Source organism: Zea mays, chromosome 1, assembly GCF_902167145.1.
Source record: "Zea mays cultivar B73 chromosome 1, Zm-B73-REFERENCE-NAM-5.0, whole genome shotgun sequence".
NCBI lineage: Eukaryota > Viridiplantae > Streptophyta > Magnoliopsida > Poales > Poaceae > Zea > Zea mays.
This window is the reverse complement of record NC_050096.1, coordinates 254,412,608-254,483,708: the sequence shown is the minus strand read 5'-3', so window position 1 is coordinate 254,483,708 and position 71,101 is coordinate 254,412,608. Positions and strand designations below refer to the sequence as shown.

Here is a 71,101-nt window from a genome sequence, read left to right as displayed (position 1 = left end):
ATGATACAAAAAGGCATGGTTCTTTTTAGCACTAGTTGCCATAGGGGCCTTCCCTTTCTCCTTAGCGGGAATGGGAGCCTTATGGCTTGTTAAGTTCTTGGCTTCCCTCTTGAAGCCAAGTCCATCCTTAATTGAGGGGTGTCTACCGATCGTGTAGGCATCCCTTGCAAATTTTAGTTTATCAAATTCATTCTTGCTAGTCTTAAGTTGGGCATTAAGACTAGCCAATTCCTCAGTTAATTTAGAAATTGAAACTAAATGATCACTACAAGCATCAACATCGAAATCTTTACACCTAGTGCAGATCTCAACATGTTCTACACAAGAATTAGATTTACCAGCTACTTCTAGTTTAGCATTTAAGTCATCATTAACACTCTTTAAAGTAGCAATGGTTTCATGACAAGAAGATAGTTCACTAGAAAGCACTTCATTTCTTTTAACTTCTAAAGCATAAGACTTTTGTGCCTCTACAAATTTGTCATGCTCTTCATACAAAAGGTCCTCTTGTTTTTCTAAGAGTCTATCTTTTTCATTCAAGGCATCAATCAATTCATTAATTTTATCTACTTTAGTTCTATCCAATCCCTTGAACAAACTAGAGTAATCTATTTCATCATCACTAGACTCATCATCACTGGAAGAATCATAAGTGACATTGTTTTGATTACATACCTTCTTCTCCCTTGCCATAAGGCATGTGTGACGCTCGTTGGGGAAGAGGGATGACTTGTTGAAGGCAGTGGCGGCGAGTCCTTCATTGTCAGAATCGGAGGAGGAGCAATCCGAATCCCACTCCTTTCCGATATGTGCCTCGCCCTTGGCCTTCTTGTAATGCTTCTTCTTTTCCCTCTTGCTCCCGTGTTCCTGGTCACTATCATTGTCGGGACAGTTAGCAATAAAATGACCAAGCTTACCGCATTTGAAGCATGATCGCTTTCCCTTGGTCTTAGTCTTGCTTGGCTGTCCCTTGCGACCCTTTAGTGCCGTCTTGAATCTTTTGATGATGAGGGCCATCTCTTCATCATTAAGACCGGCCGCCTCAATTTGTGCCACCTTGCTGGGTAGCGCCTCCTTTCTCCTTGTTGCCTTGAGAGCAATGGGTTGAGGCTCATGGATTGGGCCATTCAACGCGTCGTCCACGTACCTTGCCTCCTTGATCATCATTCGCCCGCTTACAAATTTTCCAAGAATTTCTTCGGGCGACATCTTGATGTACCTAGGATTTTCACGAATATTGTTCACCAGGTGAGGATCAAGAATGGTAAATGACCTTAACATTAGGCGGACGACGTCGTGATCCGTCCATCGCGTGCTTCCGTAGCTCCTTATTTTGTTGATAAGGATCTTGAGCCGGTTGTATGTTTGTGTCGGCTCCTCGCCCCTTATCATCGCGAATCGTCCGAGCTCGCCCTCCACCAACTCCATCTTGGTGAGTAAGGTGACATCATTCCCCTCATGAGAGATCTTGAGGGTGTCCCAAATCTGCTTGGCATTGTCCAAGCCGCTCACCTTGTGATACTCATCCCTGCACAAAGAGGCTAGCAACACAGTAGTAGCTTGTGCATTTTTATGGATCTGTTCATTAATAAACGAAGGGCTATCCGAGCAATCAAATTTCATTCCACTTTCCACAATCTCCCAAATGCTTGGATGGAGAGAAAATAGGTGAGTACGCTTTTTGTGACTCCAAAATCCGTAGTCCTCTCCATCAAAGTGAGGAGGCTTGCCAAGTGGAATGGGGAGCAAATGAGCATTTGAGCTATGCGGAATGCGCGAATAATCAAAAGAAAAGTTTGAGTTGATCGTCTTCCTGTAGTCGTTGTCGTCGTCCTTTTGGGAGGAGGAAGATTCGTCGCTGTCGTAGTAGACAATTTCCTTGATGCGCCTCGTCTTCTTCTTCCTCCCGTCTTTTCTTTTGTGGCCCGAGCCTGAGTCAGTGGGCTTGTCATTATTGAGCTCGTTGATGAAGGTCTCCTTCTCCTTGTCGTTGATCACCATCCCCTTGCCCTTAGGATCCATCTCTTCGGGCGGTTAGTCCCTTTCTTGAAGAGAACGGCTCCGATACCAATTGAGAGCACCTAGAGGGGGGGTGAATAGGTGATCCTGTGAAACTTAAACTTATAGCCACAAAAACTTGTTAAGTGTTAGCACAACAATTGCCAAGTGGCTAGAGAGGAGTCTCAACAAAACACAATACCACAAGAGATCAAACACAGAGATGACACAGTGGTTTATCCCGTGGTTCGGCCAAGACCAACGCTTGCCTACTCCACGTTGTGGCGTCCCAACGGACGAGGGTTGCAATCAACCCCTCTCAAGCGGTCCAAAGACCAACTTGAATACCACGGTGTTTTGCTTTGCCTTTCAATATCCCGTTTGCGAGGAATCTCCACAACTTGGAGTCTCTCGCCCTTACACTTGAGATTCACAAAGAAATACGGAGTAAGGGGGGAAATGAGCAACGCACACAAGACTTCAAAAGATCAGAGCAACAACACGCACACAAGTTGCAACAAGAGCTCGCAACACAACTCAATGAGTTCACAACTCAACAAGAGCTCTAGATGCTATCACAATGAACCAAATGCGCGGAATCGATGTCTTGGTGCTTAGGAATGTTGTAGGAATGCTTGGTGTACTCCTCCATGCGCCTAGGGGTCCCTTTTATAGCCCCAAGGCAGCTAGGAGCCGTTGAGAACAATTCTGGAAGGCCATCCTTGCCTTCTGTCGTCGGGCGCACCGGACAGTCCGGTGCACACTGGACACTGTCCGGTGCCCGATTTCCTTCCTTAAACAGCGCAGCCGACCGTTGCAGATGCGGGAGCCGTTGGCGCACCGGACATGTCCGGTGCACACTGGACAGTCCGGTGCCCCTTCTAGCCGTTGGCTTGGCCACGTGTCCCGCGCAGATCGCGCGGCCGACCGTTGGCCCGGCCGACCGTTGGCTCACCGGACAATCCGGTGCACACCGGACAGTCCGGTGAATTTTAGCCGTACGTCGTCGGCGAATTTCCGAGAGCGACCACTTCGCTCGAGCCAGCCTGGCGCACCGGACACTGTCCGGTGCACCACCGGACAGTCCGGTGCCCCAGACCGAAACAGCCTTTTGGCTGTACACAGCCAACTCTTCTCTTTTCTTCTTCATTCTGTTTCTGATACTTAGACAAGTATATTAGTACACAAAATCAATGTACTAAGACTTAGAAACATACCTTTGCTCTTGATTTGCACTTTGTTCATCCATGGGCATAGATTCACATTTAAGCACTTGTGTTGGCACTCAATCACCAAAATACTTAGAAATGGCCTAAGGGCACATTTCCCTTTCACTCCCTCCGATGGGATTCCGTTACAAGATCATTCCCGCTGGTCTCGGAAATGTCCTAGGGTACCTCGGGAGCGCAGCCCGAGCCTCGGTTATGTATCGAACGTACCCCTGGTCATCCCTCGCTCGGTGTCTGAGGCGACTGTGAACCCTTCGGGGGCCAGCCTTCGAACCCCTGATCAGTAATGGGCGCGGAGCCCGAGTAGCCTGAGGCGGCCATGGAGCCCTTCGGGGGGCTGGCCTTCGAACCCCTGACCAGTAGTGGGTGTCGGGCCCACGCGATCTGAGGCGACTGTTGAACCCTTCGGAGGGCCAGCCTTCGAACCTCTGATCAGTAGGGGGGGCTCGGAGCCCGGTTCCTTCACAGAGAAGGATCCTTTTCGGGGTATCCCCCTTTCCCGGTCCCTGTTGCAAGAGATAGAGAAAGAGGAAAAAAGGAAAAGGATACGAAATCGAACGACGTGGCATACCTTTTTTGGCGCGGTTATTACGGTGAAGGCGAAGCGTCGCCCGCTTCTCCTGCCAGAGGCGCCGCCTGTCCCGCCGCGGAGTTAATGCGACGGGGCGAGTGGTTGGCGGGGCGGCCGTTGCGCGTGCGCGAGCCGATTGAGGAACGGCTGTTTCGCTTCACGTTTTTTGAATCCCGCGTCCGGTCCGAGCGGAGCGCTGGAAACGGTTCCGCCCTGGCCTTTATATCCTCGAGAGGGGGTCCGGTGACGGTTCTTCGCTCTGCTCCCCACTTCTTCCTTTAGGTCTTCGCAACCTAAGGAACTTTAGTCGGAGAAGAGAAAAATCACCCTTCCTGCCCTTTGCGCCGCCATCCCTTCCATCTTGGTGATGGCTGATCGGGTGACCATAATCCCCCCACGCGATCCGTGGCCCTTTTCCACGGTGACGGCGAGCGACCTGGAGGAGCTGGTCGGCGAGGGTTTGCTTCGCCCCCTCACCGATAAGCAGCGACCAGAATGGATTCCTCCCGTGGGCGGAGCCGCTCCGTCCCCACCGCCGGGGTACGTCGTGAGCTTCGTCTCCTTCCACAAGCGGGGATTCGGTGTGCCGACGGGCCGCTTTATGCGGGCAGTCCTGTTCCACTATGGGGTGGAGTTGCATAACCTCACCCCCAACTCCATCTCGCAGGCCGCTATCTTCGTAGCGGTGTGCGAAGGGTACTTGGGGATCGCTCCCCATTGGGATTTGTGGACTCATCTCTTCCTCGCCGAGCCTTTCGCCTTGTCGACGGGGGAGAGGAGGATCCGTGCAGCGGTGTGGGCCGGAGGCTGCACTCTTTTGCTGAGGCAGTCGCGGGCGTCGCAGTACATTCCTGCCATCCTCGCGTCCTCGAACAAGGGGTGGCAGCGCCGGTGGTTCTACCTCCGGAATGACGGTGAGTTGCTCCCACCATTCTCCCAGCGGGTAGTCACCGCCGCCACCGACGCCTGGCGCCATGGGACCCCGCACGAGAGACAGAAGAATCTCGAACCCCTTCTCCAGGCCCTGAAGGAGTTGCGGGAGGGGGGACTCACCGCTGCGGGAGTGGTCGCCGCCATCCACCGTCGGAGGGTGCTTCCTTTGGCGGAGCGGCGGCTGCCGCTCTGGGAGATGACTCCGGAGGCTGACTGGGAGGGCTCGCGAATGTCCCCTGATCCTATTCCCTTCGACGCCCTCCAATGGCGAGTGTCGGCTGCGATGGGGAAGCCGGACCCTCATGCCTACTCCTAGCTTCGGATGCGCCCCGACCAGGGGTGCGTAACTCTGGTGAGTATTCACTCCCTCCTTCTTCATACATCGGGTTGCTCCGGGCTCTTATGATTGGGTTTCTTTTTCCCCTTCTTTTAGGAGGTGGGATGGCACAAGCCCTCCCCGACACGGGTCCCAGAGGAGAAAAAGAAGAAGAAGGACGCGGAGAAGGCCCGGGCCCGCGAGCGGAGGCGGGCTCGGGACGCCTTGGAGAAGCGCCGCCGCCAGCAGGAGAGGGAAGGGCTCCCGAGGGAGCCATCGCTAGAGACGCCCGACGACGACGATGACGACGATGATGAAGAGGAGGATGACATGGCCGCCCGTCTCGGCCTCAGCCTCGGCTTGGGGTGTGGCCAGGAGCCGTCGAGCCAGCCCCCGAGCGGGCCGACGCCGTCAGCCCCCGGAGTTGGGGTGTCGGGGTCCCGGCCCGAGGCGCGGGGGCGATCCGAGAGGTCACCTGACCCCTCAGCCGGAGGAGCTGAGGTGGCTCCGGAGGGCCAGGTCAGGGCGTCTGCTCCCCAAGGGCCGCCGCTCGTGCCGGTGGCGCATGGGGGTGACCCTCAAGTCATCGCGGCCGTGCCCGGGCAATCTGCTCCCCGGGCGTCCAAAACGAGGGTGGCGCCGAAGGTGCCGGCGAAGCGGACCTCGGCGGCTGTTTCGGGAGCCGGGACCCAAGAAGGCTCTCCCCAGGCGCGGTGGATCGTGGCCCGAAGTGGGTGAGTATCTCGGAATGTCTTCGTCTTGGCTTCCCATTCGTATGTCTCGGCTGTGATTTTCCCTTTCTCCTTTTTTTTATCCAGCAAGCGAAGCCATGGCCAGACCGACCTGGCGCCCCGGAAGGCCCTTAAGACGGCACCGGACTGCGCGGCCAGCGCCGCCTCGGGTCTTGTCGTTCAGCCGACCCTTTCGCAGGGTGTTCCACCGCAGGGGGCTCGGGTGTCGCCCGTCTCTGGGGAGCGGGCTCCCAAGGCTGGCTCTTCTGCCGAGGCGGCCATCGTGATAGGGGAGGCGGCCGGCGCCGACGTGGCCCCGAGCCCGCCTGTCGTGTCGGCCACGCCGGCGCCCGTCGCTACCGAAGTCGCCGCCGTCCCAGTCGGAGAGCGACCGGTTGCTGCCAGCGTCAGGATGGCCGACGCGTCGGCGCCCAGTGCCTCGGAAGAGGTGGGTGTGGGCACGCGATCCGTCTAGCCGGGCGGCGGCCTCGTCGCCGTGCGGCGGAGCCCCGAGGCCCGGCGTCAGCTGCTCCGATTCCGGACCCGCGAGGCCTCGGACCCTGTCTTCGTCCTCGACGATGAACAGGAGGACCAGTCCTGGGATGAGCTCCGTGAGCGCGCTGAAGCAACGGTGGGGTCGCTCCGGTCGTCGTTGGAGGTTCTCTGCAGGGATGTCCCCAAAATCCTCCAGGTAACGGTTTCAGGCATACCTTTTCCTTTCTGCGAGCGAGGCGTTCGTCGTGACGCCCTGTCTCCTTCCTCCAGGACCTGACGGATCGGAGCGCCGCCAAGTCGTCATTCATCCGCCGCGAGGCCGATGTCTGGGGCTCGCTGCGATCCCTGAGGACCTCGCTTGCCGGGGCTACTGCGCGCCTTTCTCAGCAGGATGCCAAGGTAGCGGACCTCCAGTTGCTTTGCGCTGACCTGAGGGCCGAGGCGGCAGCAGCGCGCACGGAGGCGCAACGGCAGCGGTCGGAGTTCGCCCAAGTCGTCGAGGAGCGGGACCAATCTCGGGGCCGAGCTGCCGAGGCCGAAGGCCGGGCCGAGACCCTCGCGGCCGACCTAGCCGCAGCCCAGGTCGCGGCCTCGGAACAGCGTGCCCGAGCCGAAGGTACGCCATGGTCGTCCCTGATTCTTGTTCTTGTCGGTTTCCTCTGCTTGTGCTTGAGGTCTTTCTTCTGGTTGTTCGCAGAGCTCGAGTCCGCCCTTGACGAGTCCGCCAAGGCGCTCGCCGAGGCGCTTGCCGGAGCTGCCGAGTAGAGGGAGGCTGACCTCGCGGCCATGTCCGAGGCCGTCTCGGATGCTTATCGGATCCTCGGCTCCGGCGACGTCCCTTCAGGAAGCTCCCCCCAAAGCCGCCTTCAAGCCTTGGGTGATCACGCGCGCGGCAGAGTCCGCGAGGCGCTGCACCACGGCGTCAGGCGGGCCTTCACTGTGCTCGCTTCCCACTACGTTGTGGACCTGGAGCGGGTTAGTGAGGGGTATTGTCTTCCTGATGAGGACGAAGCTGCCCTGGCGGAAGTTCAGCGGCTCGACGCGATCGCCGCGGGTCCGAGCGCGGCGTTGGCGACCACCTTCGAGGCGGAGATCCTTCCCCCTGCGCCGTCGCCGGAAGCCGAGATGGACCTTACCGACGGCGGGGACGGAACTGAGGGCGCGGCTCCTTCCCAAAGCTGTGCCTAACTCTTGTTGGAACGGCTTCTGTTGAATGGGTGCCTTGCCGCGGCCGCTGAGGCCTGAACACTTTGTTTTTCTTGCATGAAGTCGCACTCTTCTTTCTTTCAGCCTGCGTGTCTGGCCCAGCTTGTCGATAATGGGGTGGCTTCCCAAGTTGGGTCATTTTTTTTCGTGGCAGGTGATGAGTGAGGCGTCCCTAGCCCGGAGGCGTAGGAGTTCCTCGGCTCAGTCGGCCTTGCCACTTACATGTACCCACGTTCGCTCCTCGGGACTCTGCTTCCGACATAGCCGGGAGAACGCAAACGCCCCTTTTTGATTGAAAATTTTTGATGCGGAGAAGTACACCCGATCTTCGACGCAGAGGGGTTCTGATAGTCGCCTAGAGGGGGGGTGAATAGGGCGAAACTGAAATTTACAAAAATAATCACAACTACAAGCCGGGTTAGCGTTAGAAATATCAACGAGTCCGCGAGAGAGGGCGCAAAACAAATCGCAAGCAAATAAGGAGAGTGACACGCGGATTTGTTTTACCGAGGTTCGGTTCTCGCAAACCTACTCCCCGTTGAGGAGGCCACAAAGGCCGGGTCTCTTTCAACCCTTCCCTCTCTCAAACGGTCCCTCGGACCGAGTGAGCTTTCCTTCTTCTCAATCAACCGGGAACAAAACTTCCCCGCAAGGGCCACCACACAATCGGTGCCTCTTGCCTCGGTTACAATTGAGTGTTGATCACAAGAGCAAAAGAGAAAGAAAGAATGCGATCCAAGCGCAAGAGCTCAAAAGAACACGGCAAATCTCTCTCGCTAGTCACTAAAGGCTTGAGAGGAATTGGAGAGGATTTGATCTCTTTGTATGTGTCTAGAATTGAGTGCCTAGCTCTTGTAAGTGGTTAGAAGTTGGAAAACTTGGATGGCTATGAATGTGGGGTGGTTGGGGTATTTATAGCCCCAACCACCAAAAGTGACCGTTGGCTGGAGGTGTCTGCTCGATGGCGCACCGGACAGTCCGGTGCACACCGGACAGTCCGGTGCCCCTGCCACGTCATCACTGCCGTTGGATTCTAGCCGTTGGAGCTTCTGACTTGTGGGCCCGCCTGGGTGTCCGGTGCACACCGGACATGTACTGTTTGATGTCCGGTGCACCGGCATGGGCGATTCTGACTTCTGCGCGCGCTGCGCGCGCATTTAATGCACCGCAGGGAGCCGTTGGCGCCGCAGGGAGCCGTTGCTCCGCTGGCACACCGGACAGTCCGGTGTACACCGGACAGTCCGGTGAATTATAGCGGAGCGGCTGCCGCGCGAACCCGAGGCTGGCGAGATCAGGAGACCGAGCTTCTTTGGAGCACCGGACATGTCCGGTGCACACCGGACAGTCCGGTGAATTATAGCGCGCCGGCTCCGAGAATTCCCGAGGGTGAAGAGTTTGAGTCTGAGTCCCCTGGTGCACCGGACAGGTACTGTTCACTGTCCGGTGGCACACCGGACAGTCCGGTGCGCCAGACCAGGGGTGCCCTCGGTTGCCCCTTTGCTCCTTTATTGAATCCAACACTTGATCTTTTTATTGGCTAGATGTGAACCTTTTGCACCTGTATAACTTATACACTAGAGCAAACTAGTCAGTCCAATATTTGTGTTGGGCAATTCAACCATCAAAATTATTTAGGAACTAGGTGTAAGCCTAATTCCCTTTCAATCTCCCCCTTTTTGGTGATTGATGCCAACACAAACCAAAGCAAATGTAGAAGTGCATAATTGAACTAGTTTGCATAATGTAAGTGAAAAGGTTACTTGGAATTGAGCCAATATAACTTCTTACAAGATATGCAAGGAATGTTTCTTTCTTATATAACATTTTGGACCACGTTTGCACCACATGTTTTGTTTTTGCAAATTCTTTTTGTAAATCCATTTCAAAGATCTTTTGCAAATAGTCAAAGGTACATGAATAAGAGTTTGCAAAGCATTTTCAAGATTTGAAATTGTCTCCCCCTATTTCAAATGCTTTTCCTTTGACTAAACAAAACTCCCCCTAAAAGAGATCCACCTCTTAGTGTTCAAGAGGGTTTTGATATACCATTTTTGAAATACTACTTTCTCCCCCTTTTGAACACAATAGGATACCAAATGATAAAGACTTTTGGAAAGCACTAAGTTTTTGAATTTGGTGGTGGTGGTGCGGTCCTTTGCTTTGGGCTCATTTCTCCCCCTTTTTGGCATGAATCGCCAAAAAACGGAATCATTAGAGCCCTCGGTGTGCAATCTTCCCCTTTGGTCATAAATAAGTGAGTTAAGATTATACCAAAGACGAAGTCCTTTTGCGTTTGAGCTTTTACTCTCTCCCCCAAGGATGAAGTCCTTTTCCTTGATGCTCATTTCTCCCCCGAAGAAGAGAGAGTTGCTCGGAGTGGTGGCGAAGTATGAGTTACGGAGTGGAAGCCTTTGTCTTCGCCGAAGACTCCAATTCCCTTTCAATATACCTATGACTTGGTTTGAAATAAACTTGAAAACACATTAGTCATAGCATATAAAAGAGATATGATCAAAGGTATTCAAAAGAGCTATGTGTGCAAGCTTAGCAAAAGAAATTTCTAGAATCAAGAATATTGAGCTCATGCCTAAGTCTGGTAAAAGATTGTTCATCAAGTGGCTTGGTAAAGATATCGGCTAATTGATCTTTAGTATTAATGTAAGAAATCTCGATATCCCCCTTTTGTTGGTGATCCCTAAGAAAATGATACCGAATGGCTATGTGCTTAGTGCGGCTATGCTCGACGGGATTGTCGGCCATTTTGATTGCACTCTCATTATCACATAGCAAAGGGACTTTGGTTAATTTGTAACCGTAGTCCCGCAGGGTTTGCCTCATCCAAAGCAATTGCGCGCAACAATGTCCTGCGGCAATGTACTCGGCTTCGGCGGTGGAAAGAGCGACCGAATTTTGCTTCTTTGAAGCCCAAGACACCAAGGATCTTCCCAAGAACTGGCAAGTCCCCGATGTGCTCTTCCTATTGATTTTGCACCCCGCCCAATCGGCATCCGAATAACCAATTAAATCAAATGTGGATCCCCTAGGGTACCAAAGCCCAAACTTAGGAGTATAAGCCAAATATCTCAAGATTCGTTTTACGGCCGTAAGGTGTGATTCCTTAGGGTCGGATTGGAATCTTGCACACATGCAAACGGAAAGCATAATGTCCGGTCGAGATGCACATAAATAAAGCAATGAACCAATCATTGACCGGTATACCTTTTGATCCACGGACTTACCTCCCGTGTCGAGGTCGAGATGCCCATTAGTTCCCATGGGTGTCTTGATGGGTTTGGCATCCTTCATCCCAAACTTAGCAAGAATGTCTTGAGTGTACTTCGTTTGGCTAATGAAGGTGCCCTCTCGGAGTTGCTTGACTTGGAATCCTAGAAAATACTTCAACTCCCCCATCATCGACATCTCGAATTTCTGTGTCATGATCCTACTAAACTCTTCACATGTAGACTCGTTAGTAGACCCAAATATAATATCATCAACATAAATTTGGCATACAAACAAGTCATTTTCAAGAGTTTTAGTAAAGAGTGTAGGATCGGCCTTGCCAACTTTGAAGCCATTAGCAATAAGGAAATCTCTTAGGCATTCATACCATGCTCTTGGGGCTTGCTTGAGCCCATAAAGCGCCTTAGAGAGCCTATAGACATGGTTAGGGTACTCACTGTCTTCAAAGCCGGGAGGTTGCTCAACATAGACCTCTTCCTTGATTGGTCCGTTGAGGAAGGCACTTTTCACGTCCATTTGATAGAGCTTAAAGCCATGGTAAGTAGCATAGGCCAATAATATGCGAATTGACTCAAGCCTAGCTACGGGTGCATAGGTTTCACCAAAATCCAAACCTTCGACTTGTGAATACCCTTTGGCCACGAGTCGAGCTTTGTTCCTTGTCACCACACCATGCTCATCTTGCTTGTTGCGGAAGACCCATTTGGTTCCTACAACATTTTGGTTAGGACGTGGAACTAAATGCCATACCTCGTTCCTCGTGAAATTGTTGAGCTCCTCTTGCATCGCCACCACCCAATCCGAATCTTGGAGAGCTTCCTCTACCCTGTGTGGCTCAATGGAGGAAACAAAAGAGTAATGTTCACAAAAATGAGCAACCCGAGATCGAGTAGTTACCCCCTTATGAATGTCGCCGAGGATGGTGTCGACGGGGTGATCTCGTTGGATTGCTTGGTGGACTCTTGGGTGTGGCGGTCTTGGTTCTTCCTCATCCTCCTTTTCTTGATCATTTGTATCTCCCCCTTGATCATTGCTATCATCTTGAGGTGGCCCGTCTTCTTGATTTTGCTCTTCATCATTTTGAGCCTCATCCTCATTTTGAGTTGGTGGAGATGCTTGCATGGAGGAGGATGGTTGATCTTGTGTACTTGGAGGCTCTTCGGATTCCTTAGGACACACATCCCCGATGGACATGTTCCTTAGCGCGATACATGGAGCCTGTTCTTCACCTATCTCATCAAGATCAACTTGCTCCACTTGAGAGCCGTTAGTTTCATCAAACACAACGTCACAGGAGACTTCAACTAGTCCAGTGGACTTGTTAAAGACCCTATATGCCCTTGTGTTTGAGTCATAACCAAGTAAAAAGCCTTCTACAGTTTTAGGAGCAAATTTTGATTTTCTACCTCTTTTAATAAGAATGAAGCATTTGCTACCAAAAACTCTAAAATATGAAATATTGGGCTTTTTACCGGTTAGGAGTTCATATGATGTCTTCTTGAGGATTCGATGAAGATATAACCGGTTGATGGCGTAGCAGGCGGTGTTGACCGCTTCGGCCCAAAACCGGTCCGGTGTCTTGTACTCATCAAGCATGGTTCTTGCCATGTCCAATAGAGTTCGATTCTTCCTCTCCACTACACCATTTTGTTGTGGCGTGTAGGGAGAAGAGAACTCATGCTTGATGCCCTCCTCCTCAAGGAAGCTTTCAATTTGAGAGTTCTTGAACTCCGTCCCATTGTCGCTTCTTATTTTCTTGATCCTTAAGCCGAACTCATTTTGAGCCCGTCTCAAGAATCCTTTTAAAGTCTCTTGGGTTTGAGATTTTTCCTGTAAAAAGAATACCCAAGTGAAGCGAGAATAATCATCCACAATAACTAGACAGTACTTACTCCCGCCGATGCTTATGTAAGCGATCGGGCCGAATAGATCCATGTGTAGGAGCTCCAGTGGCCTGTCAGTCGTCATTATGTTCTTGTGTGGATGATGAGTGCCAACTTGCTTCCCTGCTTGGCATGCGCTACAAATCCTGTCTTTCTCAAAATGAACATTGGTTAGTCCTAAAATGTGCTCTCCCTTTAGAAGCTTATGAAGATTCTTCATCCCAACATGGGCTAGTCGGCGGTGCCAGAGCCAACCCATGTTAGTCTTAGCAATTAAACATGTGTCGAGCTCAGCTCTATCAAAATCTACTAAGTATAGCTGACCCTCTAACACACCCTTAAATGCTATTGAATCATCACTTCTTCTAAAGACAGTGACACCTATATCAGTAAAAAGACAGTTGTAGCCCATTTGACATAATTGGGAAACAGAAAGCAAGTTGTAATCTAATGAATCAACAAGAAAAACATTGGAAATGGAATGGTCAGGTGAAATAGCAATTTTACCAAGACCTTTGACCAAACCTTGATTTCCATCCCCGAATGTGATAGCTCGTTGGGGATCTTGGTTTTTCTCATATGAGGAGAACATTCTTTTCTCCCCGGTCATGTGGTTTGTGCACCCGCTGTCGAGTATCCAACTTGAGCCCCCGGATGCATAAACCTACAAAACAAATTTAGTTCTTGACTTTAGGTACCCAAACTGTTTTGGGTCCTTTGGCATTAGAAACAAGAACTTTGGGTACCCAAACACAAGTCTTGGAACCCTTGTGTTTGCCCCCAACAAATTTGGCAACTACCTTGCCGGATTTGCTAGTAAGCACATAAGATGCATCAAAAGTTTTAAATGAAATGGCATGATCATTTGATGCATCAGGAGTTTTCTTTCTAGGCAACTTGGCACGGGTTGGTTGCCTAGAGCTAGATGTCTCACCCTTATACATAAAAGCATGGTTAGGGCTAGAGTGAGACTTCCTAGAGTGAATTCTCCTAATTTTGCTCTCGGGATAACCGGCAGGGTACAAAATGTAACCTTCGTTATCCTGAGGCATGGGAGCCTTGCCCTTAACAAAGTTAGATAAGTTCTTTGGAGGGGCATTAAGTTTGACATTGTCTCCCCTTTGGAAGCCAATGCCATCCTTGATGCCAGGGCGTCTCCCATTATAGAGCATGCTTCTAGCCAATTTAAATTTTTCATTTTCTAAGTCATGCTCTCTAATCTTAGCATTTAGTTGAGCTATGTGATCATTTTGTTTTTTAATTAAGGCTAGGTGATCATGGATAGCATCAACATTAATATCTCTACATCTAGTACAAATGGAAATATGCTCAACATTAGATGTAGGGGGTTTGCAAGATTTTAGTTCAACAACCTTAGCATGCAACATATCATTTTTAGTTCTAAGGTCGGAAATAGTAGCATTGCAAACATCAAAATCCTTAGCCTTAGCAATTAGTTTCTCATTCTCATTTCTAAGGCTAGTAATGGAAACATTTAACTCATCAATCCTAGCAAGCAAATCAACATTATCATTTCTAGGATCAATGCAAACATGAGAATCTACCTTAGTAATTAATTTAGCATTTTCATTTCTAAGGTTGGCAATAGTGTCATGGCACATGCTTAGCTCACTAGATAATTTGTTACATTTTTCTACTTCTAGAGCATAAGCATTTTTAACCTTAACATGTTTCTTATTCTCCTTGATTAGGAAGTCCTCTTGGGAGTCCAAGAGATCATCCTTTTCATGGATGGCACTAATTAGTTCATTTAATTTTTCCTTTTGTTCCATGTTAAGGTTAGCAAAAAGAATGCGCAAGTTATCCTCCTCATTTTTATCATCATCCTCATCACTAGATGTTTCATATTTGGTGGAAGACCTTGATTTTACCTTCTTTTTGCCGTCCTTGGCCATGAGACACTTGTGGCCGACGTTGGGGAAGAGAAGGCCCTTGGTGACGGCGATGTTGGCGGCGTCCTCGTCGTCGGAGGAGTCGCTTGAGCTTTCGTCGGAGTCCCACTCCCGACAAACATGGGCATCGCCGCCCTTCTTCTTGTAGTATTTCTTCTTCTCCTTTCTTCTTCCCTTCTTGTCGTCGCCCCTGTCACTGTCACTAGACATAGGACATTTTGCAATGAAGTGACCGGGCTTACCACACTTGTAGCAAACCTTCTTGGAACGGGGTTTGTAGTCCTTCCCCTTCCGTTGCTTGAGAATTTGCCGAAAGCTTTTGATGATTAGGGCCATCTCCTCGTTGTCGAGCTTGGAGGCGTCAATTGGTTGTCTACTTGGTGTAGACTCCTCCTTCTTCTCCTCCGTTGCCTTGAAGGCCACCGGTTGCGCCTCGGAGGTGGAAGGCTCGTCAAGCTCGTTGATCTTCTTGGAGCCCTTAATCATGCATTCAAAACTCACAAAATTCCCGATAACTTCCTCGGGGGTCATTAGTGGATATCTAGGATTCCCACGAATTAATTGTACTTGAGTGGGGTTAAGGAAAATAAGAGCTCTTAGAATAACCTTAACCACTTCGTGGTCATCCCATTTTGTGCTCCCGAGGTTGCGCACTTGGTTCACCAAGGTCTTGAGCCGGTTGTACATGTCTTGTGGCTCCTCCCCTTGGCGAAGACGGAAGCGACCGAGCTCCCCCTCGATCGTTTCCCGTTTGGTGATCTTGGTGAGTTCATCACCCTCGTGCGCCGTCTTGAGTAGGTCCCAAATCTCCTTGGCGTTCTTCAATCCTTGTACTTTGTTGTATTCCTCCTTGCTTAGGGAGGCAAGGAGGATGGTTGCGGCTTGGGAGTTGAAGTGCTCGATTTGGGCCACTTCGTCCGTGTCATAGTCCTCATCCCCTATTGATGGTACCTGTACACCATACTCAACAACATCCCATATTCTTTTGTGGAGAGAGGTTAGATGAAATCGCATCAAATTACTCCACATAGCATAATCTTCACCATTAAAAGTTGGTGGTTTGCCTAATGGGACGGAAAGTAAAGGTGTATGTTTAGGAATGCGAGGGTAGCGTAGGGGGATCTTACTATACTTCTTGCGCTCTTGGCGCTTAGAAGTGACGGAGGGCGCATCGGAGTCGGAGGTAGAAGTTGATGAAGTGTCGGTCTCGTAGTAGACCACCTTCCTCATCCTCTTGTGCTTATCGCCTTTCCGATGCGGCTTGTGGGAAGAAGATTTTTCCTTCTTCTCTTTGTGGTGAGAAGAAGATTTCTTCTCCTTCCCTTTGTTGGAGGAGCTCTTCTTCTTCTCCCTCCTTTTGGTGCGGGACTCTTCCGATGAAGTGCTCCCGTAGCTTGTAGTGGGCTTTTCGCCGGTCTCCATCTCCTTCTTGGCGTGATCTCCCGACATCACTTCGAGCGGTTAGGCTCTAATGAAGCACCGGGCTTTGATACCAATTGATAGTCGCCTAGAGGGGGGGTGAATAGGGCGAAACTGAAATTTACAAAAATAATCACAACTACAAGCCGGGTTAGCGTTAGAAATATCAACGAGTCCGCGAGAGAGGGCGCAAAACAAATCGCAAGCAAATAAGGAGAGTGACACGCGGATTTGTTTTACCGAGGTTCGGTTCTCGCAAACCTACTCCCCGTTGAGGAGGCCACAAAGGCCGGGTCTCTTTCAACCCTTCCCTCTCTCAAACGGTCCCTCGGACCGAGTGAGCTTTCCTTCTTCTCAATCAACCGGGAACAAAACTTCCCCGCAAGGGCCACCACACAATCGGTGCCTCTTGCCTCGGTTACAATTGAGTGTTGATCACAAGAGCAAAAGAGAAAGAAAGAATGCGATCCAAGCGCAAGAGCTCAAAAGAACACGACAAATCTCTCTCGCTAGTCACTAAAGGCTTGAGAGGAATTGGAGAGGATTTGATCTCTTTGTATGTGTCTAGAATTGAGTGCCTAGCTCTTGTAAGTGGTTAGAAGTTGGAAAACTTGGATGGCTATGAATGTGGGGTGGTTGGGGTATTTATAGCCCCAACCACCAAAAGTGACCGTTGGCTGGAGGCGTCTGCTCGATGGCGCACCGGACAGTCCGGTGCCCCTGCCACGTCATCACTGCCGTTGGATTCTAGCCGTTGGAGCTTCTGACTTGTGGGCCCGCCTGGGTGTCCGGTGCACACCGGACATGTACTGTTTGATGTCCGGTGCACCGGCATGGGCGATTCTGACTTCTGCGCGCGCTGCGCGCGCATTTAATGCACCGCAGGGAGCCGTTGGCGCCGCAGGGAGCTGTTGCTCCGCTGGCACACCGGACAGTCCGGTGTACACCGGACAGTCCGGTGAATTATAGCGGAGCGGCTGCCGCGCGAACCCGAGGCTGGCGAGATCAGGAGACCGAGCTTCTTTGGAGCACCGGACATGTCCGGTGCACACCGGACAGTCCGGTGAATTATAGCGCGCCGGCTCCGAGAATTCCCGAGGGTGAAGAGTTTGAGTCTGAGTCCCCTGGTGCACCGGACAGGTACTGTTCACTGTCCGGTGGCACACCGGACAGTCCGGTGCGCCAGACCAGGGGTGCCCTCGGTTGCCCCTTTGCTCCTTTATTGAATCCAACACTTGATCTTTTTATTGGCTAGATGTGAACCTTTTGCACCTGTATAACTTATACACTAGAGCAAACTAGTCAGTCCAATATTTGTGTTGGGCAATTCAACCATCAAAATTATTTAGGAACTAGGTGTAAGCCTAATTCCCTTTCAGGTTCCCCCTTTCTAGCCCCCGAGGGAGGGTCGGGCTCCGCCGAGGCGAGGCCGACCCTACCTTGACGGCCGAGGCGCAGAGGCTGCCTAACGGGTCGGACTCAGGCCCGAATATCCAGCGGGTGCTCGGCGACGTCCCTCGGTATGTCAGGCATGTCCGAGGGACTCCACGCAAAGATGTCGGCGCTTGCGTGGAGAAAGTCGACGAGCACTGCTTCCTTATTTGGGGTCGAGCCCGGAACCGATCTGGATCTGCCTGGAGGTGTCGCCACTGGGGTCGAGTGGGACGGCCTTAACCGTCTCCGCTGGCTCGAAATTGTCGGCATGACGCTTCACATCTGGCACCTCTTTGGAGAGGTTCTCCAGGTCGGCGATGAGGGCCTCGGACTCGGCGAGGGCCTCGGCGTACTCCACGCACTCCACGTCGCATTCGAACGCGTGTTTGTACGTGGGGCCGACGGTGATGACCCCGTTGGGGCCCGGCATCTTGAGCTTCAGGTAGGTGTAGTTGGGGACGGCCATGAACTTCGCGTAGCATGGCCTTCCCAATACCGCGTGGTAGGTTCCTCGGAACCCGACCACCTCGAACATCAAGGTCTCCCTTCGGAAGTTGGAGGGCGTTCCGAAGCAGACGGGGAGGTCGAGTCGTCCGAGGGGCTGGACGCGCTTCCCAGGGATGATCCCGTGGAAGGGCGCAGCGCCTGCTCGGACGGAGGACAGATCGACGCGCAGGAGCTTAAGGGTTTCGGCGTAGATGATGTTGAGGCAGCTGCCCCCATCCATCAAGACCTTGGTGAGCCTGACGTTGCCGACGATGGGGTCGACGACGAGCGGGTATTTCCCCAGGCTCGGCACATGGTTAGGGTGGTCAGCCTGGTCGAAGGTGATGGGCTTGTCGGACCAGTCTAGGTAGACTGGCGCCGCCACCTTCACCGAGCAGACCTCCCGGCGCTCTTGCTTGCGATGCCGAGCCGAGGTATTCGCCGCATGCCCACCGTAGATCATGAAGCAGTCGCGGACCTCGGGGAACTCTCCTGCTTGGTGATCTTCTTTCTTGTCGTCGTTCGTGGGCCCTGCCACCCTCCGCGGGTGGCCCGGCCCTGTGGAAGTGGCGCCGAAGCATGATGCACTCCTCGAGAGTGTGCTTAACGGGCCCCTGATGGTAGGGGCACGGCTCCTTGAGCATCTTGTCGAAGAGGTTAGCACCTCCGGGGGGCTTCCGAGGGTTCTTGTACTCGGCAGCGGCGACAAGGTCCGCGTCAGCGGCGTCGCGTTTCGATTGCGACTTCTTCTTGCCCTTCTTCTTGGCGCCGCGCGGAGTAGACGCCTCGGGAGCCTCTTCCGATGGGCGGCCCTGGGGCTGCTTGTCCTTTCGGAAGATAGCCTCAACCGCCTCCTGGCCAGAGGCGAACTTGGTGGCGATGTCCATCAGCTCGCTCGCCCTGGTGGGGGTCTTGCGACCCAACTTACTCACCAGGTCGCGGCAGGTGGTGCCGGCAAGGAACGCGTCGATGACATCCGAGTCGGTGATGTTGGGCAGCTCGGTGCGCTGCTTCGAGAATCGCCGGATGTAGTCCCGGAGCGACTCTCCCGGCTGTTGCCGGCAGCTCCGAAGGTCCCAGGAATTTCCGGGGCGCACGTACGTGCCCTGGAAATTGCCGGCGAAGGCTTGGACCAAGTCGTCCCAGTTGGAGATCTGCCCCGGAGGCAGGTGCTCCAACCAGGCGCGAGCAGTGTCGGAGAGGAACAGGGGAAGGTTGCGGATGATGAGGTTGTCGTCGTCCGCTCCACCCAGTTGGCAGGCCAGGCGGTAGTCCGCGAGCCACAGTTCCGGCCTCGTTTCCCCCGAGTACTTTGTGATAGTAGTCGAGGGTTGGAACCGGGTCGGGAACGGCGCCCGTCGGATGGCCCGACTGAAGGCCTGCGGACCGGGTGGTTCGGGCGAGGGACTCCGATCCTCCCCGCTGTCGTAGCGCCCCCCACGCCTGGGGTGGTAGCCTCGGCGCACCCTTTCGTCGAGGTGGGACCGACGGTCGCGTCGATGGTGCTCGTTGCCGAGGTGGCCCGGGGCCGCAGGCGCGGTGTTGCGCGTGCGCCCGGTGTAGACCGAGGCTTCCCACATAAATCGGGAAGTCGCGGCGTGAGGCTCCGAGGGGTATCCCTGCCTTCGGGAGGCAGTGCTCTCGGCTCGTCGGGCCGCGGCGCCTTCCAGGAGATTCTTGAGCTCTCCCTGGATTCGCCGACCCTCGGTGGTTGATGGCTCCGGCATCGTGCGGAGGAGCATCGCTGCGGCTGCCAGGTTCTGACCAACCCCGCTGGATGCGGGCGGCGGCCTGAGCCTGACATCGTTGGCGACGCGGTGCTGGAGACCTTGGGGCAGGTGACGTATTTCTCCGGCCGGGGGTTGGCCCGCCCATACCTGCCCGACGTCCCGGCGGATCGTCTCAAGCGCCCCTGTTCCCTCGTCGAGCCTGGCCTGCGCCCCGCGGACTTGCTCGAGCTGTGGGTCGTGACCCCCCGCCGGAACGGGGACCATAGCTAGCTCCCGCGGGATGTCGGCGCGAGGCACCGGCCTAGGAAAATCACCGTCCTCCGGCATGCCAAGATGGTTGCCTTCAGAGGGATCCCCTAGCTCGTCGTGGAAACATTCGCGGCTTGGGCCGCAGTCCTCGTCGTCAAGGCTGCGGCTTCCGTCGGAACAGTCGGAGAGGCAGTAGTCACATGCGGTCATGAAGTCCCGCATGGCACTGGGGTTGCCAAATCCAGAGAAATCCCAACAGATACTGGGATCGTCATCTTCCTCGGACCCAGAGGGCCCGTAGGTCGAGACGTCCGTCAATCGGTCCCAAGGCGACCGCATACGGAACCCCAGTGGGGTTGCACTCGCCTCAATGAGAGCGCCCGCCAAAGCGAGGTCGCTTGGCGGGTTGAGGCCGAGTCGAAATGACGTAAGATGGGAGTTAGTCAGTACCTTTTGGTCGACGAGGAGCGACGTAGTCACATCGGGGACTGGTTGCACCGTCGTCTCAGGTACGAGGGCGACGTCCTGCAAGCTCTCCGCGAGTGCGCCGGCGTCGTCTTCTTGCTCGGGATCAGCATGTCGCGGGGGGACGGCGCCTGCCTTCGTCTCGAACGCGAGGTCGACGCCCGGCGTGCCCTCCGTTGGGGCGCTGGGAACGTCGATTCGCTCGACGGCCGACGAAGCGCGGCCTCCCGCTTGGCCTTGGTTGCCCCGCCTTCTCCTCCGTTGGCGGGGGAGAGGACGGGGCGAGCTCGAACGTTGTTCTTCCACCACGCGGGGAAGATGTCGTCGGTTCCGCCGCCGGTGGGCGGGTTGTCGGCCGCCATTGTCGTTGTCGCGCGGCGGTGGAAGGAGTATCATGTCGTAGCCGCCGTCGAACGACATGAACTCGAGACTCCCGAAACGGAGCACCGTCCCGGGCCGGAGAGGTTGCTGGAGACTGCCCATCTGGAGCTTGACGGGAAGCTGTTCGTCAGCACGCAGCAGGCCCCTACCTGGCGCGCCAACTGTCGGCGTTTCGAGACCGGGGGGTCCCTGAGCCGACGAGTGAGTGTGCCGCGTGCCCCAGCCCAGATGGGTCGAGCGCGTGGGCGAGCGCGAAGGGGGGAGAAGCGAGGTGGCCCGAGACGGGCGTGAGAGAGGTGGAGATCCTGCGGCCTTCGTGTTCGTCCCGCGCCCAGGTCGGGTGCGCTTGCAGTAGGGGGGTTACAAGCGTCCACGCGGGTGAGGGAAGCGAGCGGCCCTAAGAGAGCGCCTGTCCCGTCCTCGTCCCGCGCGGCCAACCTCCTCTAAGAAGGCCCTGGTCCTTCCTTTTATAGGCGTAAGGAGAGGATCCAGGTGTACAATGGGGGTGTAGCAAAGTGCTACGTGTCTAGCGGAGGAAGAGCTAGCGCCCTAAGTACATGCCAATGTGGCAGCCAGAGAGATCTTGGCACCCTGCTGGCGTGATGTCGTGGTTGTCGGAGGAGCAACGGAGCCTGGCGGAGGGACAGCTGTCGGAGCGGTCGAGTCCTTGCTGACGTCCACCTGCTTCCGTAAGAGAGCTGAGAGTCGTCGTCGCCATAGAGCTTGTGGGGCGCCATCATTGCCCATCTGGCGGAGCTAGCCAGATGGGACACCGGTCTTGTTCTCCATGACCCGAGTCGGCTCGGGGTAGGATGATGATGGCGCTTCCTGTTGACGTGGCGGGCCTGTGCCCTAGGTTGGGCGACGTGGGGGCTCCTCTGAAGCCGAGGTCGAGTCTGTCTTCCGTGACCGAGGCCGAGCCCGAGGCCGAGCCCGAGCCCCCGGGTCGGGCGAGGCGGAGATCGTTCGGCAGAGGCCCGGGCGGAGTCCGAGCCCTGGGGTCGGGCGAAGCGGAGTTCGTCGTCTTCCGAGTCTTAGCCCGAGTCCGAACCCTGGGGTCGGGCGGAGCGGAGTTCGTCCGTCGTCTTCCGAGTCTTAGCCCGAGTCCGAGCCCTGGGGTCGGGCGGAGCGGAGTTCGTCGTCTTCCGGGTCTTAGCCCGAGTCCGAGCCCTGGGGTCGGGCGGAGCGGAGTTCGTCGTCTTCCGGGTCTTAGCCCGAGTCCGAGCCCTGGGGTCGGGTGGAGCGGAGTTCGTCGTCTTCCGGGTCTTAGCCCGAGTCCGAGCCCTGGGGTCGGGCGGAGCGGAGTTCGTCGTCTTCCGGGTCTTAGCCCGAGTCCGAGCCCTGGGGTCGGGCGGAGCGGAGCTTCCTATGGCGCCTTTGGCAAGGCCTGACTGCCTGTCAGACTCACTCTGTCGAGTGGCACTGCAGTCGGAGCGGCGCAGGCGGCGCTGTCCTTCTGTCAGACCGGTCAGTGGTGCGGCGAAGTGACGGCGGTCACTTCGGCTCTGCCGGGGGGCGCGCGTCAGGATAAAGGTGTCAGGCCACCTTTGCGTTAAATGCTCCTGCAACTCGGTCAGTCGGTGCGGCGATTTAGTCAGGGTTGCCTCTTAGCGAAGCCAAGGCCTCGGGCGAGCCGGAGATGCGTCCGCCGTTAAAAAGGGGGGCCTCGGGCGAGACGGAAGTCCCTCGAGGTCGGCTGCCCTTGGCCGAGGCTAGGCTCGGGCGAAGCGTGATCGAGTCACTCGTATGGACTGATCCCTGACTTAATCGCACCCATCAGGCCTCTGCAGCTTTATGCTGATGGGGGTTACCAGCTGAGAATTAGGCGTCTTGAGGGTACCCCTAATTATGGTCCCCGACAGTACCATAGAAATATACTAGCGATTTCTTTTTAGTAGAAGGCATAAGCTGAAAATGTTTCTTTTTAGTTACAAAGCAGACATAAAGTTAATAGTGAATACAAGAGAGTTTACAAGGATATCAACGTAACATGAGTTGACGGGAAGCACTTAAGTTCTTTTTATCAGAGCGGGTGTTTCTTTAGTATATTTAGTCCTAAGATCCCACCTCGTCGCCTGGCGCATCTCATTCCACCGCCTCAACATAAAAAACGACTCCACACTAGAGGGGCTCATCAAGATGGCCGATTGGTCACTTAGTGTCTAATACAATGTATATTCTTTTCTCTCTCTAAATTGCTTACTACTAATTCACATATTATCCTCTCCTGCCATGATGTTGTTGTTGTTGCTTGGATCTGCCAAAGGTCAGTTAGATGATCTCACAGTCACAGTAACGATGGTATGCACTTCTGTATACTACTCCTACATAAAGAGTACATAAATTAAGATTCAATAATTGAGTGAATGCTAGAATTGTTGATGCTCGTGATACTGTTCTAGAAGCCACCAAATGGTTTGCTCAGTACCAGCCAATTCGTAGCATATTGAATTTGTTGCAATTAATAGGAGATAAATATTCTCTTTCATCATCCAGTCGCTATACCTAGATTACATGGTAAAAATATCTAAAAAAACAAAGCGACTGACTGAAAATTGATTTGTAATCCCATGATGCAAATGTTGACAATAAACTCATCATCTTTAACAATTCATTCACTTCTCGTATGATAGATAACTTTGTGGCCTGTTTTTGAGAGTGATACTTCTGAAATTATATTATGTTATATTTTGACCATTGGGTACTGAAATTCTTTTCTTATTTCTATTTTTGTGGCAATGGCAATGCATCTATGACCAACAGGACACACCTCGAGTTAAAGATGACGAACTCCACCAGTTAGTGCAGGATACTCATGCACATGATTCTACCATTACCATCAAAGAAATTGTGGATAAATTATAGGATACTGCAGAAGCAATGGAAACTACTGCTTCTACAACACATTCAATAGATGAAGATAGGCGATTTTTATGTTACAACTTGAACTTCTAAAACAAGAGCATGAGAAACAAGTTGAAGCATCTTTGCTTAGGGTAACAATTGCATACATTGCAAATATCTTCTAATGTTTTTTAATTCTTACATAGTTATGTACTAGATTTAGATCACCATGAGCATGGTTCACGTCAATGAAAATATTTGAAGTTATTTTTTGTTTCAATTAAGGGAATCAGAGGAGAAATCAAAGTTTTGTCGAAGAGAGATCATTTGCTTACAGAGAGATTTTGCTCTTCAAGAAGCTTAGATTCAGAGCTGAAGAGAAAGCTAGGGTCTCAGTAGATGCTGACATTGTCATAAAAGAAGCCATGAGACGACTTGAGTCTGCCGTCAAAGGAAAGAAGGATCTCCTAGGCCGTATGGATGCTCTACAATCTCAAATAGAAAGGTTTGGAGTCTAAAATTTAATTTGATTCATCCAGTCGAAAGTTTCTCAAAACTAGATTCTTGTAGAGCCAGCTTGATGGGTGATTATATGTTTTTTCAGGCCAGAGACTAACACAATACATGTTTGTGAAGAGAGATCAAAGCTCTGCTCTACTGCTCTAAAGCACATGGAAGATGGCAATGTTGAAGAAGTTTGCGTAAGTGATACAAATCCAATACCGGTCACAGGGAACATTGCTGAGTTGGATGATGAGGGAGTCGATATCCCTACGGTCGGGGACAGTGGGATAATCCCCACACTTATGAAGTGTCTGATGTAAGGGAAATAACTACAGAAGGAAACAACTACAGAACGTGAAGATAACAGCTTGGACATTCCTGTTGATAATTGATGTCCGATCTTTTTGTGAGTATTGTTTAGAAGGCTTAGCTGGGACTGTGTGGCCATTCTTGTTCACCATGATGAGTTGTATTAGTAGATTCTTATTTTAGAGTGTGTTTGGTTGAGGAGTGTAGGAGAATGAAGCGACTCCATTTTTTGTTTTTCTGGATGTTTGGTTTCCAACAAAAGAGGAGCGGAGTGACTCCTAGAGTCTCCATTTGAAAATTTACCATAAATAGTTGGAGTGCTCCCGCTCCAACAAAATGGTCGGATGTGAGCGCTCTCTGGAACGCGAGTGCTCTCCTTCCTCTTCTCCTCTCTACATTCATATGGCTCTCCAACCAAACAAAGAACGGAGCGGCTCCGCTCTATTCTACTCTTCAACCAAACAAAAATAGAGTGACTCTGTTCTGCTTGCCAAACGGAAAATAGAACAGCTCCATTCTTAAAAACTAGAATGAAACCACTTCATCCTAACTCACTCTCCAACCAAACACACCCTTAGTTTATTATTACATTCTTGTTCGAGTTTCAGCACGAGTTCCAGAACCTGAATCCCTTTAGATTCCCTGCTGAAAGAAAATAGCACACATGTTGTTGATTGTGTGACTGTACACCTAAACCATCCCATTTATAAGGCTATGCTTAGTTTTTTATCGTTCTGTATCACCAGCACATAACTAGTTAGGTTCTTAATATAGTAATATAGATATAGACGAAGGAACGACTTGTTTATTTCTTGTATGCCAGGGCGTGGGGCAAAGGTGGGGATCGACCCGGCTGGATGACAAACTTTGTTGCCCACACCTGTTCTAGCTAGGACGCTCCTAACCCTGCGTGCTTGACCTAAAAGTTGAACTTGCTAGGGCGGTGGACTTTTGTTAATCATAATCATACCTATGTCACAACCCATTTTTGACCATTAATGTATCCATTGGTAGAATAAAATTCATCAGACATATGCAAAAATAGACATATACGAGAATGAGGAAGTGTTTCATTTCTAGAGACTAATTTTTAGTCTCTTAATTTTATTCCATTTTAACCGCTAAAATAAAATAAAAATTAAGAGACTAAAATTTAGTTCCTAAAAACCAAACAACCCCTGAAAAAACCTATCTATGTAGACTTCCTAAAAAGGCCATGTTCATCTTCTAGACGCTGAGAACCTAGGCACTATCCAACTAAAGTTTAATCTCTCGTATCGAATTCAAATTGAATGTCTGAATGATAATTCCGATCATTAAATATAGTATAATTATAAAATTAATTACATAGATAAGGCTAGAAGAGGTGACAAATCTATTAAATCTAATTAAGTCTTTAATTAATATTTATAATCTCTACTATACTTAAAGCACCAGTTTCAACGGTCGTCTTGCGTCCTCTTTTTACAAAAAAGGTCCCTACATTTCTTCCAAATCAACTCAACGTAAAATATTAAAAAATAGTGTAGAATGTGGGGTTTGAACCCACACCCTGATGGATTAAGTTAAAATTAATTACATAGATAAGGCTAGAAGAGGTGACAAATCTATTAAATCTAATTAAGTCTTTATTTAATATTTATAATCTTTATCTTTACTATACTTAAAGCACCAGTTTCAACGGTCGTCTTGCGTCTTTTTACAAAAAAGATCACTACATTTCTTCCAAATCAACTCAACGTAAAATATTTAAAAGCAGTGTAGGATGTGAGTGTAGGATGTGGGGAGCAGTGTAGGATGTGAGTGTAGGATGTGGGGTTTGAACCCACACCCTGATGGAAGAAGGGTGAGAGACACTAGATAAAACTATCTAACCAATAGAACATCATGCTCAAATGTTTATAATGTTGAATATAAATTGTACATGTGTATATATGATTTTTTGTAAAATAAAAAAATAATCGTGTCGGGTCAGGCTAGCACTATGGGCCGAGGCTACGGCCCAAGCACCACACAACGCTCGTGCCGAGTTAGCCCAGGCACTATTAAATGGGTCGTGCCTCGGGCCGGCTCGCCAGACACGGCCCATTTGGCCATCTATACCTCCGCACGATAATGATGGTCCTTGCCTCAGTTGCCACCACATCGTTCATCATTCTACTTCTTTTATCTCTCCCCTCATGCCTCCACCTCCGCGCTACCCCATTCTCGATAGAGGGCGTAGGAGCATGCGCCTCCTCCCCGTATTCGTGCGAGACCAGCTCCGACATCAACTCGCGCAGCGGATATTGCTCGTCCATGAGGACGTTTCACATCATGTGCGCACATTGTTTTCATCGTCGTCGGACGTTCCATTCGTCTTCCCGGCCTCCGCCCTGTTCTTCCTCCCCAACCTATTGTCCCCGCCTATGGTGGCAGCCGCGAGCCGACCGATGCTCATCGACGCGGGTACGGTGCGAGTCGGTCATACTCCTTTCTCCGTGCGTGCCGTCGAGGAGGATATGATGATGCCTGCCACGCTTAGGTTATCTTGGCGATGAGGAGTCCATGTCTAAGATATTGGACAACCAAAGCCCATAGCGTGGCAGCAGTCGACATTTGTGAAAGGGAATTAGGCTTACACCTATTTTCCTAATTGATTTTGGTGGTTGAATTGCCCAACACAAATAATTGGATTAACTAGTTTGCTCTAGTCTATAAGTTATACAGGTGCCAAAGGTTCACACTTAGCCAATAAAAAGATCAAGAAATGGGTTTAACAAAAAGAGCAAGGGATAACCGAAGGCAGCCCTGGTCTGGCGCACCGGACTGTCCGGTGCACCACCGGACAGTGTCCGGTGCACCAGGGGACTCCAAGCCAAACTTCGCACCTTCGGGAATTTTCAGAGGCGCTTCGCTATAATTCACCGGACTGTCCGGTGCACCACCGGACAGTGTCCGGTGCTCCAAAGGAGAGCGACTCTGAACTCACCAGCTTCGGGAATCCGCTCCGCTATAATTCACTGGACATGTCCGGTGCACACCGGACTGTCCGGTGCACACCGGACTGTCCGGTGAGCCAGCGGAGCAACGACTACTTCGCGCCAACGGTCGACTGCAACGCATTAAATGCGCGCCAGCACGCGCAGAGGAGCAGAGCACGCGCGGGTGGCACACCGGACAGTCTACAGGACTTGTCCGGTGCACCACCGGACAGCCAGGCGGGCCCACACGTCAGAGCTCCAACGGTCGGAACCCAACGGTCTGGTGACGTGGCTGGCGCACCGGACTGTCCGGTGCGCCATGCGATAGCAGCCTCCACCAAAGCCGTTTGGTGGTTGGGGTTATAAATACCCCCAACCACCCCACATTCAAGTCATCCAAGTTTTCCAACTTCCAACCACTTACAAGAGCTAGACATTCAATACAAGACACACCCAAGTGATCAAATCCTCTCCCAATTCCACAAAAGCATTAGTGTTAAGTGAGAGTGATTTGTTGTGTTCTTTTGAGCTCTTGCGCTTGGATTGCTTTCTTTCTCATTCTTTCTTGAGATCAAACTCACTTGTAATTGAGGCAAGAGACACCAATCGTGTGGTGATCCTTGTGGGAACTTTGTGTTCCAAGTTATTGAGAAGAAAAGCTCACTCGGTCCGAGGGACCGTTTGAGAGAGGGAAAGGGTTGAAAGAGACCCGGTCTTTGTGACCACCTCAACGGGGAGTAGATTTGCAAGAACCGAACCTCGGTAAAACAAATCTGCGTGTCACACTCTTTATTCGTTTGCGATTTGTTTTACGCCCTCTCTCTCGGACTCGTTTCTATTTCTAACGCTAACCCGGCTTGTAGTTGTGATTAATTTTGAGAATTTCAGTTTCGCCCTATTCACCCCTCTCTAGGCGACTTTCAATATGCTACGGAGTTGGTGGTGGTGTTGTGTCGCTTTGGTGGGTCCAGGACTGCGAAGACACTCACACTCTCTCGCCCTTCTCGGATTGACGCCTGGTGCGGGTGCCTCTCGGTTTGGAGCTGCTTCGGCTGGGCTTCTTTCTCCGCTTGCGTGCTCTATTCCTATATATCTAGCGGTATACTACCTATGTCGGCTTCAGATGACCAAATCTTCGTCGTGTCCTTCTCCGGCGACAAACATGTATGTCCGCCTCTTCTCTTTCCCTCCTGCTCTACGAAACCTTGGAAGTGTGGGAGGCGAGGGATGAAGGTCTCTGATTTGCTGCCTATGGTACCGTGCGTTCATAAAAAATATTATGCGAAGAGCGGAGACAATCAATAAAAAATCTTGAGATCTTTTTGGGCTTGTTCGTTTTGGTGATAATCCACATGTATTGGGTGGGATTGAGCCGGTTTAAATCCATAACAAGTTAAAATCCATCTCAATCCAACCTAATACACTCCAATACACATGTAATATCAATAACCGAACAAGACCTTTGGTGGATAATTTACGTGTATATTGTTGTGAGCCGTCGCAACACACAAGTAACCGATTAGTTAATATATAAATATTTATTGCGACACTGCCACACTGGCACACGGCCCAAAAACTGGCCTGTTTTTCTTCCAATCCTTTTTTTATTTTTCCTCATGTTGGAATTGGAATCCGGACGTTGTGGCGACCGGCGGGCCACCAGATAACATTTTTGTTGCTGCGGGTGGGGTCTATCCACCTTTTTGTAAGAGGCTGCAAACCACTCGGTTTGCAGCAGTGCTGCACCAAATTTTTTTCCGGTCAGAGCGGGTGTTGATTCGAGTGGAGAGCAGCTGGTAGGGCCCATCGCGCAGTTGGCTTGGCTTGGCCGCTGCTGCCCGTGCGCGCACCGGCCGCCCCACCTCCATCTTCCCATGGTGGTGGTGTCATCCCCCTTCCTCTTCCTCCCCTCGTGCAAGTGCAACCACCCACCCGCTCTCCCACCGCCCTCCTCGCCTATCCCTGCCGCCACTGCGGCCGTCGATGAGCCCCATGCCCACCGCGCCGTACACCTCCGCGACCTCGCTGCTGCTGGGCAGCCGCAGGCTCCCGCGGTTCCAGTTCCAGTCCCTCCGCACCCCCACCAAGCCCCCCTTCCGCCGCCCGGCCTCCTCTTCGTCCACACCTCTCCCTCGATGCCGCGCCAGCGCGACCCCCCGCCCTCTGGCCCCCGTCTGCGCTTCCGCCCTCGCGCTGCCCGTGTCGGTGGCGGCCGCTCCCCCACCGCAGGTGGACGGTGGCTGGGTGGGAGGGACGGCAGCAGCCGTGAGGAGAGTAGCTGTGGCGGTTGCGTGCGGGGCTCTCGCGGCGGCGTGGTGCCGCCGGGCGATGGCTGTGGGGGCTGCCGCGGCGGCGGGAGCCGGGGCCGGGGCGCCGGGGACGGTGGAGGCTGCTGCAGGGATTGGATGGATGGCGCTGCGCGGGGGCTGGCCCAGGGTGCTACAGATTCTGCAGCTGCTCAGGGAGCACGGCTTGATTCTGGCCGCGCTGCTTAGCCTCTCTGCGTTCTTCTCCATGGCAGAAACTTCTATCACGACGCTTTGGCCTTGGAAGGTGCGTGCAACAAGTCTCCGGAGATCCATCTTCTTCCTTGTTGTTGACATAGTAATTGCTATGCAAATGCGAATGAACCATGCTTCCAGTTTCGCTACCACTTTGGTTCACTGAGCTACGTGGTAGGATATTGAGAGATTTTGAATACATAGATGAGAAGATTGGTATTAGTATAGTGTCACTGCTAAGAGAGGATGCTGCAATCAATAGAGAGGTGGCGCCTCACAAGTGATCAGCTAAGGTAGTGTCTTATGGGTACCTTGTATCAACTACTATACCCATTCCACATGGGTAAGGGTGGTAATGGGCTCTAAATTTTACACTATAAAATTTAATGATCGGATCATATTAGGATCAGACTCTATTTATTAGGATCATATTAAGAAACATTTGAGTCGTGATCCATTACCATCCCTACACATGGGTGATTATGCCATCAAGTTAGGATAATGATAGATTATGCGTGTTTATACGAACAAAGCAAACTGATGTGCACTAGCTTAGGCTGTTGGGTTGGGTGGTGACATGTGTGATTTGAGGATGTGGTGGCAGATGGCACCAAATAAAGCAAAGTGGAGTGATGTGATAGATTTGTCTCACTTAGTGGTGACGTTATCCACAGCATGAGTTTGTATTTGAAAAGCGATGTCACTGCTGGGATTGTGCTGAAGGACATGAAGAAACCATTATTGCTCCTTTTTTTTGTTGGATAGAGGGGTGAGCAGCAGGCATCACTGAGCGACAAGCTAACAACAGCGAGGGGCTTCAGATATAATGATCATGATCAGTGTGCCACATGTGCTTTAGTGACATGCTGTGCTAGTGATCTGTAGGAGAGTTATGCAGGAATCTATGCAAGAAAGTTTTTATTATTTTGTGACTGGAACTAACTGACACTGGTCTTTATATATAATCTCCCTTCACACAATCACACCATAATATCATCAACCGGATAGATCTTCCTGGTTCAGAATATTTATAGTGAACAGGATCCCAACATTGATTTTCTTCTAACTATCATTAAAGATCCCTGGCTCCTTGTTTATGTTTATCGACATTTAAATTCAATTCTAATTCTTCAAATACTACAACAAGGTGGTTAATGTATATTGGTGGCTCTATTCGGTTATTCACATGTTGAACTTGCACTTTATTTTTAGTATAGCTTTATTTGCAGGGACATGAATAAAGCACTAGGTTTAGTGCCATTTTTCCTTCAGAGTTGAGCCTATGGATTCAAGTTCGCTGACATTTATCATGTGGGTGCAAGCATTTTCAGTCACATATTTGCGTACTGAACTGGCTAAAGTATTAGGTTGGTGCTAGAGTCTTCACATAACAGCACACATGGGTTTGAAGTTTAATTTCATGGGAAAAATTTCAATGAATCACGCTTAATGTTAAAAAACCAGCAAGAATCATAGAAATAGCAATACTGCATTTGTGTTGTTAGAGTTGAACACAGGTTTGGGGCAATTTTTTCTATTTCTTACTTATGTCACATTATGAACCATGGCTGATTATGGTTACATAAATAGGACCAAGTGATCTGTTACAACTAAAAGTAGACATAAGGTAGAAGATAAGATGCCAACGTACTAGATAAGATGCTGACATAGGTTCAAAACTTATCCTATCAGTCTCCTCCTAAGTCTTGTATGGCGCCGCTAGATGGACTTGAACTATCCCAATTCTGGCTTGAAGCTCCTGAAACTTGACCGTCCCAAGTGACTTGGTGAGTAAATCAGCGAGCTGGCCCTGAGTGTTGATGTAGTTGTCCTTGACACTTCCCTCATCCAAGTAGTTCTTGATGAATTGGCACTTGACCCGAATGTGGTTGCTACGCTCATAAGACTAGATTCTTCGCCAAGGCCAAGGCAAACTTGCTTTCCACCCTGAGGTCTATTGCTTCAGTGTCTTTGTTAAGGAGATCACCTAGCAGTCAAGCTAGCTAGAGAGCCTAAGTGGAGGCAGAAGTGGTAGTGATGTACTCTGCCTCGCAACTAGACGAAGTCACCACCTCCTGCTTAATCGACTGCCAATTGATCAAGCTCTTGTCAAGGAAGAACAAAGTCTCGCTCATGCTCTTGCTCGATGCCATCGACTTGGTTGCTATCGTTATAGCCGATGCAGTGTGTAGCGTCGAGACACCTCCGGTAGTGCAAGTCGTAGTTGGAAGTACCCGTGACATAGCGTAGGATCCTCTTGATGGCCTGTTGGTGCTCTGCCTCGATCACTGCATGAACTGACTGATATAGCCGATGACGAATGCCAAATTCGATCGCATGTGGACAAGGTAGCTAAGGCTGCCCACAATGTGTCGGTACTGCATTGCGTCCACCTCCTTCACTATGCTATTTGCTATCATGGCGCAGCTTCAACATCTCTTCCATGGAGTGTAGGTTGGGTTACAGTTGGTGAGGCCGTCCAGCTCGACAAGGCATTTGGTGTAGGCGGTCTAGTGGAGTGAGATTTCAAAGTTGTCCCGATGGACCTTGATCGCCAGGTAAAAGGAGAGTGGCCCCAGGCCGTTCATCTAGAAAGCAAGCTTGAACACCTCCACCTGTTCTTCCTTGGCACCGGTGATCACCAAGCCGTCGACTTAGACGCCTACCAGCAAGGGACAACCTCCCTTGCCCGCCGTTAGACAACAACGTCATGAACACTTTGTTGGAATTGGAACCCATCTGCTTGAGAGTGGAGTCTAGCTTGGCGTTTCAAGCTCGTGGTGCCTGCCACAGTCTTATAGGGCCTTGCATAAGCGAAGAACCTTGTTGTCCTTGTCGGGGATGATGAATCCTGTCGGATGGCGAATGTAGACCTCCTTCAAGTTGTCGTTGAGGAAGGCATACTTGACATCCATGTGTTAGAGGCGGCGAGGCGCTAACCCTCCTGGGCTGCCAGCGCGAGGACACTAATGAATCCCATCCGCTTGACATGTGTGATGGCATCTTCAAAGTCGACCCCTCTTGCTTGCTGAGGACGCTGTCCATGGTGCGGTAGCCCGGAGGTTTGTCATTGTGGTAGGCGTTGGCACGATCCTCATCATTGGACAATGGAATGGTGAACTCCACCGTGTGTTGTCCATCACAGACCAAAGTTGCCAGTGCTGATTTCTCGAGGTGTGGGCATCGGTGCATGAGAGTGAGGTGTGGCTGGTGCTGTTGGTTGTGGAAGGACTCGCTGGAGCTAGTGGCGAACTAGGTGTTGGGTAGGTGAGCCCGATGAAGAATAGCAGTTCACTTTCACTCCCCCTGCTCCCTCAAAGTGGATGTAGTTGACGACGAAGTCACTGATCGTTGAAGTCAAGATGTCGTCCACCATCTTGCCCATTCTCAGCCTCACTCTTCTTCAAACATGACATCACGTGTTATGCGCACACGTTGTGTCACATGGTTGAGGATATGGTAGGCCCTGACGCCTTTCGCTTAGCTGATGAAGACCCTTGGCGTACTCCGATCGTCGAGCTTGTTGGCGTGGTTGAGCTCCTTGACAAATGCTAGGCAACCGAAGATGCAGAAGTGGCTGATCGTCGGCTTGCCCCAGTGCTAGGCCCCGGATGGGGTCTTATTGTCTAGGGCCTTAGTGGGCGAGTGGTTGAGTAGGTCGATGGTGGTCATCACCACCTCACCCAGTAGAGCGCAGCCATCTCTGTCTGCTTGAGGCAGTAGCGGACCCAGCTGCTACACTTAGGGTGTGCCAGGAAAAATATCAAAAAAGAAAAAAAACAGAGATCAACAAGACTCGAACCTTGACTGCCAAGTTCAAAAGATAGTACTTACACCACTATGCTAACTAACCTTATATGATCTTAGGGTGTGTCGTGGCCCATATGGACCACCCATTGGGTCCGCCCCTGTTGAGGAGGGTGTGTGCGATGACCACCATCGTCTAGTTGCCACGCTTGCCTTCGTCGTTTTGCTCCGGGGTGTAGGGCACAGAGTAGTGGAGCTGGATCCCTATATCGGCGCCATATGCCACGAACTTGGTCACTGTGAACTCGCTACTGCTGTCTGCACACAACACCCGGAGCTTGCGGTCGCACTCCTTTGCGGCAGCTTGATAGCGCTTGATGGCATCCATAACAGCTGCCTTGGTGTCGAGTAGGACAACCCACATGTAGCGGACACGTCGTTGATGAGGAGGAAGTAGCGTTGGCCTCTAGGGGTAGCTAGTGTCTCTGGGCCGCAGAGGTTGCCGTGCACGCGCTATAGCTTCTCCTTGGTGCGGGAAGGGGAGCTGCTGCTGCTTTGCCAACATGCAGGTGTCACAGAACTGCTCCACATGCTTGACACGTGGCATGCTCTGCACCATCTCTTTGCTCTGAGCTGCCTCAGGGCCTCGAAGTTGAGGTGCCCAAAGCGCTCGTGATACCACCATGTGTCATTGTTGTGGCGCGCTGCAAGACAGAGGTTGCGCCACTTGCACGTGGAGGACGTAGAGACAATTGCATCATCTGTTCACCTTGGCGAGAAGGCGACATTGGTGATCCAAATGCGCAACACCCTGTGGTCGAACTGCACACACGAGCCGTTTTCATTGAATTGTCCCAAATCGATGATGGAGTTTCTCAGCGTGGGGATGTAGTAGACGCCGGTGAGTAGCCGATGCTTGCCTGTCTTGGTGGTGAAGACGATGGAGTCAACACCCTTGATCTCTATGGCGTACGCCAGAGTCCAGGTCAGAGTACTCCCGCCGCCTAGTCATGTGGAAGGTGGTGCCGATGTCGAAGTACCAGTCGTTGATCTTATCGACGTTGGAATTGTTGCCAAGAAAGACGTGGGCGCACGACCGTCTAGGTGGAGAAGAGCGGCGACAGCCGGTGCGGGAGAGGAGTGCAGCTCAATGCTCCCGTGTACTAGGAACAGAGCTGGCCTTTCACCCTCCCGCGTTTGTGCGACGTGTGCCTGACTTCCGCGCTCCGCTTGGCGGTAGTCCTTGGTCGAACGACCGGTCTTGCCGTAGTTGTGGCAGGTAACCGTGGCAGATGTCGTCCCGAGTAGTCTTGCGCTTGTCGATGGTGCCGCCATCTACGCCTTCGCGTGCCTAAGGAGCCTTGTCCCTCTTGTACGACCGATGCTTGCGATCGCTTGACGAACCTGAAGCCTCCCCTTTCTTCTGCTCCTTTCGACGGGCTCGGGCGAGCCACTTCTCAGTGAAGAGAAGCTTGCCATTGATGGTGAATGGCTCAATGGGTGGTGGCTGGACGTAGTCGTCGACAACCTTGAGGCGACCTATCACCTTCTCGATCGTCAACTCAGAGGGGTCCAACAACGTTTCCATCGCCAGGGTGGCCTGCATGTATTTCTTGGGGACAAAGCGGAGAAACTTCTCGATGGTTTTCTCCTGCTGTACCACGTCATTTGCTGCATCAGGCTAGAGAGGCAGAGAGTGAAGTTGTTAATGTTCTTGCCCGACCGGAACGCCAGGCGACCCCACTCCTGATGCAACTTCTACTGGGTGGCTCTGTGGGCGTGAGCACTGTCGATACGTGCCACGATGATGGCGTCCTTGGCGGTCTCATTGTCTGTGAGGACAAATGCCATCTCTGATGAGACAACAACAATGCGGGCCTCCTGCCCCCGTCGGTCCTTGTGAAAATCATAATCACCACATTCCTCATCTGCTAGGCCTGCAGCTTCACCTTCATCACCAAGCTCCACTCGTTGTAGTTGGTCTTGGTGAGTGGGTCATATACCACCTTTGTACTCCTTAACGACGGTCTAGACAACGGGGGAGCTATGCCGACCATGGTGGCCACAACGTCGCTTTTGGGAAGGGGAGACATGGCGATGCCTAGGGGCGCCCGCACGCCCCTGCTCCATGGGCCCGCTAGAGGTACGTGGCTGCACAACAGCAGGGACACTAGAGGTGGTTGACTCGTGAGAGGAGAGGGAGTGGGAATGGCTGGCCATATGGCACCACAGCAGTTGAAGCCTTCCCCTCCTGGGAAGAACTAGGCTCTAGATACCATTTGTTAGAGTGAACACATGTTTGGGGCAGATTTTTCTATTTCTTATGCCACACTATGAACCATGGTTGGTTATGGTTACATATATATAGGACCAAGTGGTCTGTTACAACTGGAAAATAGAGATAAGATTCCAACAACTAAAGTAGAGATAAGGTAGAAGATAAGATGCCAAAGTACTTCACATAGGCACAAGACTTATCATCACAGGACTTATTCTATCATGTGTAATAATTTGCATGCTTTCCCCCCTCTGCTTTGTTTATTCCTTTAACATTGTTCTGAAATTGCTACACAAAGGCCTAATTTTCCAGCGTCTTCCTAGCGCCAAATAGCTAGCTAGTTTTTGTATTCAGGCATTGATGCATCACCCTGCTACCCCCCTAGGCCATTTTTGGATCAGTGTTTTGAAACCTTGTTTCGTAGTGGCACTCTTTTCTTATAGTAACTGACTGTATGCTGAGAGCGAATATCTATATGCTGAGACTTTTCCCGTTTCTTTCCATTAGGTTCGTGAACTAGCTGAGAAGGAACCTGAGAATGGTGTTTTCAAAATGCTCCGAAGTGACGTCACCCGTTTCTTGACCACCATTCTCATTGGCACAACGTAATCCATGGCATTTCTAAGTTGTGCACCACTTGTTGCAATTTTGTTTTACTAAACATGAACCCTAATCCCGGGCATTATCTGTATGAAATAGAGTGGTCAACATTGGTGCAACAGCAATTGTTACTGAGGCAGCAACAGCAATGTTCGGTGAAGCAGGCGTTAGTGCAGCAACAGGTGTCATGACAGTATGTCTCCTCTCTCATACTGACCTTCTGCTCTTGAACAAGTGTTCTTTAATCTAACTATAGAGCACCATTTTTTAGGTTGCCATCTTACTTCTTACAGAAATCACTCCCAAAAGTGTTGCAGTCCATAATGCCACCGAGGTCGCTAGGTTTGTGGTAAGGTGAGAGAGACCAAGTATAACTTTGTTTGAAACATGTTTATTTTGAGTCCTGAACATCGTACATTTGTTGTGATATATCAGACCGGTCGCATGGCTTTCACTGATCCTCTATCCAGTTGGGCGGATTGTTACTTTTCTGTCAATGGGGATGCTAAAGATTCTAGGCCTGAAAGGGAGAAGGTAAGACTGCAAGAGTACCCTAGTTCTTGATCAATAAAAGATAAATTGCCTCCAAGATATTCCAACTCAATAAACTCATGTTTGGCATAGATATACCCCCATTGGTTATGATATGCTTTGAAGGCTGCACAGACTATTAATTAATTCAAGTTACAATAACCACAGAAAACTTTTTAAGAGCATATGACTTGCTCTATGCAGTGGATAATTAGATATTATCAGGGAAGCGCGAGGATTGAGTTTCTAGGTGTGTGTGGGTTCTGCTTGGGTGGGCAGCTCTAGCCTCCCCCGTTTGTATATTTTTCTTCCTAATGAAATGACAATGCAGCTCTCCTAGGTGATTCAAGAAAAAAAGTAACCAGGGAAGCACACTGATTGAGTTTCTCCCAAATTAAATCTTCACCTGTTTTCTCTTAGAAAATTGGATTAAACTTTGTGCAGTACTAGAATTCAGGTACAAATGAAATGGTACAACATGTTGATTTGAGTTTGTCTTGAGTTGAGTTTAATTGGGTGCTAGTTATAATTACCGTCTGTAACCGGAAGGTCCCGGGTTCGAGCCCCAGCCTTGCATATTATGCGGGTAAGACTTGACGCTTAAAGATACCCTTTCCTAGACCCCGCACTGCGGGAAGCCTACGGCACTGAGTACGCCCCTATAATTAGCAAAACAATGTAGTTACTACATTTTTAATCAATAGATGACAGCATGACACAATTCCAAGAATTGCATATCATCAATTATTGTTCATGAAGGATCTAATTCTAGTTTGGATTTGCAAAAAAATATAGACTCCTTTCTGTATAATTTAATTTTAAATTGAATTTAGTATCTCTTCATATTGTAATTTAATACACATATGTTTGTTATTTTTTTTACATTCTTTACAAAATCCACTACACAAGTATATTGACTTGGTATATCTGCTAGTTCACTACACTTGTATATGTTTAACCAATACACAGTTGAGATTCCTATATAGATAAGATTCAGTCTTTCTTTTTTCATATTTAAATTCTTGACAACATCTCAAGCTGTGACAATCTGGGTTTACATTTCTTGAGATCCACTTTTGAACCTTGTGCATCATATACACTTATTTCCTCAGTGAACCATATGTTACTGAAGATGAACTGAAGTTAATGTTACGAGGAGCAGAGTTGAGTGGTGCAATTGCAGAAGATGAACAGGTTAGACAATCTAGTATTCAGACATGCTCGTTTTGTGCTCCACATTCCTTTATTCTTTATGTTTCTATGTATCTCAGCTAGATTTTGTTGTACTGTGCAATCTGCGCAAGCCTTTCCTTACAATTTTATATCATATCGAAATCTGAATACTTACATAAATGAAGAGTGAATTACAGAAATTTCAGGAAAATAGTAACTAACATTCTTGTATGATTATAACTGCTAATTTAATGTTTGTACGCCATCTCATCACATAGATCTAGAATTAAAAAAGCAGCGTGGACCCAAAATTTTGAGTTAGATCATGCTGTTGCATACTAGGATTTTGCCTCTTGATAGTTTGTTAGCAGACTTCAGTTACTGTCATCCAGGACTTAGATATTTTGCAGAACCCCTTTCCGTAGCAATCCCTGCAAGCGACTTTGCAGTTTATTATTCTCGATCGGAGCTATTCATTTTGCATAGTTTTTGTAAGAAAAATACGGCATCAGGTTTAGGGTGTGTTTGTTTTTCTTCTAGATTATATAAGTTGGATTATGGTGAAGGGTAGGAGGGTAAAATATCACTTTGGAACAACAAATAAGTTAAAACAAGCTAGCATTGGGTAGCTTATTTCAGCTTATTTGTGATTCCAAAGCGATATTTTACCTTCTACCCTTCCACCATAATCCAACTTATATAATCTAGGAGGTAAACAAACATAGCCTTAAGCTGTTCTCGTCCTTTACACCGAGGGGGGCTGAGTATATAGAACAGAATATTGCCATCAAGATTGCAACATGACAGAGAGTCCAACTCGGGTACAACTACCTTAACCGACTCCAATTCTAACTCTGCTATCTCTAGGACAGATCAAACTTGATTCTATTCTATCTTTAGTCGGACTAAGTTAAGGTCTTTTTCTATTATTGAACAATCGTGTGGACCCTGATCTGATATGACCGTTGCCTGATATACTATTAGACTTTTGTTTAGGGTTTGGCTTAGGGTTCTCCTGTAATTACCTTAGTACCCCTATTGTAATGGTCTTGACCCACCTAATTCCTCTATATAATATACTCCCAACTTTGTCGTCTCCCCCACCTCTTGGTGTCTCTATAGGGGCACCTCTCCTGGCTCTCTTCTCACACCCCGTGTCTTCGCCACCCCTCCCTCTCCCACCGATTGGGTGGTCGACTACGGAGCCTCCTTCCACACCACTCCCACTACCAGCTAAATATCTCACTCCCATCCTCCACACCCCTCCCATCCTTCCTCTATCGTTGTGGGGAACAGTTCCACCCTCCCGATCACCTCAGTAGGTGATTCGGTTTTTCTGGGACCGTTCTACCTTAACGACGTCCTTGTTGCCCTCATATGATTTAGCCCCTTCTTTTGGTTCGTCGCTTCACTACTGACAACCACTGTTCTATGGAGTTCGATCCCTGGGGGCTCACCATACGACACCTTACCACTCGTGCCTTGCTCGTTCGATGTGACAGCTCCGACCCCCTATACTCCATTCGTTGTCCCGCCCCACCTCCCTCCTAGAGATGGCAATGAGGTCCTGATCCTCGATTCCGCACGGGGAATTCTTCTATTAGGGGATAGGGATGGAGAAGTTTCTTCCCCACGGGGATGTAAACGGGAAAAAATTCTTCCCCGATGGGTAAACGCGGACGGGGAAGCATTTCCCATCCCGTTCCCTGTGGGGACCCGTTAAACTTGCACATGAAGATGTTTTCGTGTGATAGTTAATGATAAAAATAAATAATTACCTTATCAAGAGATCACTCATTGTACAAATATGTTCATTTTGATGTACACATAATGATTTTCTTACATCTGACAATGTGTATAAGTGACAATGCTTTGCATTAATAACAAAGAAAGTACATCCTAATTATAATTTAAGTGGGGACGGGGATTCCAGTCGGGGATTTAGATTTATCCTTGCGGGGAATGAGATAGGGAAGAAATGTCCCCGCAAGCGTTCGTGGGGATTCCCACGGATTTTTTTTCTGTCGCGGTGGGGAGTTATTTCCTGACGGGGAATTCCCTGTTGCCATCCCTACTCCCTCTTGTGTTGCCCCACCCTATGCCCTAACCACGCTCTGGCCATCCGCTTTCCCCACCGGCGTGTCCTCCCCCATGCTCTGGCTACTACCACCACCTCCATTTGGCATCGTCGTCTTAGTCACCCTGGACCTGACGTCATGTCCAAGCTCTCCAGTACCTCAGATATATCTTGTAGCAGGGGCCCCTCTGAGAGCCTTTGTCATGCATGTCAGTTCGCCCTCCATTCTCGTCTTCCTTTTCCTATTTGCACATCCATGGCTGCTCAGACCTTTGATCTTGTTCATTGTGATCTCTGGACATCTCCTGTCTTCAGCCTCTCTGGTTACAAATACTATCTGGTCATCCTGGATGTTTTCTCTCATTTTCTCTAGACTTTTCTCCCGCGGCTCATGTTCGACACCTTTCACACCCTCACCCACTTTTTCACTTGGGTCTCCACTCAGTTCTGTCGCCTGGTTCGTACCACGTCCTCACCGACACGACGTCTCTCACTAACTCACTATCCCCTCATGGTGCCGGACAGATAGTGTGGTCCTCTCATGGATCCTCGGAAGGGTCAATGTTGTGCTGCAGGACGTCATTCAAAATACTAAATGTGTAGTTTTAGTTTTGCAAAAACAAGGACACACTTAATCTGTAGTTTTGTGATAGCATAGCCCACTCACACGTACAAAAAAAGAACCATATGCTATTTGTGTGCCTCGATTCTAGTGCCTAGAACCTATAGCTGTGTTACACTATTATGAATTCCTAGTCTGTGCCTGCTTGTGCAGGACACTTTTCTACTTGATCAGCTAAAGTCAACACCTGAGTCTTTTAACAGGATATGATCGAGAATGTCCTGGAAATTAAAGATACACATGTGAGGGAAGTAATGACGCCTTTGGTGGACGTAGTAGCAATTGATGCTATCGCAACACTTATTGATTTCAAAAACTTGTGGGAAACTCATCAGTACTCTAGGTATTGTCAACTATCATTGTCGCATGTATTTTCAAGTCTTATTGTTCACATCTGCTGCTATTTATTATTTCCAGAGTTCCTGTATTTGAGGAGCGCATAGATAATATTGTTGGAATTGCTTATGCAATGGACATGCTTGAATATGTTGAAGAGGTCCGTCTCTTGTTTACCATTTAATGTAAAATTTAATCACAGTGATTCTTATTTGCTCCACATGATGCTTCTCTAATGGGAAAGTAAAAGATGTATTTTTCTTTTGAAGGTTGAGAAATTGAATGCAATCACTGTGAAGGAAATCGCACATATGCCTACATACTTTGTTCCAGGTAATTGCTAGTAACATTGGTGGAAACAAGTCACATTATAAACTCAAAAAAAGGCATCTGTCAATAGTTATAAGACTGGATGTTTCTCCAATGCTGTTATAGCTGCTGCCACAATTAATCATTTCTCCCTCATGTTTTCTCCCATCTACATGTCATAGATGTAAAATATGATATGATCTGTTTCATCTGGCAGATTCAATGTCTGTTTGGAACCTATTAAGAGAGTTCCGGATCAGGCAGGTTCATATGGCAGTGGTCCTCAATGAATATGGTGGAACTATTGGTGTATGTCCCAATGAAACCCAATTTCTATACTTTATGTGTTTACAAACTGGACACAGTTCAGTACTTGTTAATGATTCTAGTTATGTATTTCATCCAAGGATAGTTACTCGATTGAGTCCATTTTGACTTATGGCACACCATGAGATTCAACATTATTTACTCGAATCAATTTTTAGTTTCCAAGCATGCTAGTTAGTTCGGCTAACCATTGATGAATGCTAGTCAGTACATGGTGACATTCCGATGACCATTTATTGGCATCACTACTGGCTTTTATTCCACCAATGGCCATGTTTTTAGCGCAAGCCTGTGATGCGATGCTTCAAGTGATCTTGCTACGTTTTTTTCTTGAAAAGCGCAGGAGAACTGCGTCCCATTATATTAAGAGAAAAAATGGGTGGGGCACCAAGAAGAGCCCCAATACAAAGCGCTCCTTATAGAGGCCAGACACATGCTACGTAGCTTACATGACTGCAGCAATGTCAACAGTTTCGGTTTTCAGAAGTAGTTGATGAGTCAGTCAACTTCTCAGGAAACTTGACAAAACAAAGCTCAGATCGATGATTGGTCTTGCCACAATGATCACAAGGCTTAAAAATATTCTTAGGTTTCTGGGCAGCAGCCAACACACTGTGAGGATTACCACCAGTAGAGGACAGAGAATTAAGACGAGTCTCTTCAGCAAGTAAATTAGACAACGCCTTAGCCATAGTGAGAGTGTCAGAGCCCTGAAGTAAACGAGCACGAAGGGAATCAAACTCAGCCCGAACACCCATAACAAATCTGTAAGTGAAGAACTTCTCAATAAACTTATGAGCCGGACATGGATCAGTAGTACAAGCAGGCACCATTGATGTCAAAGCACTCATCAGGCGATCAAAGGCTGAGTAGTACTCATCAATACTCATATCATTTTGCTCAATAACATGTGTCTGCTGCATGAGGGTGTGTAATAAAGCACCACTGTCCTGAACAAAACGCTCCTTCAAATGAGACCAGATGGCTTTAGCAGTTTTGAATTTAGATAAACTCATAATCATAGACGGTTTGACGCTGTTCACCATAGCAGCCATCACTTTACCATCATTAAGCTGCCATGTTTTGATATCAGCAGCATTGCGACGATCATCAGCAAGAACGGGTGCCGCATCAGTCAAATGAAAGAGTAATCCATGTCCCCGAAGTGCAGTCTCAACACAGAAAGCCCACTCCGGATAATTTTGACCATCAAGAGTGATATTGACCACAATAGCATTTGTCGTCATATTGAATTGAATCAAAATCAAGGAGAATAGGAAACCTGAGACCAAAGACCTAGGAGCAGCGACGTCGCAGATCCGCGGTCGGTGCAGATTTCCGGTGGGAGCAGCGGATCTGCAGCCCTGCGTGCAACGACAGCAGACGGGGATCCGCGGAACTTGTCACAGGCAGTAGAACGGCGCAGGCAGAGATAGAAATCCGCCCCTGGCGCACTGCCCCTGGCAGCAGAGGGAGCCCTGCCCCTGGCACACTGCCCCTGGCAGCAGAGGGAGCAGCCCTGCCCCTGGCGCACTGCCCCTGGCAGCAGAGGGAGCCCTGCCCCTGGCGCACTGCCCCTGGCAGTGGAAGGCGCCCTGCCCCTTGGATTAGCGCGGACGACGGACACCCCTGGCGCGGACAGCCCTGGCGGCGGCGAACACCCCTGGCGCGGACAGCCAGGCGGCGGATCCAGGCGGCGGACGGCGCTGAGATGGGGGAGATCCGCCCTGGCGGCGGCGGATCCTGGCGACGAACACCCCTGGCGGCGGACAACCAGGCGGCGGATCCAGGCGGCGGAAGGCCGCGCGCCCCTGGCGGCGAACAGGGAAGGTGGCCGGATCTCCTGGCGGCGGATCGAGGACGGGGACAGCGATGGCGGACAGGATGCTGGCCGCGATTGGCAGCACAGCGACGGCGCGACGGCGCCCAAAAAAGTGGATCAGGGCCGGATTTAGACTAAACCCTAACCCTAACCTCCTCTGATACCATGTGACTAACCTTGATTAGGCGAGATGATTACCCACGTGGGTACTGTAGCATATATATAGGCAGACAATAATATGGGCCTTAATGGGCCTTAACACAATGAACATGTTTTGATTACATTTGCTGCTGAAAGGATAATTATTTAAGCTGTTTTTTTCATGACTGATGCAAATGATTGGACAACTCCATATTTAAGCTACTACTCATGTTCTCCTTTGTCTAACACATGACCCCTGGAAGTATAGCCATCGAGCAATTACCCTTTCATGTAGTGATATCTATCCAACTACTTGCAGCACTAAGTTCTATTGCGTTTAGAAAATGTTTATGCACAGTTTGTAATTTCGTATGTTTATCACTGCATGGACACTAGGAATTACTTGCTGAATTTTGTCAAAAAATGCAGATTGTAACACTAGAAGACGTAGTGGAAGAAATAGTTGGTGAAATCTTCGATGAGAATGATTCCAAGGTGATTATTTCTGGAATTTTTTGTTTAAAATATTGCAAATGGGTGTTCAGTGCTGTTAGTCAGTTTTGGTAAGCTAGAATCAGGGCTAGACATATGATTACCTTCCCCATGTACTCTAGCCAGAATAGGTAGGGTATATGAGTTGATTAGGCAAGGATCAATCTGTGATTGGGTGTTTATATAAACCCTGTGATCCTTGCCTATATATGTGTAACCCCTCTACCCTGGTATTTAATCAATCAATACTATTCTAACTACATTCCTACATGGTATCTGCAGTCCAGGTTCCTCTCCTGCCCCCCTACGGCGCGCTGCCACCAGCCGCCGCCGCTCCTTCCGCTGCTCCGGCGGGCTGCCCCCCAGGCGCCGCCACTCCTTTCCCTACTCCGGCACGCTGCCTTCAGGCGCTGCCACTCCCGTCGCCCCAGCCCCGCGTCCTGTGGTCACAGACCTCTTTCGACGCGCTGCCTTCAGCTAACATCTTTCTATATGGCCACAAATCTAACACAACATACACATTTTCACAACAATTATCTGCTGAATATGTCGTCTTTCTGTAGGCCAACATTCTGCACCGTACAACATAGCAAGTCTAATCGTCGTCCTATAAAACTTGCCTTTTAGCTTTTGTAGTACCCCCTCTTGTCATATAGAACACTAGATGCTTGACGTCACTTTATCTACCCTGCTTTGATTCTATAGTTAACATCTTCATCAATATCACCGTCTCTCTGTAGCATTAATCCTATATACCTAAAGATGTCCTTCCTAGGCACTACTTGACCTTCCAAACTAATATCTCCTTCCCCATGTGTAGTGTCGAAATCACATCTCATATATTCTGTTTTAGTTCTACTGAGTCTAAAACCTTTGGATTCTAGAGTCTCCTGCCACAACTCTAGAATCATAAGGTCATATTTTGCTGTTGTCAGCTATCCCAGTCTATCTTCTCATAGCAATAAATATTCCCAAATGGGTAATTTAGGCTATCGACAAGATTAGAAGGGGATTTATTTGGAAAGGTAGGAAGGAGGTCAATGGTGTCAGCTGTCTGGTTTCTTGCGACGTGGTTACAAGACCTATTAATCTTGGGGGTCTTGGGATCCCTAATTTGCAGTTCAAGAGCTGGGCTTTGCAATCAAAATGGTTATGGCTGGAAAAAACTGATCCAAACTGGCCTTCGCGAGGTCTGAAACTCCCTATTCAGAAGCATGTCAGGGAGCTGTTCTTAGCTTCTGTGGTTACTAGAATTGGGAATGGAGCCAACACTCTTTTCTGGTCTGATAATTGGTTGAATGGGACCGGGATCAGGGATATTGCCCCTGAAGTGGTTGCCAAAGTTGGTAAAAGTTTGATTCACTCTAGAACCGTGGCTCAAGCCCTGGAAAACTGACAGTGGGTAAGTGATATTCGATCCCCTCTGTTACTGGCTGGGCTTCAACAGTACCTACTGTTATGGGACGCCATGAGTGAGGTTGAATTATCCCAAGTTCCTGACCAGCATAGGTGGAGACATGTGGCTTCAGGGGTTTTCTCCTCCCAATCTTGTTACAAAATTCTTTTCATTGGTTCAGCCACTTTTGAGCCATGGAAAAGGCTTTGGAAGTCCTGGGCTCCTCCAAACTGTAAGTTTTCTTTGGTTGGCTATGAAGAATAAGTGATGGACCGCTGACATGCTTGAAAAGAGAGGGTTGCCACATCCAGATACCTGCCCTTTATGTGATCAACAGCAAGAAACAATTCAGCATCTCCTAAACCCATGTATCTTTACCCGTCAGTTCTGGAACAGTATTTTATCACCTTTTGGCTTGGGTCACCTCATTCTTTCCATTGACGAACCCTCCTTCGCGGATTGGTGGAGACGTCTGGACAATAGCATGCATAGAGACAAGAGAAAGGGTCTCAATAGTGCCATCATTCTAGGGGCATGGTGTTTGTGCTTTGTGGCTTCATCGCCAGACGATTTTCAATGGGGAATCACCTTCTTTAGCAAGGATGCAGAGATGCTTCTTAGATGAACTCATGTGAGCGAAAAGGCTTCTGGCCGAGTTGGTTAGGTGGGTTGAGTAGCACTCCTCAGGTCTTGGGTTTGACTCTCTGTGGGAGCGAATTTCAGGCTGTGGTTAAAAAAATCCCCTCGTCTGTCCACGCCAAAGCACAGGTCTGAGGCCCGGTCCCGGTCCCGATCGCAGTCGTTTCTCACATGGGCTACGGTGGCGCTGTGTATGAGTGGGATAGGGGTTCGGGTTTTTTTCGATCTGCGTGAGAAGGTCTTCTTTTTAATATAATGCCCGAGGGCTGTTTTACCCCCCTGCAGGTCGAGTTTTTTTAGATGAACTCATGTGTTGGGTTTTAGTTGGGGCTAAAAATATTGGGTCCCTATGTTTAGCTAGGGCCCTGAATGTATAAGTTTTCTTTCCTGTTAGACTGTGTGTGTGTGAGTGTGTGTGGGCTGGCACCACTATTGGGCTGCCGGCCCATTAAGGTTAGGGTTGAGTCTATATATATTGTATCCCATCTATTATCAATCCACTTTCATATTACTACATGGTATCAAAGGATTAGGGTTAGGGCTTCCTCCCATCCCACAGCCGCCACCTCGTCCCTGCCCAGGTCCAGCCGCCACTGGCTTCAGCGCCGCCGCCCCGGGAGACTCATCCATCCCTCCCGGGGCGGCCCTTCTCCCCAGCTGGCCGCCGCAACCCCCAGCCGGCGGCTCCCTTGGCCCTCGCCACCTCCCCTCCGATGGGCACGGCCGTCCCGAGCGAGCATCAGCACGCAGCCCGTGTGGCCGCCGTCGGGAACAGGCGTGCGGGCGCGAGCTGCCGCCTCACAGCCGCGGACGCGCAAGCGCGCGGACGTCGCCGCCACCCTAGGTGCCCCTCCCCGCGGCGGCGCCCTCCCTCCCCAACTCCGGCGCGGGCTCGTGGCCTCCGACCAAGCGTGGCCCAGCGCGGCCGCGTCTAGGCACGGTGGGCGCAAGATCCAACCCGTCGGCACCGCCCAGGGCGCGAGCGCGAAGGCCGGGTTGGGCGCATAGGCCGCCGCAGCCGCCGCCATCAGCGCCGCCGCGACCCTGGGCCTCGCCGCCGCCGCCATGGCCGTGGATCTGGCCGCTGGATCCCTTCCCTACCCCCTCTGCAGGCCGTCGTCACGCGCACAGGCGCCCGCCCAGCTGCCGGGCACCTCCCTCTGGCCGCCGGTCCTCCTTGGCGCTGGCGCCCTTCACGGCTACGACGTGACAGCTCCCTCTCTGCCGGCCACCCTGCCCCCTCTCCTTCCGTTGTCGTACTGCCGCGTGGGCGTGCAGGCCAGACGCCGCTGCCTCGCGGGTGCACGTGCGGTGCAGATCCGGCCCCTCTCACAGCAGGCTACACCGCCCTGCAGCCACCGACGTGCGCGTCCTTCCTGGCCTTCCTGTGCGCCCTGCTCGCCACTGTCCGCCGCCGCGCTGGGCCTCTCTACCCACCACCGTCGGCTCCCTCTCCGCTGCGTCCTCCGCCGGCACCCTCGCATGTGCCGCCTCCCCTCATCGCGCTGGCCACCTCCTAACTGCTCGCGCTGACGCGCAGCTGAAAGTCGCCTAGAGGGGGGTGAATAGGGCGAAACTGAAATTCTCAAAAATAATCACAACTACAAGCCGGGTTAGCGTTAGAAATATAATAGAGTCCGCGAAAGAGAGGGTGCAAAACAAATCGCAAGCGAATAATGAAGTGAGACACGCAGATTTGTTTTACCGAGGTTCGGTTCTCTCAAACCTACTCCCCGTTGAGGAGGCCACAAAGGCCGGGTCTCTTTCAACCCTTACCCTCTCTCAAACGGTCCCTCGGACCGAGTGAGCTTTCTCTTCTCAATTACTTGGAACACAAAGTTCCCACAAGGACCACCACAAGATCGGTGTCTCTTGCCTCAATTACAAGTGAGTTTGATCGCAAGAAGAAATCAAGAAAGAAGAAAGCAATCCAAGCGCAAGAGCTCGAAAGAACACAAGCAAATCTCTCTCTCTAATCACTAAGGCGTTGTGTGGAATTTGGAGAGGATTTGATATCTTTGGTGTGTCTAGAATTGAATGCTAGAGCTCTTGTAAGTAGTTGAGAAGTGGAAAACTTGGATGACTTGAATGTGGGGTGGTTGGGGGTATTTATAGCCCCAACCACCAAACTAGCCGTTTGGTGGAGGCTGTCTGTCGTATGGTGCACCGGACAGTCCGGTGCGACAGCCACGTCACCAAAGCCGTTGGGTTCCGACCGTTGGAGCTCTGACTTCTGGGCCCGCCTGGATGTCCGGTGGTGCACCAGACATGCACTGTAGATTGTCCGGTGCGCCAGCATGGGCGTGCCTGACCTCTGCGCGCGCAGCTCGCGCATTTAATGCGTCGCAGGTAGCCGTTGGCGCCGAAATAGCCGTTGCCCCGCTGTTACACCGGACAGTCCGGTGTACACCGGACAGTCCGGTGAATTATAGCGGAGCAGTTGAAATGAATTCCCGAGGCTGGCGAGTTCCTGAGGCCGCTCTTCCTTTGAGCACCGGACATGTCCGGTGTACACCGGACAGTCCGGTGAATTATAGCGGAGTTGCCTCTGGAAATTCCCGAAGGTGACGAGTTTGTAGTTGGAGTCCTCTGGTGCACCGGACATGTCCGGTGGCACACCGGACAGTCCGGTGCGCCAGACCAGAGGTGCCTTCGGTTGTCCCTTGCTCCTTTGTTTGAACCCAATACTTGGTCTTTTTATTGGCTAAGTGTGAACCTTTGGCACCTGTATAACTTATACACTAGAGCAAACTAGTTAGTCCAATTATTTGTGTTGGGCAATTCAACCACCAAAATTATTTAGGAACTAGGTGTAAGCCTAATTCCCTTTTAATCTCCCCCTTTTTGGTGATTGATGCCAACACAAACCAAAGCAAATGTAAAAGTGCATAATTGAACTAGTTTGCATAATGTAAGTGCAAAGATTGCTTGGAATTGAGCCAATATAAATACTTACAAGATATGCATGGATTGTTTCTTTATTTTTAACATTTTGGACCACGCTTGCACCACATGTTTTGTTTTTGTAAATCCTTTTCAAAGTTCTTTTGCAAACAGTCAAAGGTAAATGAACAAGATTTTGCGAAGCATTTTCAAGATTTGAAATTTTCTCCCCCTGTTTCAAATGCTTTTCCTTTGACTAAACAAAACTCTCCCTCAATAAATTCTCCTCTTAGTGTTCAAGAGGGTTTTGAGATATCAAGTTTTGAAAATACTACTTGCTCCCCCTTTAGAACACAAAGAGATACTAATTTGAAATTTATCAATTTGAAAATCATTTTAAAATTAGGGTGGTGGTTCGGTCCTTTTGCTTTGGGCTCATACTTTCTCCCCCTTTGGCATGAATCGCCAAAAACGGATACTATGAGTGAAATATAAGCCCTTTCCTAACTACTTTCTCCCCTTTGGCAAATAAAACATATAAGTGAAGATTATACCAAAGATGGAGAGTGATGCGGAGCGACGGCGAAAGATGAGTAGTAGAGTGGAGTGGAAGCCTTTGTCTTCGCCGAAGACTCCAATTCCCTTTTAATATACCTATGACTTGGTTTGAAATACACTTAAAAACACGTTAGTCATAGCATATATCAAAGAGACATGATCAAAGGTATACTTAAGAGCTATGTGTGCAATTTTAGCAAAAGAAATTCCTAGAATCAAGAATATTGAGCTCATGCCTAAGTTTGGTAAAAGATTGTTCATCAAGTGGCTTGGTAAAGATATCGGCTAATTGATCTTTAGTGTTAATGTATGCAATCTCGATATCCCCCTTTTGTTGGTGATCTCTAAGAAAATGATACCGAATGGCTATGTGTTTAGTGCGGCTATGCTCAACGGGATTATCCACCATGCGGATTGCACTCTCATTATCACATAGAAGAGGAACTTTGGTTAGTTTGTAACCGTAGTCCCGCAGGGTTTGCCTCATCCAAAGCAATTGCGCGCAACAATGGCCTGCGACAATGTACTCGGCTTCGGCGGTAGAAAGAGCGACTGAATTTTGCTTCTTTGAAGACCAAGACACCAAGGATCTTCCCAAGAACTGGCAAGTCCCCGATGTGCTCTTCCTATTAATCTTACACCCCGCCCAATCGGCATCCGAATAACCAATCAAATCAAATGTGGATCCCCGAGGGTACCAAAGCCCAAACTTAGGTGTATAAGCCAAATATCTCAAGATTCGCTTTACGGCCGTAAGGTGTGATTCCTTAGGGTCGGCTTGGAATCTTGCACACATGCAAACGGAAAACATAATGTCCGGTCGAGATGCACATAAATAAAGCAATATAAATAAAGCAATGAACCAATCATGGACCGGTATACCTTTTGATCGACGGATTTACCTCCCGTGTCGAGGTCGAGATGCCCATTGGTTCCCATGGGTGTCTTGATGGGTTTGGCATCCTTCATTCCAAACTTGGTTAGAATGTCTTGAGTGTACTTCGTTTGGCTAATGAAGGTGCCCTCTTGGAGTTGTTTGACTTGGAATCCTAGAAAATACTTCAACTCCCCCATCATCGACATCTCGAATTTCTGTGTCATGATCCTACTAAATTCTTCACATGTAGATTCGTTAGTAGACCCAAATATGATATCATCAACATAAATTTGACATACAAACAAATCATTTTCAAGAGTTTTAGTGAATAAAGTAGGATCGGCTTTGCCGACTTTGAAGCCATTAGCAATAAGGAAATCTCTAAGGCATTCATATCATGCTCTTGGGGCTTGCTTGAGCCCATAAAGCGCCTTAGAGAGCCTATAGACATGGTTAGGATACTCACTATCTTCAAAGCCGGGAGGTTGCTCAACGTAGACCTCCTCCTTGATTGGTCCATTGAGGAAGGCACTCTTCACGTCCATTTGATAAAGCTTGAAGCCATAGTAAGTATCATAGGCCAATAATATGCGAATTGACTCAAGCCTAGCTACGGGTGCATAGTTTTCACCAAAATCCAAACCTTCGACTTGTGAATACCCCTTGGCCACGAGTCGAGCTTTGTTCCTTGTCACCACACCATGCTCGTCTTGCTTGTTGCGGAAGACCCACTTGGTTCCTACAACATTTTGGTTAGGACGTGGAACTAAATGCCATACCTCGTTCCTAGTGAAGTTGTTGAGCTCCTCTTGCATCGCCATCACCCAATCCGAATCTTGAAGTGCTTCTTCTACCCTGTGTGGCTCAATAGAGGAGACAAAAGAATAATGCTCACAAAAATGTGCAACCCGAGATCGAGTGGTTACCCCCTTATGAATGTCGCCGAGGATGGTGTCGACGGGTGATCTCGTTGGATTGCTTGGTGGACTCTTGGGTGTGGCGGCCTTGGTTGTTCATCCTCCTTGTCTTGATCATTTGCATCTCCCCCTTGATCATTGCCGTCATTTTGAGATGGCTCATCTCTTTGATCTTCTCCTTCATCAACTTGAGCCTCGTCCTCATTTTGGGTTGGTGGAGATGCTTGCGTGGAGGAGGATCGTTGATCTTGTGCATGTGGAGGCTCTTCAGATTCCTTAGGACACACATCCCCAATGGACATGTTCCTTAGCGCATTGCACGGAGCCTGTTCTTCACCTATCTCATCAAGATCAACTTGCTCTACTTGAGAGCCGTTAGTCTCATCAAACACAACGTCACAAGAAACTTCAACAAGTCCTGAGGACTTGTTAAAGACTCTATATGCCCTTGTGTTTGAGTCATATCCTAGTAAAAAGCCTTCTACAGTTTTAGGAGCAAATTTAGATTTTCTACTTCTCTTAACAAGAATAAAGCATTTGCTACCAAAAACTCTAAAATATGAAATATTGGGCTTTTTACCAGTTAGGAGTTCATAGGATGTCTTCTTGAGGATTCGGTGTAGATATAACCGGTTGATGGCGTAGCAGGCGGTGTTGACCGCCTCGGCCCAAAACCGATCCGATGTCTTGTACTCATCAAGCATGGTTCTTGCCATGTCCAATAGAGTTCGATTCTTTCTCTCCACTACACCATTTTGTTTTGGGGTGTAGGGAGAAGAGAACTCATGCTTGATGCCCTCCTCCTCAAGGAAGCCTTCTATTTGTGAGTTCTTGAACTCCGTCCCATTGTCGCTTCTAATTTTCTTGATCCTTAAGCCGAACTCATTTTGAGCCCGTCTCAAGAATCCCTTTAAGGTTTCTTGGGTATGGGATTTTTCCTGCAAAAAGAACACCCAAGTGAAGCGAGAATAATCATCCACTATTACAAGACAATACTTACTCCCGCCGATGCTTATGTAAGCAATCGGGCCGAATAGATCCATGTGGAGTAGCTCAAGTGGCCTGTCGGTCGTCATGATGTTCTTGTGTGGATGATGGGACCCAACTTGCTTTCCTGCTTGGCATGCGCTACAAGTCCTGTCTTTCTCAAAATGAACATTTGTTAGTCCCAAAATGTGCTCTCCTTTTAGAAGCTTATGAAGATTCTTCATCCCAACGTGGGCTAGTCGGCGATGCCAGAGCCAACCCATGTTAGTCTTAGCAAATAAGCATGTGTCGAGTTCAGCTCTATCAAAATCTACCAAGTATAGCTGACCCTCTAACACACCCTTAAATGCTATTGAGTCATCACTTCTTCTAAAGACAGTGACACCTACATCAGTAAAGAGACAGTTGTAGCCCATTTGACATAATTGAGATACATAAAGCAAATTGTAATCTAAAGAATCTACAAGAAAAACATTGGAGATAGTATGGTCAGGTGATATAGCAATTTTACCCAATCCTTTGACCAAACCTTGATTTCCATCCCCGAATGTGATAGCTCGTTGGGGATCTTGGAGAGGAGAACATCTTCTTCTCCCCTGTCATGTGGTTTGTGCACCCGCTGTCGAGTATCCAACTTGAGCCCCCGGATGCATAAACTTACAAAACAATTTTAGTTCTTGATTTTAGGTACCCAAACGGTCTTGGGTCCTTTGGCATTAGAAACAAGAACTTTGGGTACCCAAACACAAGTCTTAGAGCCCTTGTGTTTGCCCCCAACAAACTTGGCAACCACTTTGCCGGATTTGTTAGTCAAAACATAAGATGCATCAAAAGTCTTAAATGAAATGCTATGATTATTTGATGCATTAGGAGTTTTCTTCTTAGGCAACTTGGCACGGGTTGGTTGCCTAGAGCTAGATGTCTCACCCTTATACATAAAAGCATGATTAGGGCCAGAGTGAGACTTCCTAGAATGAGTTCTCCTAATCTTGTTCTCGGGATAACCGGCAGGGTACAAAATGTAACCCTCGTTATCCTGAGGCATGGGAGCCTTGCCCTTAACAAAGTTCGACAAATTTTTAGGAGGGGCATTAAGTTTGACATTGTCTCCCCTTTGGTAGCCAATGCCATCCTTGATGCCAGGGCGTCTCCCATTATAGAGCATACTTCTAGCAAATTTAAACTTTCCATTTTCTAAGTTATGCTCAGCAATTTTAGCATCTAATATTGCTATATGATCATTTTGTTGTTTAATTAAAGTCATGTGATCATGAATAGCATTGATATCAACATCTCTACATCTAGTACAAATAGAAGTGTACTCAACGATAGATGTAGAGGGTTTGCAAGATTTTAATTCTACAACCTTAGCATGGAACATATCATTCTTAGTTCTAAGGTCGGAAATAGTAGTATTGCAAACATCAAAATCTTTAGCCTTAGCAAATAATTTCTCATTCTTATCTCTAAGGGTAGCAAGAGAAATATTCAACTCATCAATCCTAGCAAGTAAATCAACATTATCATTTCTAGAATTGGAAGTTGAATCAATACAAACATGAGAATCAACCTTAGCAATTAATCTAGCATTTTCATTTCTAAGGTTGTCAATAGTCTCATGGCAAGTGCTTAGCTCACTAGACAATTTCTCACATTTTTCTACCTCTAGAGCATAAGCATTCTTAACCTTAACATGTTTCTTGTTTTCTTTAATTAGAAAATCCTCTTGGGAATCCAAAAGATCATCTTTTTCATGAATAGCACTAATCAATTCATTTAACTTTTCCTTTTGTTCCATGTTAAGGTTGGCAAAAAGGGTACGCAAGTTATCCTCCTCATCACTAACATTATCATCACTAGAAGACTCATATTTAGTGGAGGATTTGGATTTAACCTTCTTCTTTTTGCCGTCCTTTGCCATGAGGCATTTGTGGCCGACGTTGGGAAAGAGGAGGCCCTTGGTGATGGCGATGTTGGCGGCGTCCTCGTCGGAGGAGGACTCGGTGGAGCTCTCATCGGAGTCCCACTCCCGGCAAACATGGGCATCGCCGCCCTTCTTCTTGTAGTACTTCTTCTTTTCTCTCCTCTTTCCCTTCTTGTCGTCGCCCCTGTCACTGTCACTAGATATAGGACATTTTGCAATGAAATGACCGGGCTTACCACACTTGTAGCAAACCTTCTTGGAACGGGATTTGTAATCCTTCCCCTTCCGTTGCTTGAGGATTTGGCGAAAGCTTTTGATGATTAAAGCCATCTCCTCATTGTCGAGCTTGGAGGCGTCAATTGGTTGTCTACTCGGTGTAATTCTTCTCCTCCGTCGCCTTAAATGCCACCGGTTGCGCTTCGGACGTGGAGGGTTCATCAAGCTCGTTGATCTTCTTTGAGCCTTTAATCATACATTTAAAGCTCACAAAATTCCCGATTACTTCCTCGGGAGTCATTAGTGTATATCTTGGGTTACCACGAATTAATTGTACTTGAGTAGGGTTAAGGAAAATAAGTGATCTCAAAATAACCTTAACCACCTCGTGGTCATCCCATTTCTTGCTCCCGAGGTTGCGCACTTGGTTCACCAAGGTTTTGAGCCGATTGTACATATCTTGTGGCTCCTCCCCTTGGCGAAGACGGAAGCGACCGAGCTCCCCCTCGATCGTTTCCCGCTTGGTGATCTTGGTGAGTTCATCACCCTCGTGCGCGGTCTTGAGAAGGTCCCAAATCTCCTTTGCATTCTTCAACCCTTGCACTTTGTTATATTTCTCCTTGCTTAGAGAGGCGAGGAGTATGGTAGTAGCTTGAGAGTTGAAGTGCTCGATTTGGGCCACTTCGTCCGTATCATAGTCTTCATCCCCTACGGATGGTACCTGTGCTCCAAACTCAACAACATTCCATATACTTTTGTGGAGTGAGGTTAGATGAAATTTCATTAAATCACTCCACCTAGCATAATCTTCGCCATCAAAGGTTGGCGGTTTGCCTAATGGAACGGAAAGTAATGGAGTAGGTCTAGATGTACGAGGATAGTGTAAGGGGATCTTACTAAACTTCTTGCGCTCTTGGCGCTTAGAAGTTACGGACGGCGCATCGGAGTCGGAGGTCGATGTTGATGAAGTGTCGGTCTCGTAGTAGACCACTTTCCTCATCCTCTTGTGCTTGTCGCCTTTCCGATGCGACTTGTGGGAAGAAGATTTTTCCTTCTTCTCTTTATGGTGAGAAGAAGAAGATCTTTTCTCCTTCCGTTTGGAGGAGTCCTTCTTCTCCTTCCTCTTGGTGCGGGACTCTTCCGATGAAGTGCTCCCGTGGCTCGTAGTGGGCTTGTCGCCGGTCTCCATCTCCCTCTTGGTGTGATCTCCCGACATTACTTCGAGCGGTTAGGCTCTAATGAAGCACCGGGCTCCGATACCAAATGAAAGTCGCCTAGAGGGGGGGGGGGGTGAATAGGGCGAAACTGAAATTCTCAAAAATAATCACAACTACAAGCCGGGTTAGCGTTAGAAATATAATAGAGTCCGCGAAAGAGAGGGTGCAAAACAAATCGCAAGCGAATAATGAAGTGAGACACGCGGATTTGTTTTACCGAGGTTTGGTTCTCTCAAACCTACTCCCCGTTGAGGAGGCCAGAAAGGCCGGGTCTCTTTCAACCCTTACCCTCTCTCAAACGGTCCCTCGGACCGAGTGAGCTTTCTCTTCTCAATTACTTGGAACACAAAGTTCCCACAAGGACCACCACAAGATCGGTGTCTCTTGCCTCAATTACAAGTGAGTTTGATCGCAAGAAGAAATCAAGAAAGAAGAAAGCAATCCAAGCGCAAGAGCTCGAAAGAACACAAGCAAATCTCTCTCTCTAATCACTAAGGCGTTGTGTGGAATTTGGAGAGGATTTGATATCTTTGGTGTGTCTAGAATTGAATGCTAGAGCTCTTGTAAGTAGTTGAGAAGTGGAAAACTTGGATTGGAGCTCTGACTTCTGGGCCCGCCTGGATGTCCGGTGGCGCACCGGACATGCACTGTAGATTGTCCTGTGCGCCAGCATGGGCGTGCCTGACCTCTGCGCGCGCAGCGCGCGCATTTAATGCGTCGCAGGTAGCCGTTGGCGCCGAAATAGCCGTTGCCCCGCTGTTACACCGGACAGTCCGGTGTACACCGGACAGTCCTTTCCTGAGGCCGCTCTTCCTTTGAGCACCGGACATGTCCGGTGTACACCGGACAGTCCGGTGAATTATAGCGGAGTTGCCTCTGGAAATTCCCGAAGGTGACGAGTTTGTAGTTGGAGTCCTCTGGTGCACCGGACATGTCCGGTGGCACACCGGACAGTCCGGTGCGCCAGACCAGAGGTGCCTTCGGTTGTCCCTTGCTCCTTTGTTTGAACCCAATACTTGGTCTTTTTATTGGCTAAATGTGAACCTTTGGCACCTGTATAACTTATACACTAGAGCAAACTAGTTAGTCCAATTATTTGTGTTGGGCAATTCAACCACCAAAATTATTTAGGAACTAGGTATAAGCCTAATTCCCTTTCAGCAGCATCGCCTCACCCTTCGAGCTTCTCCCGTCACCGATGTCGTCAACACCCCTTGCCAGGTCCGGCGCAGGCCCCTGCCCGGCTGGACCCACCCCGCCGCCCACCCCCTTCATTGCCTTCGCTGGATCCGTCGCTGCCGCGGCCTTCCCGACCGGATCCACGTTGTTGCGACCTTTCCGGCTCGATCCGCCGTCCCTTTGGCTGGATCGTGTCTTCCCGGCTGGATCCGTCGCTGCCGTGGCCTTCCCGGCCGGATCTGTCGTTTCCCCTTCTATTCTGCCGCGGGCGCGGACACCATGACCGGCGCAGACGCGTGTGCTGCTGTCGGCCTCCTTGGCGGGGCTCCTTGACGCCCGGACGATCGAAGAAGCAGGAAGGTCGGCCTGCCGGTGCCCTTTTGTTGTGTCGCCCTGCCGATCGTTGACGCTCGAACGTCGACCCCTCCCGAAGATCAGGCTTCTGTCGCGTGTCTCCTGACCGCGACCACATCGACTTCAGCTACCTCGGCATTTAGGGGCTATCGTCTTCTTGGAGCACAGACCGGTCTCTACTCCAGCCGCAACATTCGCACCATCACGACGCTGCGACTGCGGGGGGATTTCAACCCGTCGGCTCCTACCTTCGGCCTCTACTCCAGTCTCATCGTGTGTGGTGCCCCCGTTGCGACTGCGGGGGGATGTTAGACTGTTGGGCTGCCGGTCCATTAGGGTTAGGGTTGAGTCTATATATATTGTATCCCATCTATTATCAATCCACTTTCATATTCCTACATTTCCTACCAGTTCTTTTAGCCCCCCCTGTTTAAGCTTCTTTTTGGCAGCTTCTGCTGCTTTGTAATCCTCTTTATTCTTCTCTTTGTTTATAAGATGCACAGTTCTCCTGCGCGTTCGATAAAAATATTTTGCTGTTGGGCACTTTTTTGTCTGGTCTTTTCCACTTTTTAGAAGTGTCATGATCTACGGTAAAAGAAATATCCCCCTTTGGAACAAAGGAAAAATGGAGGAATTCTAGAGGATTGAAATCCTATAGAAAAATTTCTTGTGAACCTATTTGTTACAAAAGGATTGGGTTCCTACATATTAGAGTGGACACACTAACCAGTTCAACCCAAAAGTTTAAGCTATTAGAAGGTAGGCAATCCACTTGTGCACTTCAACACCCCACTTTTTTCTCGAATACGCAGGAGAGCTGTGTATCATTATATCTTCAACACCCCACTTACGCACAGTTAGAGAGAAAGGCGCAAACGTGGAAATAAAGGGACAGAGGCACAGATAAAGCTTCTACCAGGATTCCCTAACCAGTTCAAGCCAAAAGCTTAAGCAATTAAGAGAAGGTAGGCAATTCACTTGTACACTTCAACACTACAAATGCTATGAAATTCCTATGGGATGACTTGTTTCATAGGAATTATGGAGGGATCTTAACAAGAGGCTCATCGAAATTCTTTTTTTTCCTGCACTCCAACCGAAAGTTCACAATCTTGCAGCTTCCTGTATTTTCTTAACCCATAGGATTCAAGATGTCAGAGCATTGTATTCCTACATTTTTCCTACTCCCGCGTTTCTAGAAGAATCATGCATTCCAAAGAGGCCCTAAACCAGTTTCCTGTGGTAAATAACAACTAAAAAGCCAAAGGTAAGTTCTATAGCAGTTACCGATATATTTAGGTCAATTTTGCCACTGCAAAACCAGGGCGAAAACTCATAGTTATCTACACTAAAAATACAAATTATTGCATTCTTAGTACAGTGAATCCTTGTAGGGTTGTACTCTTCAATTATTACTAGCTGGATGCCCGTGCGTTGCAACGGGAATATATAATACCAGTATACTACGATAACTTATATACAAAATCTGTGTTATATTGTTATGAGAAAATGTTTCATAATCAATTTGTGATCCTAGCCATACATAAATTTTGTTATTTTAATCTAGTTATTTCACCACTACATTGCAACCATCAGTATCATGCAGACTTCGATATATGCCACGATTTGTATGGTCTCATCATTGGAGAGCACAAGCACGTTCCACACATGCCGGAAAAATTCCCCCGTACATCATTAGTCATCAGACACGCACCACCATATGCTCTTGCTTAAACAAAAAGGTAAGTGTGTATGTGTTTGCGAAGAGAATTAAAGGCATGCCGGCACAAAAGCTACCCTGACGGTGGCGAGGATGACGAACTGATCACTGTTGTCGATCCTCCTCTGTGTCACCTCCGGCGCCAAGATGACGCCACAATCCTCAATATAGTAGTCGTCGAACGCACGCGACATGACGAGTATCGATGACTCTTGGTTGGGCTGCCAAACGAAGTGCACCCCAGGCTCATCAGCGAGGTAGTACCCCTGGCCGTTGCACCACCGAATGCGCTATTCCACTACATACATCATGTTCGAGGACACTCACACAACGTCAGCAACGTCCATCGTCCCAGCGCACAAGAATTCATGTCCGGTCAGTAGCGACTTACGTGGCAGGTTGGGCTTCAGGTGGACGATGAGCTGGACGACGTGATGGTGTCGTCGTCGGATGCAGTGTCCAGAACAACCCGAGAGTCGTCGACGTTGGCGACAACCATGAGGCCCCCCTGCTTAACGATGCACAGCGCGGTGCAGCTGCTCTGGACCGCGTCCAAGCGGCGGCTTCGCGGGAGCTTGTCGTACACAGCGGCGCATGCGACTACGTAAGACTGCTTTTAGAGGTCGAACTGACAGTCTCCAAGCTTCTTCTCGTTATCGATGAGCGACGACAACGCGAATGCCTCCTGCTCATGGAGTTTGTTCGGGGTTTGAAGTAGGAAACATGGATTCATGCTTGACGTTGGTTTATGAAAATGACTCACAAGTCTGATCCATGGAAAAAAATATTACGAAGACAAAATTTCACACATGTAAAAAAGGGAATTTAAGTATAATGCATTATTCAAACAAAAGAAATAGCATGCAAAGCTCTTCTTTAAATAATATTACCTCCATCCAAAAATATAATTCAAGAATATCGGTGATACTTATCTACTACTACGCATTGTGCAATGGTAGCAAGTGAGCTTGGAGAGAGATGTAGTAGATGTGTTTCTTGTCATAGATGTAGACATAAACACATATAGGTGGGTGCCCGTGCGTTGCAACGGAAACATTTAATATCATGATAACTTATGAACAAATGTGTGTTATACTGTTATGTGAAAATGTTTCGTAATTAATTTGTGATCCTAGCCATACATAAATTTTGTTATTTCAACCTAACTATTTCATCACTACATTGCAACCAACAGTACCGTGCAGACTTCTATACATGATAGCTGAATGCCCGTGCGTTGCAACAGGAATATATAATACCAGTATACTACGATAACTTATATACAAAATATGTGTTATACCGTTATGAGAAAATGTTCCATAATCAATTTATGATTCTGGCCATACATAAATTTTGTTATTTATAATCTATCTGTTTCACCACTACATTGCAACCATCAGTATCATGCAGACTTTGATATATATCACGATTTGTATGATCTCATTATTGGAGAGCACGTTTCACACATACCGGAAGAAATTCTCTCGTACATCGTTAGTCATTGGACACGTACCACCATACGCTTTTGCTTAAACAAAAAGGTAAGTGTGTGTTTGCAAGACTAATGGTCAAACATCGTATAACCACAAAGTTAGAATACTATATTAATATATTAAATAAATTAATCCAATAGACATAGATTAACCAAATTAACATAGGATAAATAAATATCTAATTATAAAAGTATGAAACATGGTATAATCAATGTTGTTACTGCGTAGTAAATATTCATACGAGACTAACACAACTGGAACGATTCAATTTGGAACTAAAATGGAGAAGTTACGAATTTCCAAAGTTTCTATGTATTTGATATAGGATTAATTAGGAAATCAATTTTATTGTTGTTTTCATGACAAAACAGAGGTATTATGTGATAAAAATAATATTATAGAATTATAGAAATTGGAATGAACTCATTTGGATTTAATATGAAATTTCCATGAATTAAATGGATTTTTGCAATTATTTTTAAACTAAAAATCAATTTCTAAACTCCTTTTCCCTATTTTCTTTATTTCCTGGACTGCGTCCCAAATTCTAGAAAGATCAGGGGCCAAGCTATAAATGTTTTTCTAGACTCAGTTAGCATACAGAGTGGACGGTGGGTTAAACACAAAAGACGTTTTAGTTGAAGTTGTACACAATTCAACATGAGTCATGTTGGCTAGAGGTTGGAAGACTAGGCATTCTGCTTAATAGATCCAAGGTTCGATCCCTAGGCAGCCACGATTTGATTTTTTTTTCTGCGCGCGGAAAACTGGTGTGCGGGATTGGACGGCTGAGATTGTAGAACGGTAGAATGGACGGCTGAGATCGCAGAATGGCAGAACACAAAAAGGCAGGCTACTATTGCTAACTTAATAAGTAGTAGAGATATATAATTTTCAGACAAATACCAATGCACATAATCTTGTTTCAGGGTGTCTCAAATGAGAACAAAAACTGAAAAGGGATTTGGTGAGGACTGTTTTGTACTTTTGTTTCTCAACTTCCAAAGAGCTTTGTGATTGTTTATCAACTTTTGTGCTCTTGGTACTTATGTGGTTGCATTTTATTAGAATTTGGAATTACTGTGGGAATAACTCAAGCAGGGTTCATAAGCCAGAAGTGAAGCCCAGAACCAGAGATCAGCTGGGATCCAGTGTCCTGAATCTATAGAGATGTATATATAGGCACACACACACACAAGTCAAAACAAAGATTTTTCATGTTACAAGCTGGTTACTTTTTCCATGTTACAAGCTAGTTACTATTTGTCGTTTGCTTAGACAGTCTCTCAATTCCTTCCGCTACTCTGTTTTTCACCCTTTCAGGAGGAAATCCAGAAGAAAACAGGCTATATAGTAAGGCGGGGGGATGGAACATTTGATGTTGATGCAAACACATCGATAGATCACCTATCTGAAGAGCTTGGTATCAAAATACCAGAGGTGTTGTTTCTCATTAGATATTTAGCTTTCTCTACAGTTGCTATGGATTCCCTTGGACATGTGTGCCTGTTGTACACTGTATGATCATCAAAAGTTGACTTCCATCATCAAATTAGAGATGCCTGGTTTGCAGAACCTATACAGATTTTTTGTGGAAACTGGACATTTACTATTTAGGTCACCCAAATATTCACAAATGTTCTAATTGTAAAGTATTCCCTTGGCAGTCATCATTATGTGGTGCTGTGTATTTCTGTCATTTTTTCATAGATTGGCTTATATCTTGAGACACTTGGACACCATTTTTTTGCAGGGACATCAGTATGAGACGGTGTCTGGTTTTGTCTGTGCATCTTTTGGCTATATTCCAGAAGAAGGTGGGAAAATGCTTGTGATTCTTGAAAAGAATTTCAGAGAAGAAAACGGTGAATATCAGGAGGAAGGTCCTGATCGCCAAGATGATAGAGAAAAAACTCAAGCTTATGAACTCGAGGTAATTGTTACAGCTCATTTTTGTACTCCTTTTGCTCCAGTGTTCTAGTACCAGGTCAATCACTATTATGCGATTATCTTGTCATCACTAGAAATGTCCCTCTACAAACTTACTAATATAGATAACTATTATGAATTTTCCTTGTCATTACTTGAAAGTTGAAAGACGCCACTAAAAGCTTTACTTTTCCTTGATGCAATACCATGAAACCTTTTTGTTAGATTACTCGTTAGAATCAAGTTTCCATGCAGGGCATTTAGATTATTTGAAAGGCTTTTTATTGGATGGACTGAAAACCCTAACTCTAATGTGGGTTGGGAATATATTAATATACCTGAGTATATGTAGGCCAAGGCCCATTACATGAGAGAAATACATAGTTACGCTGACACTCCCCCGCAATCACAACTCTATCCTATATAAATGTTGAGACTGGACTGAAACTCGGTAAAAACTGTGGAAGGAAGCCCCTTGGTGAAGATATCGACAAACTGTGTAGTGGTCGGGACGTTGAGAACGCGAACATCACTGACAACGACACACTCGCAGACGAAGTGGAGGTCGATCTCCACGTGCTTCGTGTGCTGATATTGCACATGATTGGTGGAGAGATAGACCGCGCTGACGTTGTCGTAGTAGGCGAGGGTGGCGTGAGCGAGGGGGCTGTGGAGTTCATCAAGAAGTTGGCGGAGCCAGGAGGCCTCGACCTTGACATTGGTCATGGTGTGATACTCGGCCTCGGCGCTAGAGCAGGAGACGCCGGTGCAAGGACTAGGAGATGAGGTTGGCACCCAGGAACACGGTGTAACCGGAGGTGGACCGACGCGTATAGGGGCAGCCAACCCAATCAGTGCCGGTGTAGACCATCGGTTCAGAAAGTCGTAGAGGCAACAGGGCCGCATGTGGCGCGGTCGCAGGTGACGAGACCGTGTGTGGCGAAGGCGATGGAACCACATGTGGTGCGGGCGGACGCGATGGGGTTGTGTGTGGCGCTTGAAGGTGAAGGGGCCGCGCACGACGTGAAAGAGGGCGGCGAGACCGAGGATGGGGGAAGAGAAGGTACGACGGCGGGATCGGTATCGAGTAGATTGTCGAGGTCGAGAGGTGGGCAGGAGGCAGCAAGAAGAAAGACATCCTCATAAAAAACGACATGTTGAGAGATGATGCAGTGGATGAGAAGGTCGAGGCACCGGTACCCCTTGTGGTCAGAGTACCCCGAGGAAAAGGTAGCGAGTGGATCAGGGTGAAAGTTTGTGGGGAGCGGTGGCGGAGATGTTAGGATAGCATGCATAGCAAAAAAATTGCGAAGGTGAGTACATGAAGGGGTGGTGTCGAAGAGGGTGAAGAAAGGACAAAGGAGTGGGATGATTGATCGCGTTGGAGGGGAGGCGATTGAGATGGGTGGTAGTATTCAACGTCTCCACCCAATAGCTGTAGGATAGAAGCTTGGAAGAGAAGGCAACAAATTATGTTGGTGGTGGTGGGAATCATGTGTTCGACCCCGCTGTTTTGAGGGGAGGTGTAGGGGCATGAGAGCCACAACTGAAACCTATGTGAGAGAAAGGAAGAACGGGAGGTGGAGTTGTCAAACTCGTGACCATTGTCGCACTGGAGAGCACGAACCGGGCGACCGACCTAGGTGGAGATCCAAGCAAAAAAGTGCGAAAGGGTGCCAAAAGTACCATACTTCAATCGCAGTGGAAAAGTCCAAAGAAAATAGGAAAAGTCTTCCCTATGTGGGTCATTAAGGAAATTGACAAGATAAGGAAAGGTTTCTTATGGAGAGGCAGAAGAGAGGTTAAAGGAGGGCATTGCATGGTGGCTTGGGAAAAAGTGTGTAGACCCTTGAACTTTGGAGGTCTGGGAATTTCCAGCCTCCCTGAACTCTGTTGGGCACTTAGGATGAGATGGCTATGGCTGCAAAGGGCTGACCCTACCCGTCCCTGGAATAATCTTCCTGTTCATGTCCCCAACAAAGCTAAAGCCTTCTTCTCTTCTATGCTTGTCACAGAAATTGGTGATGGTGCTAACACTTATTTTTGGAGTGACAAGTGGATTAATGCCAGGAGTGTATCTGATATTGCTCCAAGGCTCCTCTTGACTGTTCCAAAAAGAATTGTTTCTAAAAGAACTGTTCGTGAGGCCCTAACTAATAGAAGATGGGTCTCTGATATCAAAGGTGCCTTGACCTGGGGAGCTTTGGTAGATTACCTACATCTCTGGAATGCCATAACTGATGTCGTGTTGCAACCTAATTCTGAGGATAAGCATATCTTTTCAATTGCTTCTAATGGGCAGTATTCTGCAAGCTCGGCTTATAAGGGTTTTTTCACTGGCTCTGTTGGTTTTGAGCATTACAAAATGGTCTGGAAATCTTGTGCACCTCCTAAGTGTCGGTTCTTACTTTGGTTGGTGGCTCATAATAGGTGCTGGACTGCAGACAGACTGGAAAAAAGAGGACTGAATCATCCTCCAAGATGCTCTCTTTGTGACCAGGAGCCTGAAACCATCAACCATCTTTTGGTTTCTTGTAGCTTTTCCAGAATATATTGGTACATCACTCTTCGAAAAATTGGGCTCCACATTCTTGCCCCTCTCCAGGATGACACAAACTTCCTGCAGTGGTGGAAACGTATTGTTGTTATTGTGTCAGACATGACCAAGAAGGGGGTAAATTCACTTTTGATTCTGGGCGCCTGGATGATCTGGAAGTTCAGAAACAAAGTGGTGTTTGACGGGACACCCCCCAAATATCACTACAATCTTAGAGGCCACTGCTGAGGAAAGGGAGAAATGGATGGTTGCAGGAGCTAAGGGTCTTTCCTTTTTAGCTGCTCCCAGTACCATTGTCTGAGATAAGTTGTATCTTTTAGCTGTGTATGGATTGTTTCCTTTATGCTTGTTTCTGGCCTCCATAAGGAGGTCCTGTATTCGGGTCCTTTCTGACCCTTTTTTCTTCCTACCTAATAAAATGAGACGCAGTTCTCCTGCGTTTTTCGAGAAAAAAGGGAAAAGTCATCCAAAATCACTAGGTAATATTTATACCTGACAGGCTAAAAATAGGAGACATCCATAGATCACAGTGTATAAGATTGAAGGTCTGGTCAGCCCGAGAAGAGGAACTAGAGAAATTTAGGTGAGCATGGCGGCCTAGCTGACAAGCATGACATAGACTATCAAAATGGCCCCCACTACAAGAGATGTCTGAATGACTAAACAACTTGGACGTGACGTTGGGCCTAGGGTGTCCGAGACGACGATGCCAAGTGGTGGATGAGCTGGTAGTAGCCAAAGCATGCGAGGAAGACACGACGATGGAGGAAGTGGGTAGCTAGAGCATGTACAACAGGCCTGAGCTGTCACATCGAGCGAGAAAGGTCCTAGTAACTAGATCCTTCACAGAGAAACCAAAAGGGTCAGACTCAATGGAACAAGAGTTGTCGGTGGTGAACCGACGAATAGAAAGAAGATTCTAAATAATGTGAGGAGCAACAAGAACGTCTTTGAGGTAGAACGACCCTGAAAGAATTGGGTCGCCTACCGAGGTGACCGGGAGAGTGGAACTATTCCCCCACAATAATAGAGGATGGAAGGGAAGGATGAGAGAGATAACGTGCCGACGACAGGAGTGGTGTGGTAGGAGGCATCGGAGTTGACGGATTTGGGGGGGTGATAGCGCCATGGTGCTGAACAAAGTGGTGAGAGAAGACTGGTCCCAACCTCCACCCAACGGGACCAAGGGGCCGAGGTAGGGGTCCTCGAGAGCGAGAGAAGAGGTGGAGCCAACGATGGGTATGGTAGAGGAGGCGTCGAAGGCGGTGGGGTAGCTTAAGAGGGCATAACAAGTAGAGCCAGTTGTGGGGGCGTGGTGAGGAAGCACCCATGGTCGGGCATGACCACATGGAGATGGTCTCGGTCCAGAGGTTGTAGAAGGACGACCACGCAGGACCGCCACTGTGACTCGTGGGGCCACCACGAGAAAAGCCACCACCCTCGCGGCCGCCCCTCGACGACTGCCGTCGGAGATAGGAGCCTGACGAGGAGCTCCAGGGGAAGTGGGGCGGCAGGAGGGCAAGTGGGGTGGTCGGCGGAGGACACACCGTAGAGTGCCATGATGGACGCGGGGGACTCCCCGTCCATGATGAACTCCTCGAGAAGTAGCTCGTTACGAATGTCGTGGAAGGAGGAGAACGACACGATCCACTTGATGATGGCCTTCAGGTGGTCGTCGCTGGTGCGGGCATCATAGGCGGGGAGAGGAAGACAGCGGGCGGAGAAGCCGGGTGGTGGCCCCCATGTGTGCGTTGGGCTGCAGGACGTTAACACTTGATGATGGCCTTCAGGTGTGCATAGCTGAGTATATGTGGGACAAGGCCATTTACATGAGAGAAATACACTGTTACGTTAATACTTTTCGTGCTATATAATTTTTTAGATGCTTTTGGTCTATAACATGTCGACACTTCAGTTATGTGGTGCTAATGCTAGTCTTCTTTTAGACTTGTTTTTTTATTTGAAGCTAGAAAAAGAAAGTATACAAAAATCTAATAGATAAGAAAAGGTACTAGTCAATTGTCAATCCAGAACTCAATACTGAATTATGTTGGTACTGGTACACGTCCTTTATTAGGCATTATTCGGTTATTTCTATCCCATGTGGATTGGATGAGATCGGTAAAATTTATGAATTTTTTTGACTTGTTCGGGATTAAAACCCACTCGATCCCACCTAATCCACGTGAATTGAGAGCAAAACGAACAAGTGCAACTCCCAATTTCCCATGTAGTTGGATTGCTGCATCCCTAGGAATCCATAGTTTCTGTTTCGCAATTCACCAAAATTTTCGTTCTTTCTTGTAGAAAGAAATATGCCATTAGTTTCTGTAATTGTTTTTACTACCTTTAACTGGCGTCGCTTGCTAATAGATAGTGGAAGCTAATGCAAGGAAGGTGGGCAAAGTTCTATTCAAGCCAATAAGCAGTGAATGTGTTGATGTCGACAACAAGGGTGTGAACCGCCTCATTTCCAAGAAGATCATCAAGCGGAAGAAGAAAGGCTCTGATGATTCCTCCAATGATGACGAGTGTCCAGACGTAACAGAGAATGGTTGCCCTGCAGAGTTACTCTCATACTCGGATGATAACAGTGCCTTGTTGGAAGATGCAAGCAGTTCTAGTGCCAAAAGATGACAAGAAAGGAACTGCAAGACCATCGTACTACTGGTAATAATTACAGCACACCGTCACCCCTCCTAATACCCCTTGTTACAACAGAAGAAGAGAACATAGTAGTAGGCTACCAAAAAAAAAACTGCGAGAGCAACACCAAGTGGTTAACAGAAGTTTATAGGGCATTGGAACATTTTTTTAGTAGCAGTAGCAGTCTAGAGGTGCAGCGAGGTGTCGACGTCGACTTCACCAGAGACATGTTTGTAGTTGTAAGTCTTACTGGGCCACAGCTCCACCGTGATGGGGTCGTTATCGCCGTGGAGCTGGAAGCTTTTGCATTCACAGGCCGGGAATAAGGAGGCGGCAGCGGTGTCCCGCAGTGGCCTGCACGGGTAGAGCAGCTCCGGATGGAAGAACCACTTCACGGGCATCTCCCTCGGGGAGGTGGTGGCCACAGGGCGCGGGGCGAGCACGTGGAGTAGCCTCTCCTCCCGCTTCTCCCTGATCCTCTCCAGCTCCCTGAACCTCTGCTGCAGCAGGGCGATGGAGGAGAACATCATCTGGCCCTCGCTGCTCTGTACCCCCATGATGAACAAAAACTCCTCGTTTTCAGTTGATGTGTGTGTGTGTGTGTATCTCAGCCAGCGTCTGTCTACTTCGCTCGCTCGCTGTGTGGGGTTTTGCTGCTTGAGGTGGTGGTGGTCTTGGGCATGCGCCTACTTATAAGCTGCAAAGTTTTGTCACGGCGCAGGGCGTCGTCTTGTGGTCGTCTTGCAAGTTGCGCCAATTCTTCCATCTTCCATTATGTGATGCTAATGCTATGGCACAGGATGTTATGGGCTGATTGGAAACCAAGAAACACTACTCCACGTCTCTACTGCTGCTATGAGAGAGGACCTGGGAGTAGTAGTAGTAGGGAGGGAATGTCACGTCGCCCGAGAAAGGAAGTGGGAGGCGTGCAGGTGAGAGAATAAGGGGGCGTGGGAGAGTCCAAGGATATGGGGCCGTGGACGCTTGCGCTTGTTCCGTTCCTGTGGGTGGGAATCGCCGTGCGGGGTGGCCATGATTGCGCCTCTGTTTGTCTGTCACCTTTTTTCCTGCCTGTTCCCCTCCTCTGTTTCCCTTGTGCATTGCTGCTGCTGCAGCAGCGGGGAAGGAGAGAGGTCTGCATGCCGTGCCCTGCTGCTCGCTCTCCATCATCGAACGCTCCTGCTCCAATAAGCAATAATCGTCTAAACGGGCAGACCGCCAGATGGATGCTGCGAGCTTTTCCTGGTCTACAATGGCGCCGTTGGGTCTCGGTTGGCTCCAAGAGTAGGATCTGTAGCATAGCAGTACACTGTGGGGCGTGGGCTGTGGACGATGGTGTGCATGCACGGCAGCGCTTTCAGGTGTGGAACCGTGCGCTCCATGAGCCGTTGTCTTCGTTTGGCTGTGTGAACGTGTTGGAGAGTCTGGGAGCAGAAAGTCTGCGTTGAACTTTACTTGTTCGGGTCTTTGACTGGTGCTTTGCGTCGGTCGATCTGAATGGGAGCGCTGGCCGCACGCTGTGTACTTACCATTCGAGTAACGCTGAGGCGGTTTGCTGCTTTGAAGCTTGGGATTCTGGTTAATTCAGGAAAAAGTTGATTGATCTGTTGATGTTCTTTGACGGCCAGGTGAACACAGCCGATGCACCGTCAAAGACCTCTGTCATCCGATACGTCGGACAGTAATTGAGATATTCGTAGCAAATGATGCTTGACTACCAGAAGAGAAAACTAGTCTTCGTTGCTTGCCGCATCTTGGGAAAATAAGGAAGGGCCTGTTTAAATCAGGGTTGGGTACGGTTATTATAATTGGATTATCGATTCTAATGATTAGAGTGTTGGATTTCTTGTGGTCGAACTTAACCATACATGTCCAAATCCTTGATTTGATGCATATGCTCGCTTTTTGCTTGAGTTTATTTTAGAATATAACGATGACGATTTGCTCACAAGCGTTTTTCTCACTTACCTCATGGTTACAGTGGACTAGTGGAGTTCTAATCGTTCTAATTCACTTTTATGCCTATCTACTAGGTGAAGTCTATGCAAAATTATCTAAAAAAAATATAGAATGTGTCAACCCGAGTCCAAAGACCGGCGCGTTAAACGTCCTCTTATAATGCAAGAGAGGAGAAATGTTATATAAACCTTGAATTTTGACACCTAAGATCCAACTATCCCTACTTCTCATGTTCTTGAAGTTGTACCAAGGCCCATGCCCCCCCCCTTGTTGTGGCATAGAGATGGAGATGTCACGATTGACATACCTACTGTAGGGACATGTACGATATGTTGCATCACAAGCATCGAGGCTCGTCCTGTTCAGTACAATGCAGTCGATATCTAGTGTAGCCTTTTGTACTTGATTATACTTCATGGTATATTTAGTGTACACACGTGTGGCTACATAATCAATGCACCTATTGTATAGTGTTCTTGACTACCATGCAATCTAAGTTGTGTCAACCACATTCTTGTGAATCTTGTATTATCACACATTTAATATATTGTACCTAAGACTTATCCATTAAACTAATTTTATGGATTTGTCTCCAAACCTTCGAATGGGAGGCTCTCTCTCTCTCTCTCTCACTCAGTTGTGTTGTCCCTGATGGGCCCGTTCACATCTTTCTATCCTATGATGGGGTTATACTTAGATCCACTAAGTTCCTTGTTCCAATGGGGCTTCAAGCCTCGAAGGGTTGGAGGGCTGGCAACGCTCGTAATCCGAGGGCGATGACCGCAGAAGGCCCCAAGTGTCCAAGTGATATAGGGACCAAACTGCTCTAAGCACATGTACTCTTCATAACGCCTCAGGACATGCGGGGCTCTAGGGTTTTATATCGCTGAAATAGTGCCTCGGGGTACAAGGGGCCTTAAAGGACACATTTTACTTTATCCTAGAATGTCCTACAACACTTAGAGCTCCAGTCCTTAGAGCGCCCAGGGTTTGATGGCCCCTATGTCTCTTAGTGGCTCCTCTTAAGACTTAGTGGTATGGCTATCCTTTTTGTGTGCCTTGATATCAAGTTATTCGGCGTCAAGCCCCTCCTCTAATTGGGCCAGGAGAGGTCCATATATGTGACATTGGGGCCTCGGGCGATAGTCCTAGTAGGTGGGCCCTACAATAACTTTTTATATCAGGATCCTTGAATGCATCTTTTAGGGTTTAGGGTTTAGAGGTCCATATATGTGACATTGGGGCTAGCTAACTTTCTAGAGGCTACAGTAAGCCGTAGGAAGTTATCGGGATGACGACGCTATGTGCCTTACCGGAGTGAACCTACTAACTTCCGAGAGGGACCGCTGGCTTTAGGAAGTTAGCTAACTTCCTAGAGGGCTGTAGAAAGTT

The 71,101-nt window shown here is 48.8% G+C and overlaps 2 protein-coding genes and 1 pseudogene across 6 annotated transcripts; 2 read left to right on the top strand and 1 right to left on the bottom strand.

The window, feature by feature from the left end:
• The first annotated feature begins 22,914 nt into the window (after window positions 1–22,914).
• LOC103645447 (uncharacterized) lies at window positions 22,915–24,543 on the top strand (annotated as a pseudogene).
• Window positions 24,544–29,067: 4,524 nt separating this feature from the next.
• LOC103643663 (DUF21 domain-containing protein At1g55930, chloroplastic) lies at window positions 29,068–69,696 on the top strand. Of its 5 annotated transcripts, none has more exons than XM_020546807.3 (15): window positions 29,109–29,855; window positions 36,336–36,433; window positions 36,528–36,621; window positions 36,700–36,782; window positions 36,864–36,962; window positions 38,072–38,153; window positions 41,035–41,174; window positions 41,249–41,327; window positions 41,437–41,500; window positions 41,694–41,785; window positions 44,196–44,261; window positions 61,942–62,058; window positions 62,372–62,551; window positions 67,478–67,774; window positions 68,011–68,520. In XM_020546807.3, exons 1-14 carry the CDS (start codon window positions 29,286–29,288, stop codon window positions 67,739–67,741), a joined length of 2,028 nt encoding a protein of 675 aa, XP_020402396.1. In that variant the 5' UTR covers window positions 29,109–29,285; the 3' UTR covers window positions 67,742–67,774; window positions 68,011–68,520. The 5 variants fall into 5 exon arrangements, with proteins under 5 accessions (XP_035820193.1, XP_020402396.1, XP_020402397.1 ...); XM_020546808.3 differs by lacking the exon at window positions 68,011–68,520 and adding an exon at window positions 69,379–69,696 and having other exon boundaries at window positions 29,113–29,855; XM_035964300.1 differs by having other exon boundaries at window positions 29,068–29,855; window positions 67,478–68,515.
• Window positions 67,795–68,505, bottom strand: LOC100276051 (uncharacterized). Its single transcript, NM_001149935.2, has one exon. The coding sequence runs from the start codon at window positions 68,305–68,307 to the stop codon at window positions 67,936–67,938; it is 372 nt and encodes a 123-aa protein (NP_001143407.1). The 5' UTR covers window positions 68,308–68,505; the 3' UTR covers window positions 67,795–67,935.
• Window positions 69,697–71,101: the final 1,405 nt, after the last annotated feature.

Excerpts from the sequence above, each read along its gene's own strand:
- LOC103643663 (XM_020546808.3), top strand. The coding sequence starts at position 29,286 with ATGAGCCCCATGCCCACCGCGCCGTACACCTCCGCGACCTCGCTGCTG. Across the intron at positions 41,175-41,248 it reads GAAACTCATCAGTACTCTAG|AGTTCCTGTATTTGAGGAGC; the intron begins GTATTGTCAACT and ends TATTATTTCCAG. Across the intron at positions 62,059-62,371 it reads TTGGTATCAAAATACCAGAG|GGACATCAGTATGAGACGGT; the intron begins GTGTTGTTTCTC and ends ATTTTTTTGCAG.
- LOC100276051 (NM_001149935.2), bottom strand. The coding sequence starts at position 68,307 with ATGGGGGTACAGAGCAGCGAGGGCCAGATGATGTTCTCCTCCATCGCC.